The sequence below is a fragment of the Adiantum capillus-veneris genome, chromosome 1 (genome assembly GCF_014529385.1).
Source record: "Adiantum capillus-veneris isolate H3 chromosome 1, ASM1452938v2, whole genome shotgun sequence".
NCBI classification, from domain to species: Eukaryota; Viridiplantae; Streptophyta; class Polypodiopsida; order Polypodiales; family Pteridaceae; genus Adiantum; species Adiantum capillus-veneris.
In genome coordinates this window covers 66,634,392-66,706,480 of record NC_140931.1, presented here as the reverse complement: position 1 = coordinate 66,706,480, position 72,089 = coordinate 66,634,392, and the positions used below count along the sequence as shown (strand labels likewise).

General features: G+C 44.1%; 1 protein-coding gene across 1 annotated transcript; it reads left to right on the top strand.

The window, feature by feature from the left end:
- The first annotated feature begins 18,713 nt into the window (after positions 1–18,713).
- Positions 18,714–54,734, top strand: LOC147464921 (ankyrin repeat family protein). Its single transcript, XM_086517077.1, has 4 exons — positions 18,714–19,198; positions 53,725–54,123; positions 54,214–54,520; positions 54,612–54,734. The coding sequence occupies exons 1-4, from the start codon at positions 18,793–18,795 to the stop codon at positions 54,661–54,663; spliced, it is 1,164 nt and encodes a 387-aa protein (XP_086373203.1). The 5' UTR covers positions 18,714–18,792; the 3' UTR covers positions 54,664–54,734.
- Positions 54,735–72,089: the final 17,355 nt, after the last annotated feature.

Below are 72,089 nucleotides of genomic sequence, written 5' to 3'. Positions count from 1 at the left end.
TTGGGACGTTATTGATAACATGCTTACAGTGGGGTAGTGGTTAGATTTTATACTTGTAGCTTTGGAAGATTGTTGGCACATGCCAAAGGATGTACAAGTTCAGAGGGGATGGATGTTGTGACGCTCCGCATCCACTAGGAGAAAGCCAAAAAGTAATAGGGTATTTTTAGTTTTTTTTGGTAAAAGGATGTTGTTTCAAATGTGGTGATTGTAGGTAAGCCAATATGATAGTGAGAAGAAATCTTTGAGCTGTTTTTAATGGAGCATTAAAGGAAAATTTTGTGCCTTGATAAGCTTTGGTTGTGCTCAACAAGGCAAAGATGTTTTTGTTGGTCATCGCCAATAGATGGGAAGATAAACTCAACAATCGGCAATGCTTTGACCCATATTTATGCGAAATGTGGTGCTTGGGTTGATATGTAAGAAAAAAGTGGTGTTGTCACAAAAGGAAAAAAAAAGATCTTGAAGAGCTTCATATTCGGGATGTTGTTTCTTGGAGCATTGATTGTTTATGTCAAATGTGATGACTGAATGTTAACTTTGAAGCCTTTTGTTGGAATCTATACCCTTTGTGCGAGAGTCTCCACATTTTCATTTTCTTTGCAAATAAACATGGTGTAAAACGACAATTTTTGGAGAAAATTAGGGTGGAAATAACGGGATGCATGGGATTTTCCATATAGCACCCCAAAGATACCATATATGAAGGAGGGAAAGAGGATATTCATATAAGAAAGGGGAGGGAGTATCAACATCATAAGAAAGGAAGTCTCTCTGAAGGATCTTGGAGGCTTGGAGTTTCTTGGACTTGGTGGGCTTGTGGGTGGATTTCTTGGAGCATGTGAGCTCTCCTTTGGGCTCCTTCTTGAAGGCATCTTTCCCATGTGGGAGGGGGTGGCCTTAGTGCCTCCTTTATCAGGCATAATGTAGGATTGGGGTGGGCACGGTCCAATCTATGCATGCACTATTTAGGGGGCTCCTAAAATATGGACCAAGGGTCTATTTAGGGCAAGGTTGGGTGTAGATGAGCATGCCATAGTTCCTCATCCCTCATATTGGCATCAAATCTTAGGGCAGCTAGGGAGGAAGGGAAGATGTAGCATGAAGCATGGAGGGACTCTCTCTCTCTCTCTCTCTCTCTCTCTCTCTCTCTCTCTCTCTCTCTCTCTCTCTCTCTCTCTCTCTCTCTCTCTCTCTCTCTCTCTCTCTCTCTCTCTCTCTCTCTCTCTCTCTCTCTCGAATTTCCATGGGAGTAGATTCTTGCATGGGAAGATTCGCCTACAGAGCAGGAAGGGCTTTGGGAATTGTCCTTGGGTGGAGGAAGAGGCTATGGTAGGCAACAAGTTTTATAGAGGTGATGGGGCCAAAGAGTATTCCTAGGCCATGTAAAGCAACTTTCGTTACTTCACTGCTCCACACCGAAGTTTGTACAGGGCATGGAGATCAAACTTTTCTCCTTTGCGTTGTAGGTCGACAACTACCACTATGATGCATATAGTTTCAACATTGTTTCATATTGGATGCCCTAAGGTGCCCATAGGGCACCTTAAGAAACCGTCTCTATGCAAGAATCAACCTCCATGCAACTAAATAGGACAAAGTCATCCCATCTTGGCTTGGCCATACGGCCGTGAAGTTTGAATTTTGGCATAGTCATCTTGGCAACCTGCACTCCTCTCGCATCGGGCCGCATGCAGAGTGATTTTTTTGAAATTGGCAATCTTAATGATGTTATGGTGAGGCAATTTGATTGTGTTCAAAGGCTTCTAGGGAAATTAAGTGCAGTAGCCCATGGCTCAGGTTGGTCAAGACTGGTCAAGGTTCGCCATAGTTTGGCAAGTAAAGGCATGCAATGTGCATCTAACATGAAAGTGGTTGATTCATAATAAGCTTCAAGTTTACCATCAAGCACAAAGCAAGGCTTGATGCTCGAAATTTTCCTTGGTTCCAAAGCTCGAAGATATTTTCATAGCCATAAGATGCCATGAAGGCTCTCGACATGGCTGTCTTAGCCTCGTCTTAGCCATGCTCAATAAGTTTTGAATACAAAAAGGTCACATTTCCAGTTGCTAACCAAGGTTGATAGTAAGCTAGTCTATTTCAAAGTTCACTTGATCTTGAGATTTTTTTCAAAAGTCTGACATGAGCTTGAAAAACATAGTACGGCTTATTATTCTTGTTTACCTCTGCTCCAACACATGTAATAATCATGTTTGGACCATGAAACAAGGCTCCTATGAAGCTATTCACGAGAAAGGCTTGTGCAGCCAACTAATTTCAAAATATTTGAAGTTTGCTTCTCCAAAGAGTTCAAAGGAACGAGAATTTTTAGCGGGCAACAACCCGACAAGATTTGCAACATTGGGCACTATCTCTATACGGGAAGTAAATATCAACGTAAACTTTAAAATTTTTGCATTTGATTCAATTGTCTAGGTTGTATGGGCATGAATGTCTACCAATGACACTAGAACCCAAAGTCGAGCTACAAAGTTAAAGCTTATTTTAAGCTATGATGCAAAAGCAGGGACTACGGGTAAGGCTTTTAAATTTCAAGCAAAAGATCTTGCTCCAAAGCGGTTAATAATCATCAGCAACAACTGGTAAGTTATCCAATGGTAGTAAAGCAAGTACAACAAGGATTGTGGTTTGTAAGGTACAGGTATTTGGCACGGCCAATCATTTTCTAGTATGACAATGCCATAAAAAATTGTTGAAAAGCAAAGCTACGGGCTAAATTCAACACAAGCAAACCACACCACGGGGTGCTACAAATTCCGATACCAAGGGTGGCAATTCAAGCAAGTTACATTTTACAATTTCAAACTAATCTTATAGAAGTTTTTACCATGCCAACTTGACAAGCAAAGGTAGATTCGGTCAACAGAGTTTGGCAATTAAATAAAGTTTGATAGCTACGTTTGTTGAGCTATTTATTGTCACAATATTGGGTAATCTAATCATTCTCAATAAGAGATACGATTCAGCAAGGCCAACTCTCTATAAAAGCTTGACAAGGTCATTTTTCTTTTTCTTTGACATCTGTGTGTCAACATGAGCATGTGTTAGCTGTGAGCACGGGATCCCTCTTCTTATCCTTTGAGGTATGTGAAGCAAGGCTTCACTTTCAAGCATATTGCATACACGCTTCCAAAGTTTGAAATATGCTATTAGCATACAAACTTGCGGAGGACTTTGCAGCAAGTTTGAATGCTTTTTTGTTAGAGGTTGGTATGCACCAAGCCAAGGAGGACATATATGGTGCGTAATATAGTACTCTATTTCACAATATAGTTGATTATGTGCCAGTTTCAAGCATCAAAAATTGGCCTCAGAGGGGTGACCAAGTTAGATGATTTTAAGTTATTTTTGTGCAAAGAAAAGTGCTTTGACAAACTTAACAAGAAGCGAGGCATCTACTCCGTGCCTAAGTACTATCCCTTGACTTAGGATCAAGGATAATGGAACATATGTCTGGAAAATTGGTAGTATACATATATAAGCTCACATTTTACGTTTTGCAGTGTCAGATTGTGATGTATCCATGCCAATACAAATTGTGTAAGGCACGTATGGCATTGGCTCACACTATTGAGACTGTTGTTGAATCCAAGGGCTTATCACACTATTTGGGTGTGCCGGTACAATGGGATTCATTTCACTGAATCATTGTTTACGATTTCACTATAACATTAACTATTTTTTTCAGAATGAGTTGAGGCTGGTATGTTTGCTTGTGATCATTGTCTACGTCTATAGCGGTGGCCCAGGCACTTTGCATCACTCACCCTATGCACACGTTGCAGCCAATACAAAATGACATTTTATGTGGGTAGCAAGTAGGCATGGCCTAGCTATCCAGCAACTAATTCATAAGACGACATGAATAGACTAAGAGAGCCTCAACGTAGGTAATCTCTTATTTGAACACCAAAGGAAATCTCGTATGACTACCTTCCTTGGAATATTGGGAATCTTTCTCTTCTTTTCATGGAGAGCAAGATTACGTTAAGCTCTAGTTATGAATAAGATTCCAACTTAAGAAGATATGTTGCTTAGTTGTAGCACTAATTGTGTCTCTAGGAGTGGATTTTTAGGGTATGAACCCACTTATACAGAATCACTCCATAGGTGTTGAGGGTCACAGTTTGATCTCTTTATGGTTGTACTTTTAAGGAAAGAATTCTGCAATCTACCAAGGTGTAGTAGACAATTTTAGCTTTCTGAGTTGATTCCAATCACTATTGGACAGGACAGACCGTGTTTGTTGTTGGGATTAAAGCCCAAGTGGCCTCTTATCGGATATGGCCGCCCGCCCGCCTAACTCACTTATCACTAACTCTTTGTATATACTCACATATACTTTTGTGGATAATAAGGTTTTGGGAGATAACCCTTCAAACGACTTCTCTGCGTACTGTGTAAGCCCTCTGTGTATCTGTGTGTGTGTGTGTGTGTGAGTCGATCCATGCTTTGCTCCGCGACTTCAATTGGTATCAGAGCCAAGTTCAATGCGTATTTGCGTAATCGCACACGCGCGCACTTTTCGGGCAGATTCTAGATCCGGAGCTTGGAAATTCACACTCGGCGTTTCGGGAGTATTTCCTTCAAGTGACCTGAGGTTTTACCCCCCTTTCAAAGCCGTTTATGCCCTCAGAATTTCAGTCAAGCACTACATCAGAAGATAGGTTTCACCCTCAAAGAAACCCGTCTTGTGTAGATTGGCAAGCAGGAGGTGGTCGGCATCAATATCGACATTGACATACATCACTCATTCGTCTTCAAAGCATCATCTATAGACCAGGTACACATATATATCATCAGATATATATATTGCAGTCTGCATTGCTACTTCTTGTGCTTGCCAGGTTCCAGGGGAGGTGTGGCCATACGACGGCTTGACACCACTGGCATGTATTGCAGATTGATATACTGTGATTGTGGGTCTGCTAGTTGTGAGTCACGCTAGCAGACAGACCGCCGCAGCGGTCATAGGACATTGATTGGTCTATTGTAGGATGTATGCTAGTTCTGGGCAGTTTGCTAAGCCATCTGTGAGGGTCGTGTGTGAGGTTTTTTGAAGCCAAGCACTGGGGGTTGGGTTACCCAGTGTGAGGTGGATTAGGTTGCTGGAGTTCCCCTCTACACGCATCCTCTTCGGCGACTTTTATCCCATAGGATGTATGACTTTGTGTAGACACTAGATTGCATCTTATGCGTCACGCCATTGAGGCATTGTTCTCAGTCTTGGGACAGATACAGGTTCTATCATCGCCCAGACAGGAGACAGTGCATGCTTACAGGATGTCATATTACATAGATTTTCAGATTTTTTAATGGTCAGCTATTTATGGTTGTTTTTGAGCTATCTTTTGGTTTCCAAAGCTCAGTTTACAAGGGAGACTCTGTCAAAATTTTTCAAAATACTGACAGTTCCTGAGGAGAGGTGTTCAGCTTGTTGTTTACAGCTTGTTTATTGTGCTCAGAGGCCAGTTTACAGGGGAAACTCTGCCGGATTTTTCCCAGGAGCAAACAATTTGGCAAACATGGCATCTTCTCAAAGTGAGACTCTTTACAACATAAAGAAGCTGGATGGCACAAACTTTCCATTCTGGAAGAAGCAGATTTGGCAGGTTTTGGTGCAGAAAAAACAAGTGAAGCCACTGAAGCTCAAAGGGGAGAGACCAGAAGGTATGGCTGAAGATGAGTTGGAAGAGTTTGACGAGTTAGCTTGTTCCACAATCATGCTGACACTAGCAGAAAATGTTTACTTCAATGTAGCAGAAGAGACTACAATGTATGGCGTATGGCAAAAGCTATGTGGTATGTACGAGAAACAAAGTGCTGCTTCTCGTATTTACTGTCTCAATAAATTGGTGGATTTGAAGATGAAGGAAGGGACAACCATGTCAAATCATCTCAATGACTTTCACACAATTTTCAGGCAGTTAACAGCACAAGAGATAGTCTTTCCAGATTCAGTGAAGGCTATGTTTCTCTTAATCACTTTTCCAGACAGTTGGGATACTTTTCTTACAGCGTTAAGTAAATCTATCGCGCCAGAAGGTCTTACAAGTGCCAATGTAGAAGGCAGCTTGCTCACAGAGGAAGTGAACAGGAAGAACATTGACAAAGGCAAAGGCAATAGTGCTTCGGTCGTTCGAGGGAGACAACAGTCTAAAGAGAAGAAGGGTAAGAAGGCACAAAACAGAAGTAAGTCTCGTGACTCGAAGTCAAAGGATGACATAGAATGTTACCATTGTGGCAAGAAGGGTCACATGAAGTGAGACTATACGAAGTGGAAACAAGAAAAAGGCAAAACAAAGAGTTCTGAGCAAGATGAAAAGAAGAGTTCAGTGAAGATTGAAGAGGTGAATGTCACAGGATCTGGTTCAGACAGTGATTCTGGTATAGCAGCTGGTGACATCTTCCTCACAAGCAATCTTGATTCTGTTTTCTTGACTGCAGAGGATGGACATGCTATGAGTGATTGTATTATCGACTCAGGGGCATCTTTACATGTTTCTCTGCACAAAGAGTGGTTTACATCATATGTGACTACTAAAGATTATGTCAGACTTGGCAATGAGCAGGTTTGTGATATACTTGGAGTGGGAGATGTGCAGTTGAAGTTTCAGAATGGCTCTTCTTTATGGCTCAAGAATGTCAGACATGTTCCAGCAATTCGAAAGAGCTTGATCAGTACAGGGAAGTTGGATGATGCGGGTTATGTGACAGTTTTTGGGAACAACGCTTGGAAGATCTCCAAAGGTTCGATGACTGTAGAACATGGCATCAAGTCAGGAACTCTGTACACTTTACATGTTTCAGAGGTTAAAAACCATGTAATTAATGTGATTGAGCAGCCAAGTGTGTCACTGTGGCATCGTAGACTGGGACATATGTCAAAAAGAGGAATGGAAATACTTTCTCATTATGGTTATTTGCCTGGCTTTTCATTTCAAGATTTCGAGTTTTGTGAGCATTGTGTTTATGGTAAGCAAACACAGGAACCGCACAGATCAAAGAGGAATCGTAGGGACGAACGGTTAGCTCTTGTGCACAGTGATCTATGCGGACCAATGCCTAGTTTGTCACTAGGGGGAGAAGCGTACTTTTGTACATTCATAGATGACTATTCTCGCAAAGTATGGGTTTACTTCTTGAAGCACAAGGATGAGGTGCTCAAGGTCTTTAAGACATTCTTGCAGCTTGTGAAGAATAAGAGTGGTCAGAAGCTGAAGTGCTTGAGAACTGACAATGGTGGAGAGTACGTTTCCAAAGCTTTTCAAGACTTTTGTGAAGCAAAAGGGATTAAGCGGGAACTTACTGCACCATATAATCCTTCACAGAATGGGGTTGCAGAACGTATGAATAGGACCGTACAAGAGAAGGTTAGAAGCATGTTGTCAAATGTTGAGTTGCCTGATGGATTTTGGGCAGAAGCAGTGGCTACAACAGTCCATTTGATCAACAGGTCTCCTAGTAGGGTTCTGGATAAGAGTGTAGTGGCCGAGATGCTATGGACAGGCAAGGCACCTTCGTATAAGCATCTCAAAGTCTTTGGTTGTGAAGCTTATAGCCATATTCCTAACGATTTCATGAATAAGTTAGAACTAAAGAGCAAGAAGTGTATATTTCTTGGCTATGGAGAATCGGGCGAGATGGGTTACCGGCTTTGGGATCCTGAGTCCAGAAAAGTTATTCGTAGCAATGATGTGCATTTCAATGAAGCCAAGTTTCACGCTAAGCCAAAGAAGACAGAGGAGATCGGAAGAGTTGTCTTCAGGGAAGATGGACCTAGTGCTAGCACATCAAGACAGCATGGTCAGGCTCAGGAACATGTTGGGGTATAAAGCCCAATGTGGTCGCCCAGGTAAGTGGGCGGGCCGCCAGGTATGTACACATATTATTTTGTTAAAACCTAATAAGAACTCACTATGCTCTACACATTACAGTAGAGCGAGTTCACCATATCGTCGTGCTCTTCTTCTCGCACTCTCTCTCGCGTCGCACTTCCGCTCGTACTCCTTCAACTGGTATCAGAGCTCAGACCGAGGCTCGGGGCAGCACTGTAAGAGGCTAGAGTCACCAGCTCAGATTGGAGTGAAATTCGACAGGTAAAGACACGGCCCCAAATTTTGTGGGAAAGCCCTAAGGGCATGGTGTGCTCAGAATTTCATTCTGAGGTCATCTCGGTTACCGTTCGGCTTCGACAAAGTTCTGTGCAGGCCATTTTTGACTACGTGGTCTCAGCGGGTCCAAATCCGACTCTGCAAATTTGGGGTTTTTGGCCTACGACTGCAGGTGCTGAGGATATCGACACTCCCAGAGTGTTGATTTGTGGTTGTCTACACATCGAAGGACGGCTCACAGTTCTTGGAGGCGTGTCACATACGACACGGGCGCATCTACACACAGATTGTAGGCGACATCCACTAGTTCATCAGGTAGCTTGTGTTTGCTGCTTGATATTCCAGATTTCATCCTGACATTGCAGGTACTTCCACATGGGATGTATTGTCAGAGATGATGTATGTCTGTTGAGGGTTTGCTGGCTGTGAGTCACGCAGCAAACAACCGCCGCAGCGGTTACATCATACAGTGGGAAATTTGTGGATGTATGACTTTGTGGGAAGTCTATGTACTGTCAGATTTACTGCAGCCTTTGTTGAGGGTCGAGTGAGGTTTTATTGAGCTGGGGGATTCTCGAATGTTGAGATCCTTTCGGTGATACAGGTCTTGGAGCGATCCCTCGAGCACCCTTAGATAGGCAGCTAGGATGTATTGACTGTGAGTTAGACAGTCGGGATTGCATCTTTGCTTTACTGCCGTTGAGGCATTGTCGCAGTCTATGCTTACAGGACAGTGACAGGACAGTCAGAGACAGTACAGGTGCAGGACAGGTTTACCCACAGCTTATAGTGTCAGAGAGACAGTGTTTTTGAGCTGTTTTTTGGTCTGTTTTTGAGTACACCAGAGCCATTTTACAAAGGAGACTCTGCCGAAATTTATGCAGAATCTGAAGCTTTCTTGGTTCATTTGACAGGTTGATATTGGTTCAGAGGTCAGTTTATAGGGGAAACTCTGCCGAATTTTCCCCAGGAAAGTAAACTACTATGAAGCGTAGCTATGGCTGGATCACAGGACACTGCTCTTTACAATATCAAGAAGCTGGATGGAACCAATTTCCCATTGTGGAAGAAGCAGATTTGGCACGTGTTGGTACAAAAGAAGTAGATAAAACCTATAAAGCTCAAGGGGATAAAACCAGAAGATACGGACGAAGATGAATGGAGCGAAATGGATGAATTGGCACTTTCTACCATTATGCTGACTTTGGCAGAAAGCGTTTACTTCAATGTAGCAGACGAGATGTCGGCTTATCAAGCATGGTTAAAGCTGAGCGATCTTTATGAGAAACAGAGTGCAGCTTCACAGGTATACTGGCTTAAGAAGCTTGTTGACTTGAAGATGAAAGAAGGGACACCTATGTCCAATCATCTGAATGAATTCAACACAATCTATAGTCAGTTGTCAGCTCAAGGTGTCAAGTTTGATGAACCTGTTAGAGCTATGTTCCTGTTGATCACATTGCCGAAAAGTTGGGACACTTTTCACACAGCTTTGAGTAATTCTACACCTCCAGATGGTTTGAACATAGCAGGTGTAGAAGGAAGTCTGCCTACTGAAGAAACCAATAGAAAGACAATGGACAAAGGCAAAGGAACAGCCTTAGTTGTCAGGGGAAGGACCAAAGAAAAGTACAAAGGTGGAAAGAGGAATCAGTCTCGAAGCAAGTCCCGCAGTGCTAAAGGCAAGAGTGACATAGAATGCTACCATTGTGGCAAGAAGGGTCACATGAAAAGAGACTGCAGAGAATGGAAAGCAGAAAAAGGCAAAGAGAAAGCTGAAGACCATGGTGAGAAGAACAAGTCCTCAGTGAAGATTCAAGAAATAAATGTGACAAACACTGTTGCAGAGGATGACAGTCTAGTGTCAGGAGACATCTACTTCTTGAAGAATACAATGGACTCAGCTCTTCTTACACCATCTGATGGAAATGCACTGAGTGACTGGATTATAGACTCAGGGGCATCACTTCATGTGTCTCCAAACAAGGAGTGGTTTACTTCTTATGTGACCACTAAAGATCATGTTCGGCTAGGCAATGGGCAGACATGTGAGATCTTAGGTGTTGGAGATGTTCAATTGAAGTTTCAGAATGGCTCTTCTTTCACGCTGAAGAATGTGAGACATGTTCCCGCAATTACAAAGAGCTTGATCAGCACAGGTTTACTTGATGGTGCTGGCTACGTCACCACTTGTGGACAGAACATGTGGAAGATATCCAAGGGTTCTATGACAGTAGCACATGGAGTAAAGTCTGGAGGACTTTACATGATTTATGTATCAAATGTCTCTAAAAATGTAATCAATGTAACCGAGCAGCCGAACGTTTCTTTGTGGCATAGCCGGTTAGGACATATGTCCAAGAAGGGAATGGAAATCTTGTCTCATTCTAGTTATTTGCCTGGCTTTTCATTTAATGATTTTGAATTCTGTGAACATTGTCTGTATGGTAAGCAAACACAGCAGCCACATAAGCATAGAAGCAGTAGAAGAGATACACAGTTGGCACTTGTTCATAGTGATTTGTGTGGACCTATGCCTAACCTATCTCTAGGGGGAGCTTCTTACTTTATGACATTTATAGATGATTACTCGAGGAAAGTATGGGTTTACTTTCTCAAGCACAAGGATGAAGCGTTTAGTGTTTTCAAAACGTTTGTGATACTTGTGGAGAATCAGAGTGGCAAGAAGCTTAAATGCTTACGCACTGACAATGGTGGAGAGTATGTTTCAAAGGCCTTTCAGGACTTTTGTGAGTCAAAAGGTATAAAACGTGAACTTACTGCTCCTTACAATCCTCCTCAAAATGGTGTTGCTGAGAGGATGAATAGGACCATACAAGAGAAGGTCAGAAGTATGTTGTCTAATGCACAACTGCCAAATGGGTTTTGGGCTGAAGCTGTATCAACAGCTGTTCATCTTGTAAATAGATCTCCTAGCAAGGTTTTGCAGAAGGATTCAGTGCCAGAGATGGTATGGTCAGGCAAAATGCCCTCATACAAGCATCTCAGAGTCTTTGGCTGTGAGGCATATACTCACGTTCCAAAGGAATTTAGGAACAAACTTGAGCCAAAGAGTAGAAAGTGCATCTTTCTAGGCTATGGTAATTCTGGTGAGATGGGGTACAGACTTTGGGATCCCGAATCCATAAAGGTTGTCCGCAGCAATGATGTTCACTTTAATGAATCCAAATATCATTCTAAACCAGAGAGGGTTGAGGAGATTAGAAGAGTTGTCTTGCAAGAAGATGGACCTGCACGTGCAAGACAAAATGTCAGGGCTCAAGAGGAGCAATGACAGGATAGAGTGGAACCACAGGTTGTGGCTGAGCCTGAGCCACCTATTGTGCGTAGATCTGGACGTGTCACGCGACCTCCTGATAGGTTTGTTCCATCTATGAACTATGTCATGTTGACTGGTTGCAATGAGCCTTCATGTTACAAGGAAGCAGTGCAAATGAAGGACTCCGGGAATTGGCAATTGGCCATGCAGTCAGAGATGACAGCTCTGCATAAAAACAAGACATGGAAGCTAGTTAAATTACCACAGGGCAAAAAGGCTCTACCTTGTAAATGGGCTTACAGGTATAAGATCACCGCTCATGATAGTCAGCCAAAGTACAAAGCAAGTCTTGTTGCCAAGGTCTTTAAGCAAGAACAAGGCATTGACTTTGATGAAGTCTTCTCTCTGGTGGTCAAGATGACTACATTGAGATGCTTTCTTGAATTGGTTGCCATATTAGATTTGGTGTTGCACCAAATGGATGTCAAGACAACGTTCTTGCATGGTGATTTAGATGTGGAAATTTACATGCAGCAGCCAGAAGGGTTTGTTGGGAAAGGCAAGGAAGATTGGGTATGCCAGTTGTTAAAGAGTCTTTATGGCTTAAAACAATCACCGAGGGCATGGTACCATAAATTCCACAAGTTTATGCTTTCTCAAGGCTACAAATGTAGTGAGTTCGATCACTGTCTATATACAAAGAAGGCTAAGGATGGTAGTTGGCTGATCCTTATTTTGTATGTGGATGACATGTTGATTGTTGGCAAGCACTTGGAAGAAATTTCAGCTTTGAAGTCAAAGATGGCAAAATCGTTTGACATGAAAGACATGGGTGAGGCAAGTCATATACTTGGTATGCGCATTGAGAAAGACAGATCAAAGAAGTTGATTTGGTTATCTCAAACAGAGTATATTGACAAGGTTTTGCAACGTTTCAATATGGAGAAGGGAAAGGCACTGAGTGTTCCATTGCCACCATATGTGAAACTTAGCAAACAAGATTGTCCTGTGTCTGAGGAAGAACAGGCGGAAATGGATAAGATTCCATATGTGTCTGCAGTGGGTAGTTTGATGTATGCAATGATTGCTACTCGCCCAGACATTGCATTTGCAGTGGGAGTAGTAAGTCGATACATGTCAAACCCAGGCAAGAAACATTGGGAGGCAGTGAAAGGAATATTGAGATACGTGAAAGCTACAAAGAGTATGCGTATATGCTATGGGAGTCAGGAGCTAAGTGTAAAGGGTTTTACAGACTCAGATTATGCAGGTGACTTAGACAACCGAAGGTCTACGTCAGGGTATGTCTTTACATTGGCTGGTGGAGCAGTATCATGGCGTTCTAGATTACAAGATTGTGTTACTCAGTCTACTACAGAGGCTGAATATGTTGCAGCATCAGAGGCATGCAAAGAATCAATTTGGCTTAATCGACTAGTAACAGATTTGGGAATCAAAGAAGAGATGCCTGTGTTATATTGTGATAGTCAAAGTGCTATACAATTGGCTCGCAATCCAGTTTATCACTCAAAGACAAAGCATGTGGATGTGAAGTATCATTTCATCAGGGAAATGCTCGAGGATAAGCAACTTCAGCTTGTCAAAGTTCACACCACAGAAAATCCTGCTAATCTACTTACAAAAGGACTTCCCTCAGAGAGCTTTGCGCCTTTTCGCAAGCAGTTAGGTGTAGGGTAGTACATCACTTCTCTACATCTCTTGTATATTAGCTTGTATAGTAGCTTCTCTCACACTTAAAGTACCACATTGGACTTTAAGTGGGAGGTTGTTGGGGTATAAAGCCCAATGTGGTCGCCCAGGTAAGTGGGCGGGCCGCCAGGTATGTACACATATTCTTTTGTTAAAACCTAATAAGAACTCACTATGCTCTACACATTACAGTAGAGCGAGTTCACCATATCTTCGTGCTCTTCTTCTCGCACTCTCTCTCGCGTCGCACTTCCGCTCGTACTCCTTCAGAACAGCCTATAGTGTCTAGAGAGACATAATCAGTTGTGGTGAGACATTCCGAGCGTGTCTCCAAACCACCTGATCGTTATGTGCCATCTCTAAATTATGTCATGCTCACAGATTGCGAAGAACCATCTTGTTACAAGGAAGCATTACAAGTGGTTGACTCGAAAAAATGGCAGTTGGCCATGCAGTCAAAGATGACAGCTCTACATAAAAACTAGACATGGAAGCTAGTTAAATTACCACAGGGCAAAAAAGCTCTACCTTGTAAATGGGTTTACAGGTATAAGATCACCGCTCATGATAGTCAGCCAAAGTACAAAGCAAGGCTTGTTGCCAAGGGCTTTAAGCAAGAACAAGGCATTGACTTTGATGAAGTCTTCTCTCCAGTGGTCAATATGACTACATTGAGATGCTTTCTTGCACTGGTTGCCATATTGGATTTGGTGTTGCACCAAATGGATGTCAAGACAGCGTGCTTGCATGGTGATTTAGATGTGGAAATTTACATGCAGCAGCCAGAAGGGTTTGTTGAGAAAGGCAAGGAAGATTTGGTATGCCAGTTGTTAAAAAGTCTTTATGACTTAAAACAATCACTGAGGGCATGGTACCATAAGATCCACCAGTTTATGCTTTCTCAAGGCTACAAACGTAGTGAGTTCGATCACTGTCTATATACAAAGAAGGCTAAGGATGGCAATTGGCTGATCCTTATTTTATATGTGGATGACATGTTGATTGCTGGCAAACACTTGTGCGACATTACGATTCTACCCAATGGGTTTGGATTGCCAAGGCAACATCTAGGGTTACCAATTCAATACTACTTGCTTTTCACTAATCTTTCATTTAGTGTTTAGCAGGTCAATGACATACTAGATCTTTGAGGCTAGCTTTTTGGTAGGGTATTTTTCTAGTTGCATCTTTTAGGTTTGCAAAGTGCACTTGACTTCGGGTAAGTAAACACTATTTTCAACCTCCAGGTATGCCTATAATTTGGTTTCATTTAATTTTTGCATATGTTTTGGTTGACTTTTCCAAGTAGGATATATATGCTAGAATGCTTTCATCCAATTCGCTCTTTAGATACATGACAAGTAGAAGCAAATAATTTTAGGACAATAGTGTACTAGATACATTTCTGCACTCTGGAATTGTATACCTACATGGTAGGGTTATGTTTAACACATGTTATTACAAGGGGAACGACATGGTCTAGGAACTCATGGAGTTTGGTTTAGCTAGTGTGGAGTAAGAGTTATGAGGGTCCCTCTCACTCATGTCACCGAGTGTTTGCAGTTACCTCCACACACAAGTACCTCTCGTACTTGCGGGATGTCCTTTTTCTTAACGTCATTATACGAGACATATTCCACATGTAGAGAATATGAGTCTTTGGGGCTGACGTTGGGATTTGTTTACTTAATTATATGTCGCAATAGAGTCCCTAGGTGTTGATCACATCCGTTTCATAGACCATTTTAAGCACGTAGTATCAAGAACAGTTTCAGTGGCCCAAAATCGTCTAGTACTTATAAAGACTTGTTAAGGTTACAAGTGCTACTAAACAACATCTACGGATGGTTGTTTATGCATATAACAAGGCTATGTATTGTTAATGAAAATGTTTTATTGTTTGTGTCTAGATGTGATTTGTTTTTAACATTCTATTAGGGTTAAACGTTTTGGCAAGGCTTGCAAGTGACTGCAGTAGGAAATATTTAGTTTCTTTCCAAAACTACTTACCTTTCTCTTTCGTGTGTGCTATGAGCATCGCAGCCGCCATAAGCATTGGCAATTATAGTCATGAAAATGTAGGTGTTCGGATCAGTTTTTGCTAAATGCATGCACACTAGGTCTTATGGACCCTACTATTTAGCAAAGGCTAATTTGGAGCGGCATGCAAATTCATGAAGTTGGTAGCTTATGAAGTATTTGCACTCAAAGTTAACCAAGTTGGTTGCTCATAACGTTGTTGATTACTCAGGAATGTTACAAGGGATTGTGGTCCCTATTTACTAGTGTTTGTAAATGGTGGGGAAACACACCTCAATACTGCCAATCATCTAGAGAGGATAGGTAGATTACAAGTGTTAATCTTGTGCTAAAGGATATGCTAAACGCGTACATTAGCACCAAGCAAGTTTAGTCCCTTCATGTTTCGATCAAGCACGATCACCAGTTATGGTTGGGTTGTTTACTGATGAAGAATGATAACAAGTTAAGGACTTAATCTTTGCTGATGAGTTATGTTAGCATGTTACTTTCATGGAAAGTGAGAAGAGGTACCTTTTTAAGACACCTTTTAGTTGTGGTAACTCGTTTAGCATACTATGTTATAAATAGAGTTTACACACTATGTTAGGTTTAGGACGGTTATACAAAATGGTTATAGAGGGACAACAATGTGGAGAATCAAGATGTTCTTCTTGATTTCATTGAACCTCCTATTGACTGTGTTTTGATCACATGGACAAATGGATTTGGAAAGGATGCCACTATGGAAAAGATTAGTGTTTTTACAAAGATATCATCACTTTGTTTTAGAGGACGAAAACATTTCTCTAAGGGGAGAGTCATGCCAGGCTTAAGGTAGAATTGGGGTGGGTACGACCCAATCTATGTATGCACTATTCAAGGGTCTCTTAAAATAGGGACAATGGGTCTATTTAGGGCAAGGTTGGGCGGAGATGAGCATGTCGTAGTTCCTTAGTCCTCATATCCTTGGGGGGAATTCTCACCCCATGTGTGTCTAGCAACAATAGCAGTGCCTTGATTGATCGATTGGGAGGTGTTCATGTATGGACAGGCCCTCAATGGTTGAGTTTTTTTTGGAAAATTTAGAACTTGACTTGGAGGAGGGGAAAAAGAGAAAGAAAAAAGTAGTTTTGGGGTGTGGGTAGAAGGAGTTTTGACGGTGTATTTTGGGTATGTGTGCATGAAGGAGAGGAGTGGGATTGACAATAACCAGGCTTGGACAACTTTGTCTCCTCCATTGTCTTTTTTTTCCCCTCATTTGCTTTTCTCTCTTTGGGTGCCAAGAATAGAAGAAGGAAAGTGTGTTGGCTACGAAGCAGGCCTCAACTTCTTCTTGTACTTAGTTTGCAATGATTTAAAGCTGTGGCTTTGTGTTTTGAACGAGATATCAAATTTATCAAGAGAAGTGTAGGGGGATGATTTTGACTGCTCATCTACAATTTGGGATTCTAGGTTTTGGTGTTACTCAATTGTGTGCCGTCATGGATATTGAGCACACGTTTGAGCAACGTTTAAGGATATTCAGGCACCGGCTAAAGGCAGCCATGATACCAAATCTATGTACTCATTTTGTTTAATCAACCATGGACTCCTCTTTGTTGTGTAACTCTTTTATGTTGTAGATCCTTTATTGCATCTCTCACATCCAGAGGCTTGGTGCCTTCTTGGCTCCCAGCTCGGAAAAAATTAATTCCAACAACGCACACTAAGGGTTCTTTAGAAAAAAATGACGCATTGAAACCTTAACAACCAGTAACCAATGTTTGCAACTAAGTATATTATTCCCCAATGTATACTGAGAGTTCTTCAAACTCAAAAAATGAATTCAAACCTTACACACTCAAGCCTCCTTTCGTTTATATCTCTCTACACCCAAGGATACAACACATTACGAGGACGCCTTGCTCTCGCAAATATATATATATATATATTTTAATCATCAAAATTCTATGTAAACAATGTGATTTGATGGCCTCTTGTACTATGCTTATTACTTGAAACATAAACATCCACTTTTGATGTCATGATTTTTTAACATATGTTTATTCCTCTCTCCCTTCCCTCCCTTCCCTATGAAGTTTTTTTCTGCTACTAGTCATAATTTTAGCAAAGCCAAAAAGGGTAGGTGGATGCCCTTTGGACAACTAGGGGAATATATTAGACAGGTGGCAAAAGAAAAGAAGCGTGTGCTTGTAGCCAACCAGTCAAAGCCAATTTGGACGTGCTGTTTACATAGCACCCTTGCTATCTCACGAAAGATCCCCCCCCCCCCCCCCCCCCCCCTACTACTAGTAATTCTTTAAAAAAATTCGATTATTGAATAGTCTCTCCCCTCTCATCCTGCTTACTCCCTAAGCCTTAATATATTGACTTCTATTGTGTGCAACTGTTTTGCCTCCTACTGCTTACTGTGCTTCCCTCCTCTACCTCCTCCCCTATGCCTCAATCCTCTGCCTCGTGCCACTTCTCTCATATGTTGGCAACTCTTCACCTTCCTTCTAAACAAGAGTCCTCTCACTCATGGAAACATAGAAATCCACCCACCTCGCCATGCTCCCTCATCGATAAATTTCTATGGTTTTGTGAGGCAACAACTTCGAGCCCCGTAGAGAGTGCATAAGGAGGATATTCTCTCCTCAACCATGAGAAAACCACAGGGGGTGTATGCTTATGGGGATACACCTCTCTCTCTCATGCCTCTTTTGGTTAGAGGTGCATGATGTTCCTAGCATGACTGCGCTTTTGCAGATGTGTGTCAATTGAAGGATGTTCCCAATATGCCAAATATGGCCTTCTCCATGGGAGCCATAGTACTCTGCATCATGTCGGCGTACAGAGAGAGGTGGGGGGCTAGAGTAGTTGTGGATAACATGCAAACAAAACAACAAAATGTGGAGAAACAGAGAGAACACATTGCTCTTGCCATAAAGCGTGCATGTTTAATTAGATACATGTCCTCCCCTACATATGTATATATATATATATATATATATATATATATATATATATATATATATATATATATGTGTGTGTGTGTGTGTGTGTGTGTGTGTATATATATATATATATATATATATATGTATATATATATATATATATATATACATATATATATATATATACACACACACACACACACACACACATATATATATATATATATATATATATATATATATATATATATATATATATATATAGAGAGAGAGAGAGAGAGAGAGAGAGAGAGAGAGAGAGAGAGAGAGAGAGAGAGAGAGAGGAGAATCTATCTAGATTTTCATTTTTTTAAATTCAATTGGTGCTCCCTACTTCCTGATGGAAGTTGTGGAAACTCTTCCACCCAGTGTTAGAAAAAACCGCCAGTGTATTTTATCCAGTTGAAATTGTAAGATGCCTAGGTAGATTTTGAGCTTACCTTTAAGAAAACCGGGAAATTTACACAAGTTTTAGTGTAATTATTGGCAAAAGCTTCAAATTTTGACCTATAACCCGGGAGAATTTCAAGTTTGCAGTTATTTTCACCGGTTAGGGAAAATGTATTTTTCTAGCCCTGTTTCCACCATCCGGTCTAAACCCACCCTTCGAAAGCCAAAGAGGAGAGTAAACTTTATGTCGACCAGTAAATGTTGATTTTGCCAGCAGAAAATGGCAGCCCAAAACAGTCAGGAACCTTCAGCAGCAGCAGCAGCAGCAGCAGCAGCCGCAGGGCAGGGACGTGAAGGACGTGGCGCAATAGGGTCTCAGCTGGAAGTACTTCTGCCACCACCAACACCTAAAGCAGCAGAGTGTCCTCTCATCTGCGAACGGTCCGCTAATGGCAACCTGGTGGAAGTCAAAGGGCTGCTTGCTTTAGGCGCAGACCCCCGTTGTCATGACAGATTCGGCCGCACACCCCTCATGCATGCTGCAAAAAATGGTCATACCGATGTTGTGCGATGCCTACTTGATGCCGGCACACCCTGGAATGCCGTAGATGCTTCTGGAAAATGTGCAGGTGATTATGCCATGGAGGCTGGTCACCAGAGTACATTTGACCTGCTTGTGGACACAGGTACTTTTTCGTGCTTTGTGTGGTTTTCCCAGAAGCTAGAAAAAGAGCAAACAGACGTTCAATACGTACACACAACATAGTGGATTGTTGCTCTTTGTACTGTATGTTTTCTGATACTAGCTACATCAGAAGTAGAATGTAAGATATGAAAATACGCTTATAAGGCTTAAAAAATTGGAAAGGAATGACTGTGGTGGCTATGCAAGAAAGTTGCTTCAAATGCTTAAGTTTACATTCAACAAAGCTGTTACTCATCTTGGCGAGTTTTGCTTCATAAAGTCCAAATTCTAATCACAATTATATGTTTGTGAACTTAACTTATCCGCATTTGAGGCAAGTCTTGTGAGGTAGTCTTGAAATCAAGTATCTGCTCAAGGTTCTTGAGACTATCTTGATTTATGCAAAGGCTAACCTGGCTCAAGCGTTGAGTCTGCAACAAGGTAATATTAAGAAGAAATTAAAGGTTATGAAAGTAGTGGAGGAGCTTAAGGACTTGGTTGGTCAAATGGCTGCACCACCAAGTAACAATAGCTTGAGGGAATTCTTCCTGAACGGAACCTTAGTAAAGGGGTTGCAGAAGGCAAAAATCACCAAATTTTATGAAGACCTTTGAATACCTAGTGAATAGAGCACTCATATTAGAGGCAAAGGTCAAAAAGCAATGATCTAATACATATGGTAGCTCACATTGCTCTAGTGCAGATGAGTCTGACGTAGAAGTCAGAAGAAGAGGAAAGGCAAAGGACATGTCGAACATTTCAACAGCAGATGAGGAGCTAAAGAAGCAGTTACAAGCATTATTAGGGACAAGAAATAGTGCAAGAAATAGTGCGGCATGTGATGACATATGGCGTGTGCATTGCGGAATGGATGACCTTGCCACGATGGATTACAAGAAGTGTGAGTATTGTGAGTGGAGGGGACACTTGTGGGAGAACTGTCCCATGAAGAGATGCTGGCAGTTCAAGTGGAAGCTCTTGAAGCGGGTACTTAAAGGGAATGCTGCAAGCTTGTAACTATAGCAATTAGGGGCAAGGCTACCAAGGCAAACAGAGGTATAGATGGCCTTTAAGGTGAGAATCCTGATATGCCTAGACCCCCACGTCAACCATAGCAAACCCAGGAAGCCCCGCATGTCACGGGGATGGGCACCACGTGCCAACAGAAAAGAACAGACTGAGAAACTTTAAGCACTACAAATAACATTGAACTGAAAGAGATGCACAACACACGAGACGGGGAGTGGCGGAGTTCCACCCCAAGAGGGCACTGGCCCCAAACCTTGGCGCCCCTTTCGATATTTTTTTATATTGCTTGAACTCAGTACATTGCCGATACTCCATCCTCTACACCTTCACCCAAAAGCATGCGAGAGAATGAGCCCTTGGCTCATATTTAAAGGCCCTTGGCCTATGAAAAGTACTTTACATGAAAAGCTATAAACTCAAAAGCATCTAGTCCAAAAGCGGGTGTTCAAAAGCTGCCAGTGCGTTTTGCAGAAATCCGTACAACTGCCCGTGGCACCGTCAACCCGAATTGCGGGATTGTTATGCCACGTCAGCACGCTAGCGCGAATTGCGGGCTGTTCGTATATTTGCTGCCTCATCAACTCTCCACGCAAGAGTTTTGGTGCGTGTGTGTGCTGGTCCTGCTTTATTTTGATATCTTTAGGTCACTTGGGTCCCATCAGACGGGTCCCATAAGTTGGTGGGAACTCTTTGTAAGGTGCAGCGGAAGTGAATGTTGAACTTTGCTCAAGATGAGTGCTCTGAACTGAGCTCAAGGGTTCCTTTTACTTACGGAAGGGAGAGCCTTCCGTTCCTTTAGTGAGAGAGTGCAAATGATCACAAACAAAGTGAATGTCACTGTGAATGAAGGTGCTGAGACTGAGAGAGAGAAAGAATGACACGAGAATGTTGTCAAACCCTCCTCCAAGGGCCCCACTCTCTATGGCGAGAGAGGTCTATTCTATCAATTGCACAAATCTGGTACAATCGTCTAGATGCAATGGACTTGCTGGCGATGTCGACGACAATGATGACGGCGACGAGACGGGTTGAAATCCGAAAACGCTGGGGGCTGAAATCCGCAAATCTGGTATCTGCTGAATTCTGACATTGTCGACGAGGACGACAACGATGACGACGCGACGACTATGTGCTGAAAACGCAGATGTTGAAATCTGCGAACATCGGATGAAATTGCAAACGTTGGCTGATCTGACCGTGCGGCGAGGATCTGCTGTGGGGAGGTGAGAACTGCAAGGTTAGGGACTTGATCTCCGGTAAGTGCTGAAAATTGAAGACACTGATGCTATGGCTCGTTCTGTCGCCGGGAATTTGCAAAACACTGATGTTGATCTGCAATTGCAAAAACGCTAGGCCTGATCCTATGATGTGCTAACGCCAGGGCTGATCTGCAATCTGCAAAACGCCAGGGCTGATCTGCTATTGTTGAAAACGCTAGGCCGAAACTGAGCCAAAACGCTATTCTCTTATGCCATAAAGTGCTAGTGCTAGGTTTCTTTTAAAGAGACTAACAAATTTGCCCTACTCACTTTCCCAACAAAGTCACTTATTAATAATAAGTGAAAAATGGATAAAATAGGGAAAATGTCACAAACTGCTAACGTGTGAAAGCTCTGAAGAATGGAGCCAACTTGTAGATCCTGGCCGAGGGGCCTAAACCCTAAGAAGAACAAGTAACAGAAGAAGAAGTCTGTCTCGTGACACATCCAACCCTATGTGTCCGTGGACAAGCTACAACATGACTAGGGTCCAGTCAGTCAAGTTAGTCTAGGATAGGAAGTGATCTTGCACTTTTGTGAGTCTGTTCACAGACCGTGCATGACCAGTCACTTAGATTAGAGGCATATCCTCCGGTTGCACACAGCATGATCATCAACATTCCCATCAGAATCCATCACGGGAATTTTCCAGTGCATTAAACCTAATTTCCCTATTTTTGACATTTTCCACTTATTTATTAAGTGACTTTTGTTGGGAACTAAGTAGGGCAATTTTGCTAAGATAATATATAAGCAAACCAGAGTTAGCACTTTCTGGCAGAAGAGGCAGCAGGAGCATTGCTCAACAGGTCACTTCTCAGCAAGAACAAGACCCCTTCAACCTGGCGTTTTTGGAGCCAATCACACCAGCGTTTTCTCTCCAACAGCCTCAGCTTTTTCAGTCCCTTGCATTGGCGTTTTCCAACCAGCAATTTCAGCAAGAAGAAGCCTCAGTAGGTAGCGTTTTTCAGCCTAAGATTTCAACGTTTTCTAAGCCTTCAAGACAGCGTTTACAGCAGCCAGCCTATTAGTGTTTTTGGACAGCGTTTTTGATGAGCAAGGTCAGCGATTTAACACCAGAAACTCAGCGTTTTGTTGCAGCCCCAGACCTGCGTTTTGTAGCAGCAAAACAGCCAGCCACATAGCGTTTTTCAGCAACGATTCCACCTCAGCATGCCAGCGTTTTGCATCAGCAAATTCAGCAGATAGAAGCCCAGCAGATCCAGCGATTCCAAGCAAGAAAGGACAGCCCGACCCAATTCGAAGCATTCAATTTTAAGCCATAGTCTCGTCCTCGTTGTCCACCCGTTGACATCGACATAGCAAGCATTTAGATTTTCATCAGCCATTATACCAGATTGTGCAATCAATAGTAGACCACTCTCGCCATTGAGAGTGGGGCCCTAGGAGGAGGGTTTTACAACGTCTCTGGTGTCGTATTCTCTTCTCTCTCTATCTCTAAGTCTCATGCACTTCCATTCACAGTGTCCATTCACTTTGTTTGTGTCCATTGCACTCTCTCATTAAAGAACGGAAGGCTTTCCCTTCCCTAAGTAAAAGAAACCTTGAGCACAGTTCGGAGCACTCATCTTGAGCAAAGTTCAACATTCATTCCGCTGCACCTTACATTGGTATCAGAGCTTTGGCAGTGTTCTGTATCACTCAAGGAAATAACCACATTTTTTTTTTCTTTTTGCTTGTTGCGGTCGCATGTAACCCAAGTCCTCTTGGGCATGTCGATTCCTAATCTTGTTTTTGAAGAGTGACAGGAAACCCAAGAAAGAAGGTCTTGTCCAGCCTCCTCTTGTGCCTCTTTTCACTCATTGAGAGCGGACTGTGCACTTAGCGGCCGGCCAATCGACGTGAGGTGGGAAAAAGCAACCTTGGTGTGAGCGCAAGGCCGCCAAGGGGTGCGCCCGCAGAAAAGAGCAGAACTTGGGTGAAGAGAAGATCCTTCTCTAACACAAATTGCAAGCAACAGAAGAACCTCAAGACCCTCAAGAACCTCAAGGACTCAAGGCCCCCAAGAACATAAGAACCCAAGACCCACAAGAACCCAGGTTCCTCGTGAACTTAAGAACCAAAGATCACAGTGCATGGTCATCACCCGAAGCGGAATGGATACTTCGCATGGAGGTGGTGAGCATGGGAGTGGCGAATAAGAGTTTTCCCCACCAGGGGGTTTTCCCGATCCTCCCCCTTCCCCATCTACGCCACGAGTTGTACCAAATCCTATGGAGGTGATGGTCAAGTCGATGATGGAGATGATGGCACAACAACAAGATACGACTCGCGTTGCGATGGCCCAACTAGAAAGAAAAGCAGAACGACAGGAAGCCTTGGAGCGTGAACTCCAAGACAGACAAGAAACCTTGGAGCGTGAACGCCAACTCAGACAAGACACCTTTGAGCGTGAGCGTGATTAAGCGTGCTTGGCGGCTGAAGAATGACAGGCAAAGCGTGTGGCACAGAGTGAACAACGCATGCAAGATTTTGTACGACGTGTTCTCGCCTCGAAGCTCGAGCCAGCCAAAGATGTTGGTAGTTCCTCAAGTGGCGCAAGCCGAGATTCAGACTCCAACAACCCAATCATAGAGAAGATCCAGTTATGTAAGTATGATGGTAAGATGGATGCTACGGTTATTCGTTCTTGGTTGCATCAATTTAATGCTTATTTTGAGACAACTAAGAAGACAGGAAATAGCAAGGTTTTGACGGCAGCTATGTACCTTGCCGGTGATGCCATCAATTGGTAACACGCATGGCAAGAAGCATAGTTAGCCGCGCACCTAGAGGAAGCTGACGAATTCACGCCCCTTTCCTTCAATTGGGTTGATTTTCAAGACAAGCTCAAGGTGCGGTTTATGTCCCCTCAGTACCTCGCACGATTCAAGCACGATTGGCACGGTCTCAAGCAAATTGGTATGCTAGTTATGTCTTTCTCTAATCGTGTTTTGCAGCTCGGCACTCAATTACGCAAATCGGATGCAAAGCGCAAGGAGGCATTTCTTTATGGATTGGACGAGTATATCAAGTATGATGTCGAGGTGCTCGATCCAATCGATCTCAACAAGGGGGTAGCGATTGCTCTCGCACACGAGATGAAGCACAACAAGGGAAAGCCTAAGGAAAATAAGACATCCACAAGTACCTCTCAGACTTCGCGGAACCCTCAGAACGGTAAGAATAGTAAGAACGGTAACTCTTCTAACCAATCTTCCAATAGTCTCTCAGAAAAGAACTCTCAAAGTGAACCTAAGGGTAAAGCTAACACAATTGCCAAACCTAAGCTCACTCCAGATGAAAAGGTAGCATAAGGAATTTTAGGAGGATACATCACGTCAGAAGAGCAAAGCACTTATTCTAAGGAAGGTCGTTGTTTTCATTGTCACATTAAGGGTCACATAAAAAGAACATGTCCTAAGCTTGACTCTAATGAATCTAAAGAACCCAGAGAACCCACTTCCTCTGTCAATGCAATAAATGACAACACGTGTCCCAAGTTTCTCATGAATCTCCCATTGATGAGTCTCTCATTAAATGTTATGGTCGTATGACGGGGCAGCGTTTTGTCGTATTGTTTGACTTAGGCAGTATGCATGATGTGATTAGTCCCTCTCTTGTTGAGAAAGCCCGCCTAGAGGTTAGTCCGAAATCTCCTCTCGAGGTCTCTGGCTTTGCTCCCGGTATGGACTCTCATATCACGAAAGAGTGTCTTGATGTGTTGTTTACAGTTCAACAAGCTGCTTTTCGTATAAGATTTTTTGTCTCTCCTCTCTCAGGATGTGATATGATTTTGGGCATTCAATGGTTTCGTGAGCATAACCCTCTCATTGATTGGGCAGAGAATACGCTCACTTTCAATGCCAAAAGTGACTCCCACTTGTCACTTGTCATTCGTGGTGAGCAAGCTGTTCATTCTCCATCTCTCATTTCTAATGTGCAGGCGAAGATTGAATGGATTCAGGAGAACGAGACTCTCTCGGTCTCGTCTTCTCCAAAGCATGACAACAGGATTTGCATGATGATAAGCACGATGATTTGAATGATAATGATAAGCATGAAGAATTGCATGACAATGACAAGCATGATGATTTGCATGATGATCACGACGTGATTTCTCACGAGCATGATGATTTGTATGATCACGATGTGATTGTTCACAAGAATGATGGGTTAGTTGATACTTACTCTAGTGAACCTAACCTCATTGCAGATTCGATCAATCACGAAGAACTGATCTTGGCTCTGGAGTCGAGGTCCACAGAACCCCCATAGGAAGATTTGATCTGTCACATGATACATCCCAACCCTATGTGTCCGTGGACAAGCTACACCACAGCAAGGTTCAGTCAGTTCAGTCAAGTCTAGATTAGCGGTGATCTGGCACTTTTGTGAGTCTATTCGTAGACCGTGCATGCCCAGTCACTTAGCATAGATGCATATCCTCCGGTTGCACACAGCATGATCATCGGAATTCTTATCAGAATCCATTAGCATCAGTTAGGGGAATTTTCCAGTGCATTTAGCCTATTTTCCTATTTATTGGTATTTTCACTTATTATTTTTAAGTGACTTTCCAACAAAAGTAGGTAGGGCAATTTTGCTAAGTTAATATATAAGCAAACCCAAGTTAGCACTTTCTGGCAGAAGAGGCAGCAGGAGCACCTTGCTCAACAGGCAACTTCTCAGCAAGACCAACCCCCGCGACTACTCTGGCGTTTTCTCCACAGAAGACCTAGCGTTTTTGCATCAGATCAGCCTTGGCGATTTGTGCACAGCAGATCAGCCCCGGCGTCATCACGACATAGCAGATCAGCCTAGCGTTTTTGCATTTGCAGAACCCCGGCGACAGAAGGACCAATTTCAGCCCCTGGCGTTTTTGGATTTCAGCAGCAAATTAAGACCGGCATCGTTCACCTAAAGTGTAGCAGATTCAACCTGTAAAGACCATCAGTTTTCAGCCCTAAGAAACCTCATTTTTCAGCCAAGAAAACGCAGCCAAAACAATCATTTTCAGCCACCGAAACAGTCCCAAAATTCAGCGATTAGAAGATCTCAGATTTCAGCCATCGTCGTCGTCGTCATCGTCATCGTCATCATCGTCGTCGTTGTCACCGTCGTCGTCATCGGCATAGACCAAGTTGCATAGTCCATTGCATATGCATTGTACACCTTTGTGCAATCAAAGAATAGACCACTCTCGCCGACGAGAGTGGGGCCTTCGGAGGAGGGTTTTACAACCTCTTGGGTGTCGTATCTCTTCTCTCTCCTTCTCTCAATCTCATTCACTTGCACGCACAATCCACTCACTTTGTTCGTGACCACAACACTCTACAAGACGGAAAGCTCTCTCTTTCCCTAAAGAACTAAAAGGAACCTTGAGCAATAAAGATCACTAATCTTGAGAAAATACAACATTCATTCTGTTGCACCTTACATGATCAAACACGAAGAACCGATCTTGGCTCTCTAGCCTAGGTTTAAAGAACCCCCACAGGAAGTATTATGAATGAATGATTAGTCAGCAGGCATTGTTCGAGTTTTTCATTCGTGATCGTTTCCTGTATCTTAGTCAGCGTCTTTATGTGATCCCTTTTCCTAGGCATGACATATTGTACGTTGAGCACGTTTCACTCATGAATGAGCACGGATGTATGTGGATGATTCATGAAAAGATGAAATGTTTGCACCCAAGGAATTCACATTCCATGTCTCTTCCTTGGCATGACACAGTATCAGAAAGTGCACAAGAAAGATTGAGCATCAAGCATGGGCATGTCCATTGTGATTTGCCACAGTTGATTGATTTAGATCAGAAACACAAGATTCGATCTCATTGTTTGCATGTGTTTGATGAACGGTTTGGCACTCCGTCTCTATGTTCATCTACATTGCATGCACAATCTTTAGAGAAGACAAGAGCTTTTCCAGTTACTTTACATGGAATGGGTATGTTCATGTTTTTGTGTTGGAAGTGGTTTCAAGAATTTTCATTCACCGAGATTCTTGAAGAAGATGGACCTATGTCCATAGACAAAGTTGAAGCATTGAAGGAGACTCAGAAGACTGTCGCTTTCGGCGCGGCCCAAAGAAGCAAGTGTTGCAGACCTTTATGAAGTTCAAGTATCGCATGACCCACGCATCGGAGTGGGCCGGCGAAGAGTCCTTCACAGGATTCCAGACGTTGTTGGCGATCTCCCTCGACGCCATACAGTTCGGTACCAGTACCTCACTTTGAAAAGGAGGGGATGTCACGTGACACATCCAACCCTATGTGTCCGTGGACAAGGTACAGCATGACCAGGGTTCAGTCAGTCAAGTCAGTCTAGAATAGGAAGTGATCTGGCACTTTTGAGAGTCTATTCGCAGACCGTGCATGACCAGTCACTTAGATTAGAGGCATATCCTCCGGTTGCACACAACATGATCATCAGCATTCCCATCAGAATTCATTAGGGGAATTTCTCAGTGCATTAAACCTAATTTTCCTATTTTTAACATTTTTCACTTATTTATTAAGTGACTTTTGTTGGGAATTAAGTAGGGCAATTTTGCTAAGATAATAAATAAGCAAACCAGAGTTAGCACTTTCTGGCAGAAGAGGCAGTAGGAGCATTGCTCAACAGGTCACTTCTCAACAAGAACAAGACCCCTTCAACCTGGCGTTTTTGGAGCCAAACACACCAATGTTTTCTCTCCAACAGCCTCAGCGTTTTCAGCCCCTTGCATTGGCGTTTTCCAACCAGCAATTTCAGCAAGAAGAAGCCTCAGCAGGTAGCAATTTTCAGCCTAAGATTTCAGCGTTTTCTAAGCCTTCAAGACGGCGTTTACAGCAGCCAGCCTATTAGCGTTTTTGGACAACGTTTTTGGTGAGCAAGATCAGCGATTTAACACCAGCAACTTAGCGTTTTGTTGCCCCAGACCAGCGTTTTGTAGTAGCAAAACAGCCAGCCACATAGCGTTTTTCAACAACGATTCCACCTCAGCATGCCAGCGTTTTGCATCAGCAAATTTAGCAGATAGAAGCCCAGCAGATCCAACGATTCCAAGCAAGAAAGAACAGCCCGACAAGAACCAGTTCGAAGCATTCAGTTTTCAGCCATAGTCTCGTCCTCGTCAAACACCCGTCGACATCGACATAGCAAGCATTTAGATTTGCATCAGCCATTGTACCAAATTGTGCAATCAATAGTAGACCACTCTCGCCATCGAGAGTGGGGCCCTTGGAGGAGGGTTTTACGTCTCTAGTGTCGTATTCTCTTCTCTCTCTATCTCTCAGTCTCATGGACTTCCATTCACTTTGTTTGTGTCCATTGCACTCTCTCATTAGAGAACAGAAGGCTCTCCCTTCCTTAAGTAAAAGGAACCTTGAGCAGAGTTCGGAGCACTAATCTTGAGCAAAGTTCAACATTCATTCCGGTGCACCTTACAAAGTCCTACCAACTTATGGGGACCCTGTCCGATGGGGCCCCAGTGACATAAAGAAAGTAAAATAAAGCAGGACCCACACACACACGCAAAAAACTGATGACGTGGCAATTGTACAGACGCTCCCCGTTTTGCGCTGAGTGCTGACGTGGCAGTTGTACGGAATTCCGCAAGACGCGCTGACAGCTTTTTGGCATTGCTTTTGGACCAGAAGCTTTTGAGTTTTGAAGGCTTTTCACTGTAACTGCTTTTTAGGCCAAGGGCCTTTAAATATGAGGTTAGGGCTCATTCTTTGGCATGCTTCCTGGAGAAGGTGCAGAGTCTAGAGTATCGGCTTGTACTTTGTTGATGCAATAGAAAGAAATACTGAAAGGGGCGCCAAGGTTTGGGGCCAATACTCTCTGGGGTGGAATTTCGCCACTCCGTGTCGCGTGTCGTCTCTCTCTCTCTCTCTCTCTCTCGGTTCATGTGTTATTGAAGTGCTAAAAGTCTTTTCTATTGGCATGTGGTGCCCGTCTTGTGATAGTGGTATCGGAGCATTAGGTATGTGCTTTTCTGAAAGCATACCTGTCCTACAAAAGAGCAGACATAGCTATTGGAATTTTACTTGAAGTATCTTCGGGTCCGAATCCCTGACTTATTAGTCACTCCCACCCTTACTTCATCGCGCATCGGGCGCGCTCCCGTCTTCATCGCTCTGTCTTACAGGGCATAAGCCATAAAGAACCCAAGACATGGAGTTCATGGATTCAATAGAATATTTGCAGCTTCTGCTCAACGAACTCCACGACATTCTTTCGTGGCATCCTCAGCAGAATCTTCCGATGCTGCAAAGTTTTCAACAATTTTTGAACTACATGTTACCCCCTCTGATGCCCCAGGTGGTACCTCCTCCTCGGCATCAGAAAGTACGAGAGCTTCCAATCGGCAACCTTCTCAGGCGTCTGTTCCAATCGGGGGAGTTTTCAAGAATATGGTGCAGCCATCTGACCTTGATCCAGTGCAACCGCCATTGCCCCCACCTCCACCACCACCACCACTGCCACTAGGCGACAATGGTTGGAGCCCATATGGATACCCGTATTATCCATACCCGGGATATGGTGATGTGCCAACCACTGAATATTCCTAATTGGATGAGATTGCTTGGGTATGTAATTTTAGTGCATCAAGACACCGTGGAAGATCTGTGCGGTCTGAGTGTGATGACTAATTTTACTACGTCGGAATATCAAGAGTTCCGATCTGGACGAAAGGAGAAGCCAACTCCTTGATCTAAAGAACCGAAAGGAGAAGCCAACTCCTTAATAAAAAAAGAGCAAACAGATTCCCGTGGAAAATTTTTGAGCTAACTTGAGTAGTTGTTTTGCAGATATGTTGTAATCGCGGACGATCACTCCTTGCAAGAATGGGAGATGTCACAAACTGCTGACATGTCAAAGCCCTGAAGAATGGAGCCAACTTGCAGATCCTTGCCGAGGGGCCTAAACCCTAAGAAGAACAAGTAACAGAAAAAGTCCTACCAACTTATTGGGACCTCGTACGATGGGGCCCCGGTGACATAAAGGAAGTAAAATAAAGCAGGACACACACACACACACACACACACACACACACACACACACACACACACACACAAACACAAACTGATGACGTGGCAACTAAACAGACGCTTCGCGTTTTGCGATGACTGCGGATGTGGCAATTATACGGAATTCCGCAAAACGTGCTGCAGCTTTTTGGCATTGCTTTTGGACCAGAAGCTTTTGAGTTTTGAAGGCTTTTCACTGTAACTGCTTTTCAGGCCAAGGGCCTTTAAATATGAGGTTGGGGCTCATTCTCTGGCATGCTTCTTGGAGAAGGTGCAGAGTCTAGAGTACCGGCTTGTACTGTGTTGATGCAATATAAAGAAATACCGAAAGGGGTGCCAAGGTTTGGGGCCAATACTCTCTGGGGTGGAATTCTGCCACTCCGTGTTGCGTCTCTCTCTCTCTCTCAGTTCAGTTGTTATTGAAGTGCTAAAAGTTTGTTCAGTCTGTTGTCACGTGACACATCCAACCCTATGTGTCCGTGGACAAGCTACAACATGACAAGGGTTCAGTTCAGTCAAGTCAGTCTAGAATAGGAAGCGATTTGGCACTTTTGTGAGTCTATTCGTAGACGGTGCATGTCCAGACACTTAGTGTAGATGCATATCCTCTGGTTGCTCACAGCATGATCATAAGCATTCCCATCAGAATCCATCAGAATCCTTCAGAGGAATTTTCTAGTGCATTTAGCCTATTTTACCTATTTTTGACATTTTTCACATGTTATTTTTAAGTAACTTTTGTTGGAAAGTAGGTAGGGCAAATTGAGTAAGTTTGTATATAAGCAAACCTAGACTAGCACTAATTGGCAGAAGAGGTAGCAGGAGCCCAAGCTCAACAGGCAACTTCTCAGCAAGAACTCCCTTGGTGGTCTCCCTCCAAGCAGAACTCGGGTGAAGAGAAGATCCTTCTCAAACACAGATTGCAAGCGAAAGAAAACCTCAAGAATCTCAAGAACCTCAAGACCCTCAAGAACCCAAGAACCCAAGACCCTCAAGAACCCAAGTTCCTCGTGAACTTAAGAACCAACGATCATAGTGCATGGCCATCACCCGAAGCGGAATGGATACTTCGGATACAGGTGATGAGCATGAGAGAGGCGACGAAGAGTTTTCCCCACCAAGAGATTTTTCCGACTCTCCCCCTTCTCCATCTACGCCATGAATTGTACCAACTCCCATGGAGGTGATGGTCAAGTCGATGATGGCACAACTAGAAAGAAAAGCAGAACGACAGGAAGCCAAGGACCGCGAGCACGAAGAACGCAACGAAAGAATTGCCATACAACAAGAAGCGACTCGCATTGCCTTGGAACGCGAGCGCGATGGACGAGAAGAAAGAAAAGCACAAAGACAGGAAGAAGCTGAAGCAAGACGAGCAGCCTTGGAGGTCGAGCGTGAGGCTCAAAGAGAACTCCGCACACAAGAATTGGTTCGACAAGTACTCGCTTAGAAGTCCGAACCAGCCAAAGATCGTGGGAGTTCCTCAAGTGGCGCAAGCCACGATGCGCATTCCAACAACCCAGTCACAGAAAAGTTGACTTTCAGTAAGTATGATGGTAAGATGGATGCTATGATTATTCATTCTTGGTTGCATCAATTTAATGCTTATTTTGCGACAACTAAGAAGACAAGAAATAGCAAAGTTTTGACGGCAGTCATGTACCTTGCCGGTGATGCCATCAATTGGTACCACGCATGGCAAGAGGCACAGCTAGCTGCGCACCTAGAGGAAGGCGACGAATTCACGCCGTTTTCCTTCAATTGGGCTGATTTCCAAGACAAGCTCAAGGCGCGGTTTATGCCACCTCAGTACCTCGCATGATTGAAGGACGATTGGCGCGCTCTCAAGCAAAATGGTATGCCGGTTATGTCTTTAAGCTACACCATAGCAGGGCTCCCGTCAGTCCAGTCAGTCTAGATTAGAAGTGATCGGACACTTTTGTGAGTCTATTCGTAGACCGTGCATGCCCAGACACTTAGTGTAGATGCATATCCTCTGGTTGCACACCGCATGATCATAAGCATTCCCATCAGAATCCATTAGAATCAGATAGGGGAATTTTCCAGTGCATTTAGCCTATTTTACCTATTTTTGACATTTTTCACTTATTATTTTTAAGTGACTTTTGTTGGAAAGTATGTAGGGCAAATTGGGTAACTTAATATATAAGCAACCCTAAGCTAGCACTCAATGGCAGAAGAGGCAGCAGGAGCTTCCCCGCTCAACAGGCACCTTCTCAGCAAGAACCATCAAGATCACCATAGCCTTAGTGTTTTCCCTCTCATTGCCCTAGCGTTTTCTGTTTCTAGCAGTTGTCCACCGCAAGCCGGTCTCAAGCGCCTAGCCCTGGCGTTTTCAGTTTCCCTCATCGCCAGCACTCCCAGATTCCCAGCGTTTTTCACTAATGCTACAGTAGCTGCCAGCGTTTTCCATTTTCAGCCCTTTTTGCAGCAGATGGTTCAGCGTTTTCAGCATTCCATACAGGAGCAGATTCAGCCCTAGATGCATGCAAGAGATCATCATTTTCAGCCTTTGAAAACTCAGCAAAACAGTCATTTTCAGCCACCCAAAACAGTCCCAGATTTTCAGCCATAGCGTTTTTATGGACAGCAGATAGAAGATCACAGATTTCAGCCCTTAAGTCGTCAACGTCGTCACCGTCGTCGTCACTGGCATAGTCCCAAGTTGCATCAGTTCCATGCATCGCCATTGTACCACTTTGTGCAATCTATAGTAGACCACTCTCGTCGACGAGAGTGGGGCCTTCGGAGGAGGGTTTTACGTCGTCTCTGGTGTCGTATCTCTCTTCTCTCTTTCTCTTAGTCTCATACACTTGCACGCACAATATCCATCCACTTTGTTCGTGATCACCATAGAAACAGGGGACGGGGGGACGCGGCCCTTTTATGTGGGGACGGGACGGGGGACGCTGGGACGCAGACGGGGACCCGTTTTTGGGACGTGGGGACGTCCCTCACAGGGGACGGGGCAGGGGGCGGGTCCCGGGACGCGGGTCCCCGGTGACCATCTCGGATGGGACGCGGGCAAGGGGCGGGGCTGCAGCCACTCAAATGTCAAAAAAATTTAAGTGCCCACTTTTTTGGGGGGGGGGGGGGTTTCAAATTCAAAAGCACCCTTTTGGGGAGAATTTCAAATTTCAAAATCCCACTTTTGGGGGGCCTTTCAAATTTCAAATTCAAAGTTCAAACCCCCATTTTGGGGGGAGCTCTTTCTACTTAAGAGAACCCACTTCCAAGCCTCAAGGCTCATAGCCTCATAGTATCTACTATCATACCCAAGCCTCAAGGCTCAAGGCCACTTTCTTGAAGACTCGTACTGTGTCGCGCACGCCGCACGCCCTTTGTTATATTTTGGTGTTATGTAATATGAATGCAAAAACCACTTTTTCTTTGCAATCTTGTGCTCTAAGTGTTCACTATTGTCTCAGTATTAAATTCTCAAAGAATTAGTGTTTTTTAAAGCGCGTCCCCTGTCGCGTCCCCCGTCCCCTGTTTTGCCACGTCCCCGTCCCCGAGACCCGCCACGTCCCCGAGACCTCGTGATGCACTCTCCATAAAGAACTGAAGGCTCTCCCTTCCATAAGAACTAAAAGGAACCTTGAGCAAATATGGATCACTCATCTTGAGAAAATACAACATTCATTCCGCTGCACCTAACAAGAAGTCTTCGACCCAATTGATCTCAACAAGGCGGTAGCGATTGCTCTCGCACAGGAGATGAAGCACAACAAGGGAAAGCCTAAGGAGAACAAGACTTCCACAAGTATCTCGCAGACTTCTTAGAACCCTGAGAATGGTAAGAACGGTAACTCTTCTAACCAATCTTCCAACAGTCTCTCAGAAAAGAATTCTTCCAGTGAACCTAAGGGTAAGGCTAACACAATTGCTAAACCTAAGCTCACTCCAGATGAAAAGGTAGCACAAGGAATTTTAGGAGGATACATCACGTCGGAAGAGCAAAGCACTTATTCTAAAGGTCATTGTTTTCATTGTCACATTAAGGGTACACATAAAAAGAACATGTTCTAAGCTTGAATCGAATGAATCTAAAGAATCCATAGAACTCACTTCCTTTGTCAATGCAATTACTGATAACACGAGTGCGCCCCAAGTTTCTCCTGATTCTAGCAAAGCTAACCTCGTTGCAGATTCGATCAATTACGAACGATCTTGGCTCTTGAGCCTAGGTCCAAAGAACCCCTTCAGGAAGAGCCGATCTTGGCTCTCGAGCCTAGGTCCAAAGAACCCTTACAGGAAGTATTATGTGTTCGCATGATTAGTTAGCACGCATTGTACGAGTGTTTCATTTGTGATCGTTTCGTATATTTTAGTCAGCGTCTTTATGTGATCCCTTTTTCTAGGCATGACATATTGTAGAAAAGCTAAAAAGTATGCATTCACGGAAGTCACATTCCGTGTCTCTTCCTTGGCATGACACATTCGTAGAATGAGCACATGAAAGTATGAGCACCAAGCATGGGCATTTCCATTGTGAATTGCCACAGTTCATTGTTGTAGATCATAAGAGAAAGATTCGATCTTATTGGTTGCGTCTGTGTGGTGAAGGGTTTAACACTGTCTATTTGTTCATCTACATTGCATGCACAGTCTTTTAGGAAGACAAGATTTTTTCCACTCACTTCACTGCCAGCAGATCCCATCACCTAGCGTTTTCCAGATTTGAAGCCCTAGCCTTTTGGAGCCAAGATCGCCCTCCCTTGTGCATGGCGTTTTCAGCATTAGCATTAGCAGATTTTCAGCAGATGAAGACCTGCAGTTTTCAGCCCTAAGCCATCAGTTTTCAGCCCTAAAGACCTGCAGTTTCAGCCCCCAAATCAACATTTTTCAGCAGCAGAAATCAGCCCCAATTCAGCGTTTTTGATTTGTAGCAGATTTCAGCCTTGAGCATTTTTGGACAACAGATACATACCTTCAGTTCTCAGCCCTAGCGTCGGCCTCGTCACCCCCATCGATGACACCGACATAGCCTAGACTTGCATCAGTCACATGCATTCAGTTTGTACCAGTTGTGCAATCAATAGTAGACCACTCTCGCCGATGAGAGTGGGGCCTTCGGAGGAGGGTTTTACAACGTCTCTGGTGTCGTATTCTCTTCTCTCTCTATCTCTCAGTCTCATGCACTTTCACGCACAGTGTCCATTGACTTTGTTGTGATCATAGCACTTTCTCATTAAGAACGGAAGGCTCTACTGTCCATAAGAACAAAAAGGAACCTTGAGCACAGTTTGGAGGACTCATCTTGAGCAAAGTTCAAACATTCATTCCGTTGCACCTTACATCTATTCTTTTCTATTGGCGCATGGTGTCCGTCTTGTGACAGAAAATGGGTTTTGTGCATTGTAAAATGCTCATGATGGGTACTGACTATCATGTTGATGATCATGCTGTGTGCAACTGGAGGATATGCAACTACTAAGTGCCTGGACATGCACAGCCTGCGCATAGGCTTACAAAGGTGCCAGAACACTTCCTAAGCTGACGTGAACCCTAAACCTGAAGTAGTTTGTCCACATGCACATAGGGTTAGATGTGCATGTGACATCCCTTCCTTTTCAAAGTGAGGTATTGGTACCGAACTGTATGGTGTCGAGGGAGAATGCCAACAACGACTGGAATCCTAGAAAGGACTCTTCATCGGCCCACTCTGATGCGTGGGTCATGCGATACTTGAACTTCGTAAAGGTCTGCAATGCTTGCTTCTTTGGGCCGCTCGGAAAGCAACACAAAGTGATCTGCGGCTGCGTCAATGTTCCAACTTCGTCTATGGATGTAGGTCCATCTTCTTCAAGAATCTCCGAGGAGGAAAATTCTTGAAACCACTTCCAACACAAAACCATGAACATACCCATTCCATGTAGAGTGACTGGAAAAAGACTATTCATGCAACGTAGATGAACAAAGTGACAGAGTGCCAAGCCGTTCACCAAACACAAAAAAAAAATGGGCTCGAAACTTGACTTTCTGATCTAAATCTATCAACTGTGGCAAATCACAACGGAAATTCCGATTGCAATCGATAGTACACCACTCTCGCCATCGAGAGTGGGGTCCTTGGAGGAGAGTTTTACAATGTTTTTGGTGTCGTGTTCTCTTCTCTATCTCTCAGTCTCTTGCACCTTCACGCACAGTGTCCATTCACTTTTTTTGTGTCCATTGCACTCTCTCATTAAAGAACGGAAGGCTCTCCTGTAAAAGGAACCTTGAGCACAGTTCGGAGCACTTATCTTGAGCAAAGTTTAACATTCATTGTGCTGCACCTAACACCGGCCCACTCTGAGGCGTCGGTCATGTGATACTTGAACTTCATAAAAGTCTGCAACGCTTGCTTCTTTGGGCCGCGCCGAAAGCGACACAAAGTTATCTGTGGTTCCTTCAATGCTTCAACTTCGTCTACAGTCATGCGTCTACCTTCTTCAAGAATCTTTGAGGATGGAAATTCTTGAAACCACTTCCAACACAAAAACATGAACATACCCATTCCATGTAAAGTGACTGGAAAAATTCTAGTCTTCCTTAAAGATTGTGCATGCAATGTAGATGAACATATAGACGGAGTACCAAACCGTTCATCGAACACACACAAACAATGGGGTCGAAACTTGTCTTGCTGTTCTAAATCAATCAACTATGGAAAATCACAATGGAAATGCCGATGCTTGATGCTCAATTCTTTTTGTGCTCTTTCGGATACTATGTCATGCCAAGGAAGAGACATGGAATGTGAATTCCTTGGGTGCAAATATTTCATCTTTTCATGAGTAATCCGCATACATCCGTGCTCATTCATTATTGAATCGTGTTCAGCGTACAATATGTTCATGCCTATGAAAAGGAATCACATAAGGACGGTGACTAAAATACAGGAAAGCATCACGAATGAAACACTCGAACAATGCGTGCTGACTAATCAATCGAACACATAATACTTCCTGTGGGGGTTCTTTGGACCTCAACTCGAGAGCCAAGATCGGTTCTTCGTGATTGACCGAATCTGCAATGAGGTTAGCTTCACTAGAAAAAGTATCCACTAAACCATCATCCTTGTGAACAATCACATCATTATCCTGCAAATCATCATGCTCATCATCATCATGCAGTTCATCATGCTTATCCTGTGTGTAGTGCTTTGGAGAAGACGGGATTTTGAGAGTCTTCTTCTCCTGATTCTGATCAAACTGTGCCTGCACATTAGAGAATAGTAGGACAAACTCTTCATGCGTTGCTCTGTCTGCGCTTCATGCTCTAACCGTCTTTCTTTGTGCTTGCGAGCCAATTCGGCTATTCTTTTTGTGTGCTCGCGATCCAATTCGGCGTTTCTTTCTGTGGCCGCCAAGCGTGCTTGCTCGCGCTCACGCTCTATGGCTGCCATTCTTTCTTCGTGCCACACTTCTTGTTCTCTACTTTGTCGTACCATCATGTCCATCATCGACTTGACCAAAGCCTCCATAGGAGTTGGTGCAATCCTTGGCATAGATGGGGAAGGGGGAGGGTCGAAAAACCACCTCGTGGGGAAAATTCTTCTTCGCCATTGCCATGCTCATCACCTCCATGCGAAGTACCCATTCCGCTTCAGGTGATGACCATACACTTGAAGTCTAGGGTTCTTAAGTTCACGAGGAACTTGGGTTCTTGTGGGTCTTGGTTCTTGAGGTTCTTGAGGGTCTTGAGTCTTGAGGTTCTTCTTTAGCTTGCAATCTCTGTTAGAGAAGGATCTTCTCTTCACCCGAGCTCTTCTTTTTTCCACGGGCGCACCCCTTGCTGGCCTTGCGCTCACACCAAGGTTGCTTTTTCCCACCCCACATCAATTGGCCGGCTGCTAAGTGCACGGTCCGCTCTCAATGAGTGAAAAGAGGCACAAGGGGAGGCTGGACAAGCCCTTCTTTCTTGGGTTTCCTGTCACTCTTCAAAAACATGATTAGGAATCGACACGCCCAAGAGGACTTGGGTTACGTGCGACCGCAACAAGCAAATTTTTTTTTTTTTTGGTTCTTGTGGTTCTTTCCTTGAGTGATACAGAACACTGCCAAAGTTCTGATACCAATGTAAGGTGCATCAGAAGTGAATGTTGTACTTTGCTCAAGATGAGTGCTCCGAACTGTGCTCAAGGTTCCTTTTACTTACGGAAGGGAGAGCCTTCCGTTCCTTTAGTGAGAGTGCAAGTGGTCACCAACAAAGTGTATAAACATTGTGAGTGAAGGTGCTGAGACTGAGAGATAGAGAGAGAAGAATACGACACCAGAATGTTGTCAAACCCTCCTCCGAAGGCCCCACTCTCTATGGTGAGAGCGGTCTACTATTGATAGCACAAATCTCTACAATGCTTTGGACTTGCCGACGATGTCGACGACGACGAGATGGGCTGAAATCTGAAAATGCTAAGGGTTGAAATCTGCAAATCTTTATCTGCTGAATTTTGACTCTATGTCGGTGACGACGGCGATGACGACGATGCGACGATGACACGCTGAAAATGCAGATGTTGAAATATGCGTTTTACGGGCTGAATCTGCAAACTACGTTGGATCTGATTGTGCGGCGAGGATCTGCAGCAGGAAGGTGAGATCTGCGAGGTTCGGGGGTTCTACTACGGAGTCTTGACGCTGAAAACTGAAAACGCTGAATGCTATTCTGGGTCTTGTTGCGATGGAACTGCAAAACGCTGGGCTGCTATGTTGCTCCAAAAACGCTAGGGGCTGTTCTGGTACTCGATGCAAAAACGTTAGTGATCCTGATGTCCTGCTGTCGCCAGACTCTGGCTTGCAAATGCAAAACGCTAGGCTACTTGCTGGAATTTGCTACCGCCGGGCTGATTTGCAATGCAAACGCCAGGCTGTAGTGCCTTTCAGTACATTCTGCACACATGAGTGATGCCGGATAGCATGAGTGAGGGCCTGATTTACCTCATTCCAAAGGAGGGTGGCTCCTTGGATGAGATTCGACAGTGGCGCCCCATCACCATTCTCAACTCTGCCTACAAAATTCTTGCCAAGGCTCTGAGTTTGAGGATTCAGCCACTTTTGGAGAGCCTTATACATGGGACTCAGACAGGTTTTGTCAAGGAACGCAGTATCCTTGACAACATCTTCACTTTTTGGGAGGCTTCTGCCCTTGCACGGCTCCGTGGGGAGGACCTTGTGATTCTTCTTCTCGATTTTGAGAAGGCATACGACAGAGTTGACTGGGACTTTCTAGAGGGCACGCTACGCAGGATGGGCTTCTTAGATGCTTGGATCAGAGGGGTGTCAGCTTTGTACATACAGGCTCACAGTCAGGTGCTGTTGGCAGGAGGTAGAGGTGAGCGCTTCATGCTCACACGTTCGGTTAGACAGGGTTGTCCTCTTGCCCCTTTTCTCTTTCTGTTCTATGCGGAGGCGATGAGCAGATTTTTGGTGTCACAGCAGGTTGGTTTGAGAGGCTTAACACTCCCTATACGGGGAGATGAGCTTTTGGACGCTGAGTTTGCCGACGACTCAGCCTTGTACTTAGAGGGCCAGGAGGCCAATCTACACAGATGTGAGCAGGCTTTGGAGACCTTCTGCTGTGCATCGGACGCATTGATCAACTGGAGAAAGACAGTGGCTTTCTCGGTTGGCAGTGCTCCTGTGCCAGATTGGATGCCAGGAGTGGGTTTCAGGTGGATTCCTCCAGGGACTACAGTTCGGTACTTGGGTTGTCAGGTTGGTCTTGACTTGTCCCCCGAGCAGCAGATTGCTCCTCTTCTCCTGTCCATCAGGAGAAAGCTGTTACATTGGAGCTCAGCACGACTTTCGCTGGCTGGTAGAGTAGTAGTTGCCAACCAGGTGTTGTTGGCGACTATGTGGTACATCACTTCTTGCTGGATCTTCTCGAGTTCTTGTATCAGCCAGGTAGAGAGGCTGATCAGGAACTTCCTTTGGTCAGGTCGCGATACTCAGATTTCCTGAGCCAAGGTGGCTTCGTCGGTCATCACACTTCCTTGTTCTCAGGGAGGGCTTGGGATCATTGATCCTGCACAGCAGAGCAGAGCCCTTCTTGGGAAGTTTGTCGTCAGAGGACTTCTTCCAGGCGAGCCCTGGAAGGAATTCTTGTTGCAGAGGCTTCGTGCCAGGGTGCCTCAGTCAGGAGGTCCTTGGCAACCTTCGACCAGATGGATCTTTTCAGAGCTGCGCCGAGTTGGTTTGAGCAGGAGACTGGAGGACAGATTCGGTGTGAGTTTACTTCGATCTTGGGAGCTCTTACGGTGTGGCCTAGAGCAGAGACAGCCGACGTGCACGGAGGAGCGCCTACGGCAGCCCCTCGTCTGGAACCCCATGGTTAGCACTCAGAGAGGCCACTTGGTTGGGAGTCGGCCTCATGTTTCTTGGGGTCCCATGGCGGCAGGTCCAGCGCGTTCTCTAGGTGACTAGCTAGAGTTCACAGGTTTGTCAGAGGAGGTACAGGCTGTCCAGCTGCAGGGCATGAGAGGGGTGCAGAGCATGTGTCAGGACATCTCAGAGTCAGTTCCAGCTGAGTGGCTCACGCCTCTCGAGCCAGTAGCACCCCGGTGGATGGGAGCCTTCACACGACTGGAGGTTTTCATTTCAGTCAGGGCTTGCTCAGAGACTGTCCCAGCCCTGTTCTTTGAGCTTCAGGGTAGGGGACGATTACAGCGAGTTGCAGTAGAGGCCTGCAGGTAGCAGAGTGCTGTTTCCAGAGGATCCGAGTTGTGGGCATCTGTGGGAGGACTTGCGTCATAGACCGTGACTCAGCAGCTCTTGAGACTGGACACTGGAGGCTATGGGCTTGGGAGTGTTGTCCACTGGCACGAGTACAGTGGGATCCTGGTGAGTGGCTATGGAGGGACCCCTTCTCTTCTGCCGACTGCCCAGGAGTCCCCTTCTTTCAGTACACTGTTCAGCTTGGACGTCATATACTTGCAGCACAGAGAGAGGCCCGCCCCGCTGCAACACGTCATTGGCAGGAGGAGGGCCTCACAGTCGAGTTCTTGGCAGCTTTTTGGCAGAGGCTGTGGGACTCCAGACAGCCGAGGCGAGTCACCTTGTTCCAGTGGCTGGTTGCACACAAAGCCACAGCAGTAGGGAGCTGGCTGGTGCATAGTGGTCTCTCGGCCGCATGTGCAGCCTGTGACCAGTTGGTGGAGAGTCAGCGTCACTGTCTTTGGGACTGTCCCTCGGCCCAGCAGGTGTGGCTACGTGTTCTTCGGCTGATGCCTGCCCTCTCCACGGCTCGACAGTACACTTGGGGGGCAGCGGCTTGGTCCACCCTCACGGGCCCAGCACTTCAGTTTGAGCTATCTTCCACCAGCAGGATGATAGTGATACGGGGGGGCGACCTACACTCCAGCCTGCTACAGAGATTACTCCACAGGAGTGGTGCAGTGAGAGAGAGGAGTGTTGGGAGCTCATCAGCGGCCTAGCTCTCTGGTTCATCTGGTGGGCCCGCTGTTTCCGTATCTTTGAGGCTCGTCCTGTGCCACCAGCAGAGACTGTTCGTGACTTTTGGCTAGAGCTGATCCATACTCTCAGAGGACAGCTTGAGGGACTACAGGGCAGCTCCGACCGCATGCGGGAGCGCCGCGAGGCTTTTCTTCGACTCTGGCGCCCTGGGCTTTTCTACACCATAGTCCAGGTGGTGCTCATATGGCACTACTGTCCACCTGTGTGGTTCTTCCCTCCTCCCATCTCTTGATTTAGCCTCATTGTATATATGCTGTTTTTTCATTGGGAGAGTCTCCCCATCATGCTTGTTGTAGCCCTCTCTCGCAGAGGTGGATGTAGCCCTATGGGCAATTTTCATTAACTAATAGAAGGATCTTTTTCTCGAAAAAAAAAATATGCAAACGCCAGGCTGTCTTCATGCAAAAATGCTAGGCTGGATCTGGTGTCTGTGGCTGAAAACGCAAGGTTGACTGCCGGGGGGGGGGCTTACTGAGAAGATGCCTGTTGAACACTTGGTTCCTGTTGCCTCTTCTGCCAGATTATGCTAGCGCTAGGTTTCTTATGTACTTGCTTATCAAAATTGCCCTGCCCAGTTTCCCAACACAAGTCACTCACAAATAATAAGTGAAAATTGGTTAAAATAGGGAAAATAGGTCTATGCACTGTAAAAATGCTCCTGATGGGTTCTGATGGTAATCCGATGATCATGCTGTGTGCAACCAGAGGATATGCATCTACTCTAAGTGTTTGGACATGCACGGTCTGCGAACAGACTCACAAAAGTGCCAGAGCACTTCCTAAGCTAGGCTGAGTGAACTGAATTGAACCCTTGTCATAAAGTAGCTTGTCCACGTACACATAGGGTTATATGTGCACGTGACATTCTCCTTTTTCTTTTCGAGCTTCGCCTGCACATTAGAAATGAGAGATGCAAAATGAACAACTTCTTCCCCACGAATGACAATGGGAGAGTCACTTTTGGCATTTAAAGTGAAAGTATTGTCTGCCAAATCAATGAGAGGGTTATGCTCACGAAACCATCGAATGCCCAAAATCATATCACATCCTGAAAGAGTAGAAACTAGAAATTTCTGTGGAAGGACGCTTGTTGAATAGTGAATAACACATCAAGGCACTCTTGTGTAATGAGAGGCCATACCGGGAGCGAAGCCCGACACCTTGAGCAAGTACCAGAATCAGCAAGCGTTTTCTCTTCTCTTCCAGATCAGCAAGCGTTAGCACCCACCCTCGTGGTACCTAGCCAATGTGGTAGTAGATCCTTGCCGCAAGTGCATCGCTGCGATAGATCAGTCCTAGCATTTGCAGATCAGCCCATTTCTGCAAGCGTTTTCATTTTCACCAGTTACCATCAGCATCAGATCCTCGCCATATTTCCCCGAATACATCAGATCAGCCTAGCGTTTTCAGCCCAGGATCATCAGCAATTCCAGCCAGGAGGACTAGCGTTTTCAGTCTCAGATTTCAGCCTAGCTGTCACCGCCTTTGTCGCCTTCGTTGTCCATTCGTGGTGGGGAGGGTCTTCATTCTTTCCCTCTCATTTCTAATGTGCAGGCGGAGCTTGAAAAAAAATGTGAGAAGGAGACTCTCTCAGTCCTTTCTTCTCCAAGCAGATGTGATTGTTTGCAAGGATTGTAAGGTGCAGCGGAAGTGAATGTTGAACTTTACTCAAGATGAGTGCTCCAAACTGTGCTCAAGGGTTCCTTTTACTTACGGAAGGGAAAGCCTTCCGTTCCTTTGGCGAGAGAGTGCAAATGATCACAAACAAAGTGGATAAACATTGTGAATGAAGGTGCTAAGACTGAGAGATAGAGAACGACACCAGAATGTTGTCAAACCCTCCTCCGAAGGCCCCACTCTCTATGGCGAGAGCGGTCTACTATTGATTGCACAAATCTCTACAATGCAATGGACTTGCCGACGATGTCGACGACGATGAAGACGAAGACGAGACGGGCTGAAATCTGAAAACGCTAATGGCTGAAATTTGCAAATCTTTATCTGCTGAATTTTGACTCCATGTTGGTGACTGTGTCGATGGCGACGACAACGCGTTGAAAACGCAGATGCTGAAATCTGTGTTTTCCGGGCTGAAACTGCAAACTACGCTGGATCTGACCGTGCGGTGAGGATCTGCTGCGGGAAGGTGAGATCTGCGAGGTTCGGGGGTTCTACTGCGGAGTCTTGACGCTGAAAACTGAAAACACTGATGCTTATGACGGTCTTGTCGCGGAGAATCTGCAAAACACTAGGGGACTGTGCTGATCCAAAAACACTAGGGCTGATTTGGGGTACTGCTGTCGCCAGACTGCTTCAAATGCAAAACGCCAGGGCTGATTTACAATGGAAGAAGACGCTGGCTTGGCTGAAAACGCCAGGTCATCCGCCCGGGGGGGGGGGGGGGGGGGGGGGTGTCTTGCTGAGAAGGTGCACTGTGGATGTCAGGTCCCTGCTGCGTCTTCTGCCAGAAAGTGCTAGTGCTAGGTTTCTTTGTCACGTGACACATCCCAACCCTATGTGTCCATGGACAAGCTACACCACAGCAGGGTTCAGTCAGTTCAGTCAAGTCTAGATTAGCAGTGATCTGGCACTTTTGTGAGCCTATTTGTAGACTGTGCATGCTCAGTCACTTAGCATAGATGCATATCCTCCGGTTGCACACAGCATGATCATCGGAATTCCCATCAGAATCCATTAGCATCAGTTAGGGGAATTTTCTAGTGCATTTAGCCTATTTTCCTATTTATTGGTATTTTCACTTATTATTTTTAAGTGACTTTCCAACAAAAGTAGGTAGGGCAATTTTACTAAGTTAATATATAAGCAAACCCAGGTTAGCACTTTCTGGCAGAAGAGGCAGCAGGAGCTCCCCGCTCAACAGGCAACTTCTCAGCAGTACCCACCAACACCCCCAGCGTTTTTGGATCCCCATCCTCGCTGGGCAAGTTCCCATCCTCAGCGTTTTCCCAACATCAGCCATCGCCATCAAGCCCTCCCTTTGTGGCGTTTGTTCCCCCTTCAGGCAGCCCCCAAAGCGAGCGTTTTTGGGATTGCAAAGCATCAGCAGAATCAGCGTTTCGACATCAGCAATTTCAGCCAAGCTAGCGTTTTTGCTGGCGTTTTTGCCTTGCTGCAGCGTTTTGACTTTCAGCCCCAACCTGTCGCAGATACACAGCATTTTCAGCCTTTAGCAAGGTAGCAGATACATCCCAGATTGGTTGCAGAAGTTCCCCCATCTGTAGCCCAAGAAAATGCAGCCAAAACAGTCATTTTCAGCCACCAAAACAGTCCGGAAATTCAGCGATTAGAAGATCACAGATTTCAGCCATCAAGTCGTTGTCGTCATCGGCATAGTCCCATTGCATCAGTCCTTTGCATACGCATTGTACACCTTTGTGCAATCAAAGTTAGACCACTCGCCGACAAGAGTGGGGCCTTCGGAGAAGGGTTTTACAACCTCTAGGTGTCGTATCTCTTCTCTCTCCTTCTCTCAGTCTCGTTCACTTGCACGCACAATATCCACTCACTTTTTTCTTGATCATAGCACTCTACAAGACGGAAGGCTCTCTCCTTCCCTAAGAACTAAAAGGAACCTTGAGCAAATAAAGATCACTAATCTTGAGAAAATACAACATTCATTCCGCTGCACCTAACATTCTTATGTACTTAAGTGCTTATCAAAATTGCCCTACCCAGTTTCCCAACAAAAGTCAATTAAAAATAGGGAAAATTACCAAAATACCCCTCTAATTTGAGGAAATTCCCAAAATACCCTTGTATCTATTTTGGTTGGAATGTTCAAGATTTTCTAATCTTCATTCGTTTTTGACAATTGAGATCCGTTTTTGAGTGCTCAGCATGTAATTTGTCACCGGTTACCATCGCAAAAAAGGCAATTATGTCTAAAAATAATGAAGCAATTCATCTCCAAAGCCTACGTAACCAATTCAAATTGTAGTTTTAGCATATTGTACGATAGACAATCACTCTTCTTGTGAAGACCTACAGAAAAATTTATTTTTCGAGAAATTTAGTCTCACAACCAGGGGTATTTTGGGAATTTTGGAAAATTTGAAGGGCATATTGGGAATTTATGACAAAATATCGGGGGCATTTTGGGAATTTTTGAAATTTGAGGGGTATTTTGGGAATTTCCTCAAATTAGAGGGGTATTTTGGTAATTTCCCCTTAAAAATAATAAGTGAAAATTGGCTAAAATAGGAAACATAGGTGTATGCACTGTAAAAATGCTCTTGATGGGTTCTGACTGAAATCTGATGATCATGCTGTGTGCAACCAGAGGATATGCATCTACTCTAAGTGCCTTGACATGCATTGTCTGTGAAGAGACTCATAAAAGTGCCATATCATTCCTAATCTAATTGAATTGAACCCATGTCATGAAGTAGCTTGTCCACGTACACATAGGGTTAGATGTGCATATGACAAGGATGATGATTTGGATAATGATTTTTCTAGTGAAGCTAACCTCATTAGAGATACGATCAGTCACGAAGGACTGATCTTGGCTCTCGAGTCGAGGTCCAAAGTAATCACTCAAGAAGTATTATGTGTTTGCATGATTAGTCAGCACGCATTGTTCGAGTTTCACGTTTGTGACGGTTTCTTGTATTTTCGTCACTGTCTTTATGTGTTCCCTTTTCACAGGCATGCCGTATTGTACGATGCACACGATTCACTCACGGATGAGAACGGATGTATGCGGATGACTCTCGAAAGAAAAAAAGTTTGCATTCAAGGAATTCACATTGTTTCCCGATTGTCCATTTTGTCAATCGCTTTTACATGTTTCTTCCTTGGCATGACATAGTCTCAGAAAGAGCACGAGCAAGATTGTCTATCAAGCATCTGCATTTCCGTTGTGATTTGCCACAGTTGATAGATTTAGGTCGAAAAGTCAAGTTTCGATCCCACTTTTTGCATGTGTTTGGTGAACGGTTTGACATTCCGTCACTTTGGTCATTTGCATTGTATGCACAGTCATTTAGGAAGATTAGTATTTTCCCAGTTACTCTACATGGAATGGGTATGTTTATGGTTTTGTGTTGGAAATGGTTTCAAGAATTTTCCTCCTCGGAGATTCTTGACGAAGGTAAACCCACGACCATAGACGCAGTTGGAGCATTGAAGCCGCAACAGATCACTTTGTGTCACTTTCGGCGCGGCCCAAAGAAGCAAGCATTGCAGACCTTCATGAAGTTCAAGTATCACACGACCCACTCATCAGAGTGTGCCAACGAAGAGTTCTTCACAGGATTCCAGGAGTTGTTGGCGCACTCCCTCGACGCCATACAACTCGGTATCAGTACCTCACTTTGAAAAGGAGGGGATGTCACGTGCCCTATGTGCATGTGCACAAGCTATCTTAGGTCTAGGGTTCAGGTCAGCCTAGGAAGTGTTCTGGCACCTTTATGAGCTTGTGCGCAAGCCGTGCATGTCCAGGCACTTACATTAGTTGCATATCCTCTGATTGCATACAACATGATCATTAGCATGGCATTCAATACCCATCATAAGCATTTTATAGGCATTTTAGGTCATTTATTTATAAGTGACTTTTGGAATTCTTTTGGAAGTTTGTTGCAAAGTTTACTATTGGCTCCTATATAAGAAACCTAGCGCTAGCAGCAGAAGGTAGAAGATAGAGTAGAACAGCAGTTCCCTAGCGTTTTCTCGCAAAACCCAAGAACCTTGAAGACCTTCAGTGTTTTCAGCAAGTACCAGAATCAGCCAGCGTTTTCTCTTCTCTTCCAGATCAGCAAGCCTTAGGAGATTCCTACACCCACCCTCGCGGTACCTTGCCAATGCGGTAGCAGATCCTTGCCACAAGTGCATCGCCACGACAGATCAGCCCTAGCATTTGCAGATCAGCCCATTTCTGCAAGCGTTTTCATTTTCAGCAGTTACCATCAGCATCAGATCCTCGCCGTATTTCCCCGAATACATCAAATCAGCCCAGCGTTTTCAGCGAGATAGCATCAGCGTTTTCAGCCGAAGATCATCAGCAATTCCAGCCAAGAGCACTAGCGTTTTCAGTCTCAGATTTCAGCCTAGTCGTCACGGCCGTCGTTGCGGTCAACATCGACTTAGCCTTCCCTTGCATCTAGACCATTGTACCAGATTTGTGCAATCAATAGCATAGACCTCTCTCGCCATCGAGAGAGGGCCCCTTGGAGGAGGGTTTGAGAACCGCCTGGTGTCGTATTCTTCTCTCTTCTCTCAATCTCAACACTTCCACTCACAGTAGCATTCACTTTGCTTGTGATCATTGCACTCTCTCTCTAAAGGACGGAAGGCTCTCCCTTTCGTAAGTAAAAGAAACCCTTGAGCACAGTTCAGAGCACTCATCTTGAGCAATTTCAACATTCACTTCCTCTGCACCTTACAATAGCACATCGTATCCCATAGGGTAAATGAGTGTCCATATAGGCCGGTTTGATCACATATCCATCCTCTGATAGTTGGAGGAGATGCTCTCCATAGAAAGCCATCTTCGTGTCCAACTCTTGTACCAACAGTATCCATGTGCTTCTGGTATCTAGTTGAATCAAATCCTGACGTATAAGTCTAGTGGTCTTGGTCCGTGTGAGAGAAAGGGAGGGTGCATCCAAGGAGTATTGGAATGGAGGCAATCTTATCCATGCTGAAGCCATGTGAGTGAAACCATGATGTCATCTATCCATACCAACGTGCTGTCTCCCCTTGTAGCGCTAGCTGTCGGGTTGACTCAAGGGCTAGCCGAGCATATCTATCTCTGGGAAGGTCCCATAAATTATGCATGAAGGAAACTGATTTAGTAAGGGCCTCAACTACGAGAGGGGGGTCAGCTAGCTCAGCTCGAATAATCTCATGTGGCATTGAGGCCTTAGCCCCAATCATCCGAGAGATCATAGAGATTAGAGGCCTCTCCATACACATCTTCTCCAAACCTCTCCAGGTTGCATAAGCTCTCGCCTATCTAGTCTCTGCTGCTCTCCTCAATGAAAATGCCGGTCCATTGAAGACTACCCCAAGATAGGTGTATGCATCTGTTTACTCCACCATCACCTAGCCATAAGTAAAAGTAGGTGCTGACTGACCTCCTGGCCTACTGTGGTGTGGTGTTAAACACCATAACCTTGGTTTTCCCAAGGTTAAAAGACAATCTACTATTCGTGGGCAAATGTGTACAAAGCATCTAAATGACGCTGCATCCCCTCCGGCGAGTCGGAAATCAGCACAATCTCATACTGCGGTCCTCTGTTACCATCCCTTTCAACGTAGTCAAAACCTCATCCACATACATGCCAAATAGTGTAGGAGATAGCGGGCAGCCCTGTTTCACCCAATGCCAAATTAGAAATCCCCTCTAGAGTGTATACATACCCCACTACTGGCTTTTATAGAGCCATGATCCCCCAAATCAACTCTTTTGGAACCCCCATCTCTTGCAATTTGCACATCAATCTAGCTCTGGGCATTGTATCGAAGGCTTTGCGGAAGTCCACAAAGCAACAATAGAGCCGTCTCCCACAGGATCTCCCCTCCTCAATAATGGCTCCGAGTGTCAGAATATGATCAAGAGTAGAGAACCCTGTCCTGAAACCGGCCTGTCCTGCTGCCCGTACACCCTCTCTCTCTCTCTCTCTGCCCATCTACTCAGCTGTTGCTCAAGGATAGATGCGTACAACCGTGCCAATGTGTGTCCAATCATGATATTGCGGTAGTTCCCAAGCTCCATAGGGTCCCCTGACTTGAAGATAGGTACAATCGTGGACAAACTCCAAGTATCAAGTAGGCCCTCTCACATGGCACGGATGAACATCACTGCTAGAAGCTTTGCAAACAAATCTTTGGCATGGATAAAATGCTTTGCTACCAGGCCATCGTGATCATATGCTCTCCTAGTCTTCATCCTGTCAATGGCTTTCTTTACCATCTCGGCGGTAAAGAAAGCACGTGTGTGGGCATGGCTTTGACGGATCTGGAAGAGGTGGCTGCCCCGAGACTGAGAGATGATGCATATTGACCCCATAACTCTGTAGAAGTGATGACTGGTGGGGGGAAGTGCTCATGGAAGAGTCGCCATGCCTTGCCTGAATCCTAGCTCAAAAACAGTTGATATAAATCTTGCTCGAGCAGAGCTAGAAACGCCCTCTTCTTTTGTCGTACCAAACGCCGAGAAGCAATCCGTGATTGCCTGTGAGTAATGACTCCTAGAAGTACCTCCCTCTGAAGTCGGGCTCTCGTCTCTCTGCACTCCTCATCATACCAGCTATTTTGGGGTGTGCTCCTAGAACGTCGTCGCTGTCCGGGCTTAGTGTGGGGGTATGGCTCTGCTGTTGCATCATGTAGTGTCTCTGTCAATATATAAGTGAGCTCCCCTAAAGGTCTTCCCAGATCCTCTGTGCATAAGCATCTGTAGAGACCATCTATGTAGACAGAATTAGTCTCTGAAGTAAAATTGTATCGGGTATGCGTAGGTGTGACGTGTCTGTGCCAGTCGAGCCGTGCTGAACTAGAATGAGACGGCAAAAACGTGAGGAGAGCATGATCTACTGCTACCCCAATAGGCCTGGGCCCGATTGTGAAGTCTTGAATAGAGGGTATGAAACTAGGTTAAGCCAAAACATAATTCATTGTGCTGGCCCATGTCTATGAGGAAAGCAAATGAACCCACTCGACGCTAGAAATCTGTAGAGGCCATTCAAGATGGCCAGTCCATGTGCAGTCCCGAAATCTGTAAGATATCCCCCATATCCAGTGTGCATCATCAAAGTACAAGCCGGTACTCCATCCTTTGCACCTTCGTCCAGAAGCATGCTCGAGAATGAGCCCATGGCCTCATATTTAAAGGCCCTAGGCCCAAAAGCAGTTTACATGAACAGCCTTCAAACTCACAAGCAACTAGCCCAAAAGCTAGTAGCGTAAATCACGAAAATCCGTACAGTTGCCATGTCAGCAGTCAGTGCAAAACTCACGTCATCATGTCAGTGCAAAATCAGGGTTTTCCGTATAGCTACCAAGTCATCAGATTCTACGCTGTGTCTTTGAGGGTCCAGCTTTATATTAATTCCTTTATGTCACTCGGGCCCCATCGGACGGTGTCCCATAAGTTGGTAGGACTTCTTCTTCTGCTGTTGCTTGTTCTTCTTAGGGTTTAGGCCCCTCGGCCGTGATTTGAAGGTTGGCTCTGCTCTTCAGTGACTTGACACGTGAGCAGTTTGTAACATTCTCTCTCGCCGCCTTGATCTCTGGCATCAGCTCTTGCATTTGTGCTACCTGTGTTAAGAGTGAGGTCATCACCCAAAAATATCCCAGTTTGCTGGAGTGTTGGCCTCTTCTTCAGGAATTCCTTCCTAGATTCCAGTGTAGGGAAACGTATAATGTGTGCTCTTTCCTTGGGCCTTGCTTTCTCATCACTTCCCTTCTTGCCAACTCTCCAAGCACCTGTGTGGGTTCATAAATACCCATGCGCTTAAGAGCTCTTGCACTTTTCTTCTACTGTTCTCGTGTCTTTGAGACCTACAACATGCACATGAAGGGCTCTAGTCTTTCTCTTTTTCTCCTCCTCAATTGTTATATTGATGATAGTCCATGTCGGTGTGGCTTCAGGCATCTTATCTTTTCCTTTCTTTGCATCCTCGATCCACTTTTCAGCTTTATTAACCTTCTCTTGTGTTTTGAATAGGTGCTCCACCCACAAAGAGGTGGTTCGTGCATTTTGCTCTTCCTCTTCTCATAGAGTTTTCACTTGCTCCTTAATGCTTTTGAGCTCCTTGATCATTGAGGGTTGATTTTCTGCCTCCTTTGCGGGGGTATTTTAGCAAGCTGTAAGGCCTCCCTTAAGTGCTTCAATCATTGCATCCTTTTCATTCATGTGTTTTTCCATTTTTGATTTCCAGGATTCAAACATAGCAAGTGCATCCTCTAATCTTTTCTGCATCACACATTCCATTACATTCACTTCTGCCCTCACAATCGTCTGCATTTCGGCCTTCAATGATGTGTACATGTCGTCTTGCTTACTAAGCATCTCTTTGTCCAATTCTTTCCTCATATCTGCATACATAGCTTTTTTGTAACTTTCCGCATTTGCATACATCTCTTTTTCAATGTCACCCCTCAAGAGGCTCAGCTCTGCCTTAATCATCACCTGTACCTTCTCATACTTAAGTCATCTTTGACTCTAGATAGTTTTTGTGCTCTCACAGAATCTGGCGATAGTGTGCTCTCTCAAAACCTCTGCCTAAATGTCGCTTTTGATTTAGGCGGGGTTTCATAAATGCTGCCATCCCCGACATCGACTGGTTGGTCCATCCCCAAGCTTGCGATGGGATCGCCTGGGCCTCTGAAGAGAAAGAGTGATGACCTGTTGTTGTGTGCCGCCTTCGACAGCGCACCCCCCCCCACACACACACACACACACACACACACACACACACACACACACACAGAGAGAGAGAGAGAGAGAGAGAGAGAGAGAGAGAGAGAGAGAGAGTATATTAATGTCTTGGCCAAAGTGACCTATGAGACTAGAAAGTTACAATGTGGTGGATCTGATACAAAGTCAGAATAACAAAAGAGAGAGAGAAGGGGGGGGGGGGAGAAGGCTCTTCATGTTGATAACAAGTTGCATATTCAAGTGTCCAAGGGTATTCCAGCATAGATGTGACATGCCCTTGATGGATAGATGCCTGGTATACACAACTCCTACTGCTACAGCCGTGTGCTCTTGCTATGAATCCTGAGACCAGTGGTGACACAGGGGAACCATCCTTCTGAAAAAGAGAGAGAAGACTATCAGCCTCAAGGCAGAAAGAGAAACTGCCCTCGAGAGGCTCTGGTGAGCTCCACCTTTCCATACTTAATCTGCCTCGAAGAAGGATGCCCTGAGGATCACGTATCCAGTAATTGCTGCTCCTGGTGCCTGGGGAACAAGCTGCCTTCACGTACAGATTTTGGTCCTTTCTCTGGGATTTGCGGATCAGCCGCGGTGTGGTTGATGGTTCAGGCTGGTTTGCCAGTGGGGACATGGGCTGGCAATGTTGGCCATCATTGGATCTGTTTGTGTTGCACCTTACATGTAGATGAGACTATTGGCCACTGTCTTTGGGTTTACCCACATGCACGTATGGTCTGATGCTCAGTTTGTGCTCTCCTCTGTCGGGTGGGTGTTTGCACAGGCTTGGGAGGAGCCGCTGCTGATAGTATTAAAGTTGGTGTTTGCTAAATTGCTATGCACATGGGTGAAATGCAGTGTTTCAAGGTTTGTGGAGAGGTGGCAACATGACAATATGGAGATAATGGATAGTGAGTAGGTGCTTAAGTCTGTGCCACTGCCATGCATGTACGAGGATGCTATGCTGTAAACATGAGTTGAGAGGGGTGCTTTTTTTACATGCGCTAAGTATAATTGATATCGAAATGATGGGTTCTGAGCTCCGAGTTTCTGGTTACTTTTCAATAAACGCAGGTTTGGATTGGCTTGTTTATCATAGGTATTATTTCTTGCAAACTCTGTACATATGTGAAGATCGGTATATGCAGAAACTTTGTTCGATACTTGATGCCAATAGGATTTAGTCAAGGACTTTTTGAAGTCTACTCAAAGTAGTGTGACAAAAGATCTGGTTGACAATAAGATCTCCGGGGGTTGAGTGAAAGACCAGGTCTATCAAGAGAATGTTGTGTGAAGAGGGGATAGGATGATTGGTGATGGCTTGTTTTATCTCTGTAGGTGTGCAGTCAGAGCTCATCTTTGGTGCTTTGGAGAAGTACAAGAACAAGACTGAATTTTCCAACAAACATTACCTTGAAGAACGTGTAATGTTCAGTGAGGATAAGCTGTTGGATGAAGAGAGCAAAGGTATTATGATGTCTTGGGAAAAGCCATTGATGGAGGCACATGCAAGGGCTGTGTGTGCAGGGGGTGGAGACATCTTGAATGTAGGATTTGGAATGGGTCTTGTTGACACAGCAATACAAAGCTACCAGCCGACTTCTCACACAATCATTGAGGCACATCCAGAAGTGTATAAGAGAATGATTGCTTCAGGATGGGCAGAAAAAGCGAATGTACACATTATTTTTGGGCAATGGCAGGACGTTTTGCCAAGTCTTGGGGTGGTTTATGATGGTAATTTTCTTCATCCAAGATTATGAGTAATAGCATGAAAAAATTGGTTTCGTTTGCATTTAATACTAACTTCTAAAAACATGATTGCAGGGATTTTCTTTGATACTTATGGGGAACACTATGAGGACTTGAAGGAGTTTCATGATTGCCTACCCCAATTACTGAAACCGGGTGGGATTTATTCTTTCTTCAATGGCCTCTGTGCCGACAATGCCTTCTTTCATGTTGTTTATTGTCAGCTTGTGTCCCTGGTTTTGTCACAAATGGATTTTACAATACAGTTCATTCCCCTTCCTGTCAAAGACTGTTTGGATGAAAAGACTTGGGAAGGTGTGAGTCATAAATATTGGCAGCTTGACACGTACTTTTTACCAGTCTGTCAGAAGGGAGATGAAAGGTGAGCGGTGCTTCAATTTGATTCAGAATGCTTCGCAAAGCTTCTGTCTTGAGGGTAGATGAAGCTTTGGGAGATATTTCTTTTTTAACAGGGAAAACTGCTCACTTAAGAGGCAGAAAGGGGATGACAAGATTTCTTCTTGAAGATGAGTGCACCATCCTGTCTAATTGACTTACTATTGGGATATACCTTTGATTCTTGTGTCAGTTCTTTCTTTCTGTTTTGGTTTTGTGTACAGAAACAGCATTTGTTGTGTGTGTGTGTGTGTGTGTGTGTGTGTGTGTGTGTGTGAGAGAGAGAGAGAGAGAGAGAGAGAGAGAGAGAGAGAGAGAGAGAGAGAGAGAGAGAGAGAGAGAGAGAGAAATAAAATGTTATATTAACGTCTTCAAAAGGCCAAAGCGATGAGACCAGACAGTTACAATGTGGTGAATCTGATACAAAGTCAGAGTAACAAAAATAACAGCAATAACAACATAACATAACAAAATAAATCTACTATGGAATCCTAAGCCGCTCGATGTGAACTAAGCAGTTGGGTGGGATAGCTAAATAGCTAAATCATAGGAGATCCAGCATCGGTTGCTGGCGGATCTCATCAATATCCTCCATGGTCAGTAGTCAGACCGGGCGGCGTGCATGCCTCGCCAAAGTGACTCGAATCTTTTGATGTAGCCTCCGTCCTCGATGCTTTGTAGTCCTCTGCGGTTATGGGCGTCTGGATCTCCCCAGCTCAATCGCTCGGTCGATCAGTATGCCTCTGGTGTGAGACAAATGTGAGCTTTGTTGTGGTAGTAACTCCTCCGACTGTTGAGTGTCTATTCTAAAGAAATCTGTGATCCGTCTCTGAGACTTGCTAGCCTCTCCTCTCATCAGGCTCTCCTTGTGTCTGCGGAGCTCGAGCAAAAACGAACCCAGGCATCTCTGATCTTCGTACCCCATGACTCTGGAGAGTGATCCAAAACCCTCTTTGAACAAGCAATGGAAGTGGCCTCGTATCTCGTAGTAGACGGGGCATCGGCATGTGTAGTGCAACTCTGTCTCAGGCTCCATGTCACACAAGGGGCATGTCCTGGCCTTTGGCAGTATCTCCCAGTTTCAATCTGCAGTTGGTGTGAAGACGTGCGTATCTGGCCAATATCCCATTGTATCCCATGAGACAGGTGGGTGTCCATGTATTTGGGTCTCGTCACATAACCAACCTCCGTAAGCTGGAGAAGGTACTCTGTGTAGAAAGCCATCTTCGTGCCTAGCTCATGTGCTGGCTGTATCCATGTCCTCTTGGTGTCTAGTTGCGTCAAGTCTTGGCGGATGAGCCCGGTGACCTCGGATTGTGTAAGAGTGAGAGATGGTGCATCGAGTGAGTATTGGAAGGGTGGCAGTCTGTCTATGTTGAACCCATGCACCTGAAACCATGATGTCATCTCCCTATACCAGTATGCGATATCTCCTTTCATGGCTAACTCTCGAGAGGACTCAAGTGCAAGGCGGGCATATCTATCTCTGGGAAGTTCCCACATGCGGTGTATGAAGGAGACTGATCTGGTGAGCGCCTCAACCACTAGTGGGGGAGCCACTAGCTCTACTCGGATAATGGCACTGGTACCGAAGCCTTGGCTCTAATGAGCCGCGAGGTCATGGAGACCAGAGGTTTCTCCATGTCCCCTCATCCATCAGTGCGACCCGACCTCCTGTGATGATCCAATGAAGGTCCCCATATCTCAGCTCCATAGAGCAATGCAGAAGCCACCAAAATGCTAAAGAGCCAGAGCTTCGTCCGAGGCTCCTGAAACTGAACCTGTGAACACATCCTCTCCAATCTACCCAATGGTGCATGGCTCTAATCAATCTGGTCTCTGCTGCCCTCCTTAATGAAAATGCTGGTCCGCTAAAAACCACTCTAAGGTATCTGTATACTCCACTGTCTCCTGTCCGAAGGTGAATGTAGATGCTGATCTCCTGATCCATTGTAGGGTGGTATTAAACACCATAACCTTGGTTTTACCAAGGTTGACAGACAAATCACTTTTGTGGGCAAACCTATGCAAAGCGTCCAAATGACGTTGCATCCCCTCCGGGGAGTCGGAGATCAACACAATATCATCAGCATATAACAATAGTGGAATCCATGTCCCTGCCAGCTGTGCACCTCTATCGCGATCGCTCTCAATGTAGTCGGCAACCTCATCCACATACATACCGAATAGAGTAGGAGAGAGCGGGCAGCCCTGCTTCACCCCAATAGTGGAGTGAACCGATGTAGATAGACCCTCTAAGGTGCGTACATGCCCCACTACTGACCTGTATAATGCCATGATCCCCCAAATGAGCTCTGTGGGTATTCCCATCTCCTGTAGTCTGCGTATCAATCTAGCTCTGGGTACTGTGTCAAATGCTTTGTGGAAGTCCACAAAGCTACAATAGATCCGTCTCCCATGTGATCTGCCCTCCTCAATGATGGCTCTGAGTGTCAAGATATGGTCAAGAGTAGAAAAGCCTCTCCTGAACCCTGCCTGCCTGGCTGCGTGCATCCTCTTCCTCTGCCATCTACGGAGCTGTTGCTCAAGAATGGATGTGTACAACCGTGCCAGTGTGTGTCCAATCATGATAGTGCGATAATTCCTAGGCTCCATAGGGTCTCCTGATTTGAAGATAGGTACAATGGTAGATAGGCTCCAAGTATCAAGCAAGCCTTCACACATGGCACGGTTAAACATAACTGCTAGAAGCTTTGCTAGTATATCTTTGGCATGCATGAAATGCTTAGCCACTAAGCCATCATGATCATATGCTCTCCCAGTCCTCATCCTGTCAATGGCCTTCTTCACCATCTCAGCGGTGAAAAAAGCACATGCTTGTGGGCATGGATCGGGGGGGGGGGGGGGGGGGGGGGGGGGGGGGGTCGGGAAGGGGGGTCGGGAAGGGGCGACTGTCCTCACTCAAGAATAGCTAGTATAGATCCCGTTCTAGTTGAGCCAAAAATGTCCTCTTCTTCCGTTGCACTAGGCGTCGAAAGTCAATTTGTGACTATCTATGAGTGATGTCCCCCAAAAGCACCTCCTGAAGTCTGGCTCTAGTCTGGCGGCATTCCGCATCATACCAACTGTTCTGTGGCATGCTTCAAGAACGGCGTCGCTGCTAGGGTGAGTGTGTGGGTATGCCTTTGTTGCTGCCTCATGTAATGTATGTGTCAGTATAGTAGTAAGCTTCTCCAGAGGTCGCCCTCGCTCCTCAGTGCACAGCCGTTTGTAGATCCCGTCTATATATACAGAGTCTGTCTCTTGCGTAAAGGTCTAGCGAGTAGGTGCTGCTGCCCGTGGACTGTGTGCTACATTAGACTGAAAAGAGATGGTCATTGACAGAAGGGCACGATCCACTGCCACCCAACAAGTCTGGGTCCAACCGTGAGATCTTGGATACTAGAGATGACGCTCGGTTGTGTCATGACATAATTCACTGTGCTGGCTCCTTGTCTGTGAGGAAAGCATGTAAAACCTCCCGCAACGGGAAATCTCTGTAGGCCATTCAAGATGGCCAGTCCATGTGTAGTTCCCATGTCTATCAAGTGTGGTTCATACTCAGTATGTTTCACATCCTGTGACAGTCTGGATAGGCTTGTCTCTACAGCATCCAATTGTCTCACCATCTCCTTTGAAGTATCATAGAAGACTGTCTGGTGATGGGCAGTCCTAGCATTGAAGTCCCTTAGAATGATAATGTCACCATCTCTAGAGAACTCCCATATGTCATCATCCAAAATAGGAAAGGGGGACTGGCCTCTGGGTGATGCATAAACGAACGTGCTCGGGGGAAAGTAGCAAATAGCGATGTAAAGATATCCGCCTATCTCTGCTCTCAATCTCACCTTCATGTACCTAGCTTGCTCATCCCTACAGGCTATATGTATCAATGGCTGCAACTCCTCTCTAAATAACACTGCCACTCCCCCTGATCCCCGCCCTCTGTGCTTTGATTGTTTCTCCTATCTGCAGGCCGTCTTCCATTTGTATCCACTGATGTGAGGCATAGATTGCCCAGTGGCCTGATGTGTCTCAGAGTAGAAGATGATGTCCCTTCCAGTAAAACTATACTCAAAAGCACCCACATCAAGGCGCATGGATCCATTACAGTTCCTGGTGGCAACTTTGAGTGTGGTCCCATAGGTCTCGCACCGTCATGTGGAGCGTCGCTCCAGTATTACCACTTTGCCATCTTGGTAAAAGGAAATCTTGCCTTTTTCCCTTGCCCTCTAATCTTCGGCATTACTTCTTCCATATGAGCGATCTGCAAGGGTGAGATCATCTCCGAGAAAGATGCCCTTCTTCTTAAGAGTTGGCCTTTTCTTCAAAAAGTCCTTCACTTCCATGGAGGGAAAACAAAGGATGAGTGCCCTTTCTTTCAAGGTTTTCCCATTGCTTCCATTTTTCTTGTTGCCCACCCTCCAAGCTCTTGTGTGCATCGGCTCATGAACCCCCATTAAAGCCATGAGTTCTTTTACCTCTTCGTCCACATTATCTTTTTCTTTAAGGCCGCAAATTCTCACATGTAAAGCGCGCACACGTCTTCTTTGCTCCTCTTCTAGTGCCAGATTAATAATAGTGGGTGTGGATGTGGACGTTACTTCCTTGCCTTTTCCTTTCTTGGCAACCTCGATCCATTTCTCGGCTTCATCCGCCTTTTGCTGAGTCTTCGTAACAACATCCATCCAAGAAGTCGTCATTTCTTTGTGCTGCTCTTCTCCTTCTTTGATGGCCCGTACTTACTCCTTGATCGTGTTGAGTTCTTCTATTACTGAGGGTTGCAATTCTCCCTCTTCAAGTGTGTTTCTTGATCGTGCTTCAACGAGATCCTTCTTGAGTGACACAATCTCTTCATCATGAGTCGTCACACGATCTTCCAGTGCATTTATCTTGCTTTCTTGGATCAACACGAATCCTTTGAGCATTTTTATTGTGCCCAATAGGTTGCGGTTCATCTTGCTAATGGTTTTCGTGATTTCTTCTTTGCATTTTTGGATAGCATCCTCTAAGGGGTCAATCTTATCGTTCTGCTTTCTCATGCTTAATCATCGCCAAAACGAAAGCCTATGCGCACATGTGTTTCCACACTATGCATACATTTTCTCTCGCATCAAGTACGCATTTTGCATACCCCAGCAATTTTAGCAAATCTGCAGTTCGAGGTTTTTTCTTTCTCCTCTCTCTACGCGCTTTTTTCCCTCTCTCTACGCGCCCAGGTTTTCTCTCTCTACGTTCTTCCCCCCCTCTCTACGCTTTCTTTCCCTCCACTTTCTCTCTCTATGCTTTTTACTTCTCTCTCTCTCTCTCTCTCTCTTTATGTCTTCTTTCCCTCCACTTTCTCTCTCTACACACTTGCAGGCGGGCGTATCACTCTCTCGCTACGCAAGGGCAAGAAGCGGCAAAGGGAAACTTTCTCTCTCTACGCACGGGCAGCAGGGGGGAAGCGTGATGGAGCAGGGACGCAGGGGGGGGGGGGGGGGGGATGGCGAGACAGCGAGGCATTTTGGGGGTGGGGGGAGGGAGAGGGAGCAGGGGGCGCAGGCGAGGGAGCTGGGGCTGTAGGGAGCACGGGGGAGCAGGGGTTGGGGCTGCAAGGAGCGCGAGAGAGCATGGCAGGGGTAGGGGCTGCGGGAGGGCGAGGGAGTAGGGCTTAGGGCTGCAGGGAGCGCGAGGGAGTAGGTGGAGAGAGAGAGAGAGAGAGAGAGAGAGAGAGAGAGAGAGAGAGAGAGAGAGAGATAATTCCTCTAGAGAGGCTAAGGCCAATGAGCATCTCTCATTTGAGGAAATTAGAAAAACCAAGGCTAAAGCTTTTTATCTAAAAGTCCAAAATATGCGACATATTGAGGAATTTGAAAAGCGTGCTTGCGTATGTGTGTGTGTGTGTGTGTGTGTGTGAGAGAGAGAGAGAGAGAGAGAGAGAGAGATGTTGAATAAAGATCCTAAACAAGGTAAAGATTTGCGGCGGCCTAGAGAGAGAGAGAGAGAGAGAGAGAGAGAGAGAGAGCTACTTCGACTCCAACGAAGTGAGAGAGTGGGAGGCACTCCCATATGCATACATTAAAATCCAAAAACGTTCAAATGCCACATGGAGAACATTCAACAATTCAATTCAATGGTAAAGGAATTGCACTAAAAATCTTCGCTTTTCCTTATGTCCTTATGTATGAATGTTATATTAATTGACCTTATGAAAACATAAAGCATATAAAATGTTAGTGAGAGTTTAAGAATTGATCTAATCCTTGTATAAACATATCAATAAAACAAATTACAAAATAAAACAATGCATGCTATTAAATGAAAGAAATCCATAATATCTTTATAATAGAAATGAATATTGAAAATGTCTAAACTTAATCACTAATAATAATATATGCACTAAAGTAACAAGGTGACATTTACATATCAAAACAAAAAGGTTAAACTAAAAATCTTAGTTCTCAAAAAAATTCTAAAGCTAATCCGTAATAATAATACATGCACTAAAGTAATAAGGTGACATTTGAATACCAAAATCAAAAGTCGATTTTTTTTTTTTAGTGGTAAAAGAAATCTTTCATTTAAGGACAATTTATAAATTTTTAGGACAATTTATAAATTTTTAGTTATAAATTGTCTGTAAATGAAAAGAAAATTTACAAGGAAAAAAGTATGTTTTAAGTAAAAAAGTTAACAAAAAAGTCATTAGATCTTTAAATGAAGAGATCCATTTATAAACTAAACAAATATTTTTATAAGAAAGTCAAGTGGGCATTAAATAAAGGGACCAAATTACAATGATGAAAAGAGATATTTACATTACAAAAGAAAAATATAACCTTTATAAGACTTCTAAATTAAACAAAGATTTAAAAAAGAAAAAAAGTCAAGTGAGCATTAAATAATGAGACCAAATTACAATGATGAAAGATCCATTTACATTATATTCAAAAAAACGTAACGTTTATAAAACAAAGAAGTAAATTGAGCATTAAAAGAAGGGATCAAGTTACAATGATGGAAAGACCCATATACATTATTAAATAAACTCACCTGACATGTGTCGCGAATCCGTGATTCTTAATCAACGGTCCAAAAAGTGCACCAATTCTCCACCGACTCTCCTATGGCCTTCTAAAGGCCAAAAACATGATGCATTTGTCACACTTATAAGGCACTCAAAATCAAATTTTAGAAAGTCAAAATTCTATGTGAAAGTACCTTTTTGTTGATTTTAATTTCGTTTAAAGATAACACTTTTTTTTTTTGCCATTGTGTGGCTATTGCCATCCTCTCTAGCTTGGGTTGTTTCCCATGCATCATGAGCAGAAAGCCTTGAAGGCGGACTTGGTTCTCTCTTACAACTTGCCCTTCAAAACTCAACCATTAAGAAAAAACCCAAGATGGTAAGGTTGGATGACCAATACGTACCCGAATCGAAGTAATGTCTTGAAGATAACTTTGCAAAATCTATGCAACCTTGTTGAAATGTCTTTGCATCTTCTTATGATTTGCCTATGATGTGGGTGTTTTAGTCTCTTCGTTCGTGGGCGTGGATGTCTCTCTTGGTTGAGCGCCATTGGTATTGAATGTGACACGTCTAGAAGATGAAGCCTGTCTGTGCTGTTTCAGTTGATGGTAGTAAATCTCACAAGAGAAGGGAAAGAAAATTTTTAATGTCATGAAAAGAATCATAAAGACCTTAAAGATTTGAGAGAGAGAGAGAGAGAGAGAGAGAGAGAGAGAGAGAGAGAAGAAGAAGAAGAAGAAGAAGAAGAGTATTTTAACGTCGTAGGAAACTCTGAGAGAGAAGAAGAGTATTTTAACGTCGTAGGAAACTCAGAGAGAGAGAGAGAGAGAGAGAGAGAGAGAGAGAGAGAGAGAGAGAGAGCAGAGGAGATTGAGTGCCAACCGCTGATTTGGAACTCTTATATTTTGGATTATCAAAAAAGCTCACATAGATTTTACTACCACATCGATGGATGCTCGTTTTTCATGAGCTTCTCAAACATTCTACCCTCCTTTGGGCATTGAGGGGTATCGTAGATCCTGATGGTGTTAGTTAGTGGAAACTATGGTTATGGGAGTGCCGTATTTCTACTTGGATCGGAGGGAATTTCAAGGAAATTTGCAGATTTCCAAGCGGTGTTACAAAGCAAAGATATGATATGATCAGATTTGTGCTCAGGGAGGGAGTATACAACATATTCACACAACAGATGGATGAAAAACTAAGCTCTCACAAGATCATGTAGACTAATTTTCACTAAAACCTTTGCTCATCCTTGCGCGCGCGCGCACACACACACACACACACACACACACACACACACACACACACACACACACACACACACACACACACACACACACATGTGCACCTCCTCTTGCAAACACCCACGCACCACCATAACGAAAACCTATGCTTCCCTCTACACAACTAAAACCTCGGCTCACTCATGACCAAGAACTAAGAAAAGTTCAGTTTTGTTTTATAAAGTCATTATTTTTTGGGCTCCCACACTTTTGCCCATTCACACAACTTTCATCACCAAATAACATGAAGAAGGGTGAAAGTGAAGAGGTCAAGACCTATGTTTATGGCTCTCTTGATGAGGGTTAAACCATGAACTCAAGTCACATGACACATCTTGTTGTTGGCCTTTTAACCTATGCCACAACATGTTGGTGTGTACCATCTCCAATTTAAAGTAGGAAACCATGTGATAGCGTGTGAGATTAAGTGAGTTGCATAAGGAGCCAAAAGAGTACCCTTTGTAGTCCACACTAGGAGGTTTACCCTTACCCTTTGGGAAGGTTGTTTTTTTGCTCTTCATGAAATGCTTCTTGGCTCTTGAGAGGTGCATCTAGCCATTTGCTACTCCTATACTTAGCCACACTTTTTACACAATTAAGTACTATCATTAGTATTCTACTTTGTCCATTGCCCAATTGCTCTCTTTAACTACTCTTTATGAATGCTACACTAGTCATGTTGCTTTAATGCTAACCTTTTAATCTGTATTAGAGCCACATTGTGGTTATTATTTTTTAATCACTCATTAGATCCATTACTTTAATTACTCCTTAAGCAACACTTAATCTTCTATATTTGGGCACGTTCTTGGTGAATTCCAATGAGCCACTACCCTCTCCATAGTTTGATTGGAGTTGATTGAGGAAGTTTAGGAGTCATTAGCACATGAGTGTTTGCATTAAAAATTTCTCTCAAGCTAGATCGATTGGACGTCTCCTCTCCCTTCATTTTCGATCAATTGAATCATATTTCCCCTCATTTAGTGAGCATAAATTAGTGATTTCTTCCTATAATTACTTTAAATTTAAGGCCATCCCTCTTCAAGATTTACATGTGTGGGAAGAGCTCTGCAAGAGGAATCCATAGAGCCCTCAAGCTCTTGATTTGAACTCCATTAGCCCACCCCAATTGTTTTACTATAATGAGGTGTGTGTGTGTGTGTGTGGGTTTTGTTTTTTTTTTGTGTGGAGAGCTTACACAAGGAATGTGGCTTGGCCACTTGGTTTAGAGCACCATAATAAGGTATTAGGGTCCTTATGTGGCATTGATCAAGCCTAATTTTGGCGCATGATGGACGGGCGTGAGTGCTAATGTTAAATTTGGCTTGACAATCCTCGTAGGTTTATAGTCCCCCTTTTCCCACATCAAGATCTTTTGCTTCCTGCACTGATTTTAATTCTATGCAAATTTGGCTTTGGAGCTATGTCAGCTCCACAAGCAGGCTGTTCCACCCGAATAGTGGCCTTGTGCCTCCAAGTCACAAGTCCCAAGGCCTACAAGGGGATCATTTTTGCGAGCTCAAAATCTTGAAGCCTCCTTGCACGAGCTTTGTTCCCTCGAGCTCACAAGCCGCTAAACCTTCTAAGAGGTGTTCCCACATCTCTCTTCTCCTAGGGAGTTCTTCAACCAAAGCAAGTGCATCTAGAGGGGAAAAAACATTGAGCTTCAAAGATTTTAAGGATATATCATGAGGGATTTATCCATCAAAGCTCCAAATCAACAAAAGCTTTTCGAAGGAGCTTTGACTCAAGCTTCAAGGAGGGGATTGCACCCACTAGCAAGCTTTCTCACAAAGGATGTTGAAAGGAGACAACCGAGCTTCAAAGGCCTTTAAGAATCTTCTATGCAAGGGGAAATTCTCTCTCTTTCTCTCTCACTGTGTGTGTGTGTGTGTGTGTGTGTGTGTGTGTGTGTAAGGAACCAAAGGAACTGTAAGTTTAATAACATTTTTCATCTAAGGCATGATTTTTGGGGATATCTGTAATTATTCTCGTCTACAGGGATGATATGATTTTAGTGCACCTAAGAGGTTACACACTAACATTAGCACATGGATAATAGCTAAGACCCCTCTACTTGCACTATGGGGGATCAGGGAACTGGAAAATCCAATGGGTTATCCAATGGAGGAGCATTATCACCATTTAAGACATCAACACCATCATCATCTAGGTTAAATAAGTGTGGCAAATGTGGAAATCACACTAGCAACAATAAGCATAAAGGCACTAGAAAGTGCTGTGAGTGCAAAGAAGGAGGGCACATAGCTAATCATTGTTGGAACTCAAAGTATATGCACAATGTGAAAAGAAGGGACATTCCTCTTCCAAATGCCAAGAAATAGAAGATAATAACTTGGCGGTGACAATGAAAACTTGTAGACAAAATATGGGTGAACATCACCCTCATCATTGGAGTGATATTTGGGGACAACTTGGTCCTAGGAGATTATTGGTTTAAGGGGAGGAGTCTCTAGCCTCCATGGCACCATAGTCCTTTGAAATACAATGTAGTATGCATGGCTCGATTAGCCTTTGTGGCATAGACGTTGTGGCATGGAATTTATGATAGTGTGGTCTCATTGTAGTTGGTCATTAGTCTTAAGTCCAAGGGGAGGGTTATTGGGTATGTGGCCTTTAGCCTATGCCACAACATGTTGGTGTGTACCATCTCTAGTCTAGTCAACATCCAATCAACAGAAAACCATGTGATAGGATGTAGACATAGGTGAGCTGCACAAGGAACCAAAAGAGTTCGTTTTGGAATCTACATTGGGAGCTCAACCCTTGTACTTTGATATGATTGGTTCTTGATTTTTTGGAGATTTCTCTTGGCCCTTGGGAGGTGCACCTAACCATGTGCAACTCTTATAAGTAGCCACACTTTGTGCATACACTAGTGTTGTTGATTGTTCATTCCATAATCAAGTATTGTCATTACTATTTTCCTTTGTGCATTGTCCAATTTCTCTCTCTAATTACTCATTATGAATGCTACACTAATCATGTCATCTTAACCCTAAGCTTTCACTTGCACACACACAGACATGGGCACCTCCCATTGCAAACATCCACTCACCACAACTTGTGCTTCCCTTTGTACAACCTAAAACATTAGTTCACTCATGAGAAAAAGCTAATTCATATTCCTATTGCTTTTGAAGTCTCTTAGTCATTTTTTGGGCTCCCACACTATTATGTACGAAGGAAACAAAAACAAGCTATCCATGCAGCTATCATGCATGCCTAGTGGCACTTGGCGTTAACACCTGACACCCCTACCTTTGTACATTGTAGCAAGCATGATTTATTTACATTTTTGAAGTGCAATCTCAAAGTGTTTGGAGTGGTCTACATCATTTCCAAAACTTGTCACGTAAAAAAAAAAAGAAACAATTGAAAAAGAAGAAGAAGCAAGGAACACTTTTAACTTTTCATACTTTAGCATCATTGTTCACCATATTGTTTGCATTCCAAACAAAAAACATGAGCATAGAAAAGTAAAATACAAATTGTATGCTCAAATCAATCATACCCAAATCTCATCAAACATCCATCTGCATATATAGCATGAAACCATATATCTTTTTCTTCTGTTATACATGCCCACAAGGAATGTGCAAGAAAAATATTTCCTTTGCTCCTATCATACACATAGAATTACATCTCTTATTTTCTAAAATTCTGTATGTGAAAGCCAAAATTTAGCAAAACACCTACCAACATATCTATCATATACCTCACCATAAAAGTGATTCCACATCATGCTTTCTCATCAAGCCCATTAGGGTGAAAATGAAATGAGCTTAGCTCCCACAAGTGGTTAGTATCACAAGAAAAAGCATGTTGTAAGTACATATCAAAGTATTATTTATGAGCATCCACTATTATTTTTTCATAAGTCTCAGAGAAAATTTCACTTAAAATCGTTGCATCACCACATCCATGCTTGCCATAACTACACCCAAACTGCCACCATCAAATCCTTGTACTTAACCATCATAAACAACACTATCAATCAAGTTACCTTTTTTTATTACTTGCATCTCAAAATCAAGGTTGTAACCAACCACCTTATCAATTTTTTTTTGAGGAACTCACTCTCTTTTTCTTCTTGCATAAATGTATTAGAAATTCTCTCTATCCTAGCACGAGATCTTGAAAGAACGTGCAATGCAAAAAATAAGTTATAAGTGGAGATATAGTCTACACCTTCAACCACCTTATGCTCACAAATGGAGTCTATGTCAATACTAGAGGCATCAAAGTGGCATCATAGACACCAAGATGAGTCTCTGCATCAACTTATGTAGCATAAGCAGTCCCATTAGTATTCTCATCCATGGGTAACTCATTATGTGGAATGTATTTTGAGACAAGCTCATTATTCACCTACATATCATGAGAAGTCTCACTACCAAAAATTCCATAAAAATCAACATTATTGTCTTCAACTCCTTGGAATCCACATCACGTGCAAACACTAGCATATGCTCCTATACCTTCACAATCCAAAGCATTTTCAGTAAATACACCAAAGGTGGACACATAATCAAATATCCATATCAACATAGCTCTTACCCATGGGATCCATACCATCTTCAAAACATAAAAATCAGCATTTGTTTCATCAGCAAGAGAACCCATAGACTCACATGTTCCACCTCATAAGCATCCACCGTGTGTATGCCATTTTTTGCACATGCTACTTTTTTATTCTCATGATTTGTTTCTTCCTCAATAGCAAGTGAATTTTTAATTCATGAAAATCTAAAATAACCCAATACAATAAATCAACCAAGTGCATTTCCTTTATTGTTAGTGGTAGACCCAAGCTTTCCATTACCTTTATCTACTTGTCCTTATATGCTTACAATAAGATATATGCTGATATTCACACAAATTTTCTCTTTGTTGTACACACAAAAACCTACCTATAACGTACTAGCTTCCTTGTACACTCCAGTAGCATGAACCACTATTCATTGTACTCAAGAAAGGAAAACAAATACTAATTTTGGAGGAAAAAAAGAAAAAATTAATTAGGAAATTTCTTTACACTTTTAGCACAAATTGCATGAGCTTTGCACCATCTCGATAGTCCTTATAAATAAAAAATGGGGCTCCATGTTGCTCCCAAATATGCTATAAACTTATAAAAACTCAAATCAAATCCATTCTTATACAAAGTCACAAAATATTTATCCATGAAACTATGCTTAAACCACGAAGAAAAATGGAAAAGCCTTTGCATCTCAAGCAACTTTTATCACCAAACATGAAAAGGGGTGAAAGTGTGTAATGGAAATGGCCTATTAACTTTGAGAGTAGTGGGAATCAGAGAAGGTATTTTTGTGAAATTACTTTGGTAGCATAGTGGGTGAACTTAATTGATGGTAGCAACATAAACATAGCATTTAGTTAACTCGGCATGAACAATACTTTTGCAAGAGAGAGAATTTAGAGAACATGACAACAATTGAGGACCGGATTTATGTGGAGCCGGTCCTCCCTCCAATAGGCATTTGTATTATAGTTTCTCCCATTAGGAGAGACTTGTTACAATAAAATCTTTGTGTGACCTAGGTGATGCAATGAAGATGGAAAGCTTCATGCATCACGAGCATGACATAAACTTTGTGGAAAGCATTAACTATCCCGAGCCTCAGTCCCAAGACCTCAAACATCTCGAAGGTGGAGAGAGCTAGCAGGGAATGAGGGTAGGGAAGAGGAAGAAGAAACATTTCATAGGAGAAAGAATTAGTTCCTCACTTATCATCACTCTTATTGCTAGCATACATAATAGCATAGTAATGAAGATGGAGAAGATGGCAAGCTTAAGCATTGAAGCATGGCTCTTCGTTGGATTTGCATTCCATAGCCAAGCATGTTGGTGTAGGCTCTCAACCTCTCTACTTGTTTGGAGAAGGAGAGGGAGCTCTTGCACTTTGCACAATACACAATATGAGAGTGTGTGTGAGTGTGTGTGGGAGAGTATACCCCTCAAACATGCCCCCTAATTTCTTTGGTCGACCCCCTCTTCTAGCACAAGCTTAAAGCTCATTGGACCTCTGCAAGCCTGGCCAATCACATGCAGGATGCATACCAGACAAGCATGCTAGCCTTGGGACAAGTGTCCCCCTTTCCCCTTTGAGAGAGAGGACTTGATAAATAAAAAAGAAATTAATTAAATCTATTTAATTATCATTGGACCCCTTGGGAGGCCAACCAGTAGGCTTTAGGCACATCATAAGGGCAACCTAACTAGGGGCTCTACATGTTTCCTACTTGCCTCTTGGGAAAGAGGTGCCCTTTGGTAGAGAGAGTGGTCAAGCAACCGCCCCCCCTTCTTGCATGGCTCGACCCCTCCTTGTAGGGACATGCTTTGACTTTTGTGACACCTCAAGCCCCTCAACCTTGGGCTTAGTTCTCACCACAAGCACATCTCTTAAGCCCCTCAAGCTTGGGCTGGGTTCCCACCTCAAGTACAACCCTAGCATCTCAAGCATGACAAGCACCTCAAGCATATTATTTATCAAGAACCTCAAGCATCTTAGTCATCAAGCACGACAAGCACCTCAAGCTTGGGCCACGTTCCCACCTCAAGTACAACCCTAGCTTACCTAAGGCCAAAGGACTTTTAACACTAACTATTGGAGGTATTCAATGAAGCTAACCCTAAGGTTCTTAAGCTCCATTGGTTATCCTTGCTTTGATAGACCATCTCTCATCTAGGCCCCTTTCCATTGGCCCCGTGTTGAGATAAATCTGTAAGCACATGCCTATATCCTAACCCTTGTTCTCGTTTATTCTCCCACATTAAATGATCAGTTTAATATGAGAACATAATTTGGGTTGGTTAGATATTAGATTTTATGACATTACCTCTCTCTTGAAATTGTTGAGCTCGCGAAGCGGATGGCTTCTTTTACAGACATGGCTATAATGAGTGGAGTCAAAGAAGATAAGGAGATAATGTGAACGAGCAATAGCACAAAAAAAAGAGGTAATTTAGGGTTTTCTTGAGCCTTATAAAGGCTTTACATTAAGGTATTCACACAATTCGCACATGGACGACCGCCCAAATTGGGATGACCCCCCCAACAATCGCCCCCTTCAGCCAAACTTGGCATAAGCTTCTTCACAGCGCCCCCTAGAACTAAACTCACCACTCTCATGACACACAGAGTTTTAGGGTTACTCTCAACCAAAGGTTTTAGGTGTACCCATAACCTAACACTACCAAGAGAGCTCCCCTTCCTCATAGGTGGAGGTAGGCGTAGCCGTCAAAACACGGAGTTTTTGGTTTACTCCCAAACCCTAGAGTTTTTGGATAACTCTAGATAACCTTGGGTTCACGTTTACCCAGTAACCTCATGAGACATGACTCACAAAAAAAAATAGGGCTTTGCTTCAGGAAGGTCTTACCACCGACCACACTCACTTGTCGGGGCAGCGTCTAGTCCCGTACATCATAATCAAAAAGATGAAGGGGTGTGGGGTTTGACCAAAACATTATGTGTTATACATATCATATGTACGTTCATCTCCAAGTGAAATTCATATGGCAATCGTGTGAACAACCACTTATAACTAAAACAAAATAAAGGCCACTGAATTCTGATAAGTCTCTACTATCGTCATTTACACCGGCGTCAATCCCCTGTGTGCTTGCAAATCCGCTTGCAGGGATGGTGGCGTCGCTGCTGCTGCTTTAGTGTGGGTTGCCCTTGTACCACCACACTAGGGTTCCCGAAGGCAGCCCTCTCACACACGGCTCTTTGACACTCGCAATTCCTGGTGCCCGTTTTCTCTGCTTTCGACCCCTGGATGCTCCTGTGCTTCCCAGGTCAGGTGCCTACACCTCCTCTCTCCTCCTCCGACAGGTACATGGCAGTGACTTGCAGCCTGTTTGACGGCTGGTTCCATGGCACCACTGGCCTCTCTCTCTCTCTCTCTCTCTCTCTCTCTCTCTCTCTCTCCCGCTTGTTATCCTCTCTCTTGCCATGCCGAATCTGATGCACGCCTAAATCCCCTACTAATCTACCCGACTCCTACCCAATTTCTCCTTGGTTTTTGATTCTCTGCACAAAAAATGGATTCCAAACTGCTTGATGTGAACCTTAGCCGGTGTAGAGCTATATGTGCCAAGAAGCAAAGGGTATTGCCAAAGCTCTGATACCAATTGTTGAGCTCGCGAAGAGGATGGATTCTGTCACAGACATGGCTATAACGAGTGGAGTTTTGAGAAGATATGGAGATAACATGAACGAGCAGTAGCGCAAAAAAAAAAAGAGTTCATGTTGGATTTTCTTGAGCCTTATAAAGACAATAAGACATTCACATGATTCACACACGGACGGCCGCCTAAGTTGGGATGACCCCAAGAGAAATCATAGTCGTCCTCGACTATGAGGTAGAATAGATAAAACCTTAGTCATTAGTCAATCTTGCTTAGTGGGTAGAGGATCCATTTTTACCCTACGATATCTTTTCAAGATGGATGCCTAATCCATTTGGTGCTTGGGAGACATAGCTGCTCCAAGCATGTCTGCTCTTTAGTCCATTTCATTCTCCCAAGTAGAGTGAAAAATTCTACTTGGTGTTTGAGAGACTTTTTCACTCATCACAAACATGATTCTAAGCATACATACTATTTAAATTTGTGCACAATAAAATGAAAGAACTAGCCTCATAAGACAAAAACAGTGGTCATTTAAGAGAAATTTGTACATTTTCCTACTCTAATGTAGCATTGTAAGCATTGACAAGGTTCATTGTATCCTTAAGCTGTATTTCCTTGCATCCATCTAGCATCTTCAAAAGGATAATATTTGAACTTAATAAGATACCGTCAGATAATATTACCATGTCATAGTACCTTGTCTTCATGCCGGAGGATGGCTTGGGGTTGTAGCACCTCTTCACGGTCTTTGATTTCGGGAGGGTCTTCAATAATTGGTTCACTTGGTGGCTCTCTTTTGTAAGGCCTAAGTAGGCTCACACGAAAATCATTGTGTATGAGCCAATGGTTGGGCAGCTTGAGTTGATAAGTCATCTCATTGATGGGCTTCAAGATTTGGAAAGGACCATAGTATCTTTTTGCTCGCTTAGCATAATACTTTTGATGGCCCGTAGGATTTTTGTCCGTTGTTTGCCTCAACCAAACCTTAGGAAACTTAAGTAAGACCCAATCATTTTCTTTAAAGGTTAACACCCTTATGTGCTTCTCAAAAACAACAAATTTTTTCCTTTGT

Coding starts and splice junctions, on each gene's coding strand:
- LOC147464921 (XM_086517077.1), top strand. CDS start 18,793: ATGGCAGCCCAAAACAGTCAGGAACCTTCAGCAGCAGCAGCAGCAGCA. Junction 19,199..53,724: donor TGACCTGCTTGTGGACACAG/GTACTTTTTCGT, acceptor TTATCTCTGTAG/GTGTGCAGTCAGAGCTCATC. Junction 54,124..54,213: donor TCTTGGGGTGGTTTATGATG/GTAATTTTCTTC, acceptor ACATGATTGCAG/GGATTTTCTTTGATACTTAT.